Below are 72,089 nucleotides of genomic sequence, written 5' to 3' on the forward strand. Positions count from 1 at the left end.
GTTCATAGTTCTTTTTTTTTTTAAATATGTTGCTGCAGGCTATTATTTTTATAAATAATTGCCACATTCCATATACCACAGACAGAAATTATTTCAATAACATTCAGTCCACACTAGAAGCCAGCTGCAGCTTTTACCCCTACAGTATATTCTCAAAAAAATGAGGAACAAGTTGCTGTTTGAATGGTGTTTTTAATGAAGAATTATTCAAACAAAAACGGTTAAGGTGCAAATGTTTTTCCAAACAAGTGCGAGATCGGAACGTTTGCATTCTTGCATGTTTCACACAGACCATACATGCATGGTTTGCTGGAGGTACTGCAACATATAATCTCGACCAAGCTTTCGAGCTCTGAGGTCTCTATAAGCTTTAATTGCCTGAGTTTCTCTGTGGCAAAGGCCAAATTGTCATGTAACTTACACATGCAGGTCTCTCTATCAGCGAGGGAGGGGTGAATAACCCAAAAGGGCCGGAGGCGGCAGAACATGGAATAGGATATCTCCCCTGAGTTCTCAGCCAGATATTTTCTATGAAGGTTCTTCATGGTGTCGAGGAGGAACTTCTGCATTTTTTTTTTACATTTGGTGAGGGTCTGCTTTTTCCCTGTTGTCATTCGGCTGACATCGTCTCGGATGAAGAAATCTCTCACCTTATTCTTAAGGTCGCCAAACTTTGTTGTTCCGTTTCTGTCAAAAGAAGTAACATTGCAGCTGTTTGTGAGCCTGCGCCTTTTTTTTGAGAAACCCAATGTACCCTCTGAATACTTGAGCAATTTATACTTCCTGATTATGCTACCGACCACTACTTTCGATATTATTTGCCTCTCTCTTTCAGTTTTTGCCCTATTGTATTTTTATTTTATTTGGGCAATAAGTGCTTCAAGATGCAGTAAAGCCCTTTTGACGTGACTTGTGACAGTGCTGCCTTCAGCTGATTCTGCAGATCGTGTAAGGTTCTTCTGTTTTGAACGCTGGAGCCTTTTTTTGTATTTGTCTCTGGACTTCCTCTCTCGATCAAGTGCTGCCTTTAGTTTTTCTATCTGCTTTTTTAACTTGTTTCTTGCCTTTCTTGTCCTTTTCTTCCCATGCTCATATTGCCTGAAATAAATATATACACAATGAATAAGTTCACAAGAAAATCAGAGGAATACAGTATACTCTTAAATAAACACTAATATAAGCATAATATGGCTTTTTAACTCTTGTTTAAGTGTAAGTTTACATAACAAGCAAATCAGAAATCCCTTTTTGTAAGCACACCTAAACTCTCGCTCTTAAACACACACTCACTCATTCTTTCTATCTCTCTCTCTCTCACACACACACACACACACACACACATTCTCTCTCTCTCTCTCTCACACACACACACAAAAGATTCCTTTCTTTTTATTATGCACATTATGTATCTTATCCAAACCTTGTTGGCTCTCTCATGTATCCTTCAGGACTCTGTGGTGGGGTGTACAGGGTGTTTAAGGCCTGTTTCCTTTCTTTTTCTCTTTCCTTCGCTTCTCTCCACATCTTTCTCCTCCTTTTTTGACCTCTCTTATCTAGATCTTCAATCCTTTTCTTCCTCCCTGCCTCACTATCTCTTTTCCATCTTGTGCGTTCGCTCCTGAGGTATTTTTCCCTTTGTACTGGATCAGCATTTCTCCTTGCCCTGTACTCTCTTTGCCTTTCTGCTGCTGTTTTTGCCATTGTTGAATCTGAAAGTATAGGCAACTCAATAACTTCTCTCCAAGGTCTTTTGATACATCCTTTCAATTAATGTTACAATACAATCACTGGACATTCTTTTGGTGGTAATACTCCATAACACTTTTGTGCAAAAGAACAAGATCATTGTTTTTTATTGAGTTGATGCTGTAAAACCAGTAACAACAAACATTCCCCTTGATAGGAGTACTTCACCCATACGGAACCGGTTTTATTATTATAAAATCACTATTATAATGTTATTAATGAGTTTTTTTCTGCCCTCAGTCTTCCCTTGGCCCAGGTGTCCTGTTAGTCCTAACCTACATGATGTCATACATGGTCAAATGTAGGGTTAGACAGTGAGACCATAAAACACTCTTTCTGCCTTTTCTCAGGCTAGGATGAACCGATTTCTAATGTTTTTGATTATTTACTACATAGGATCTCAGAGTTCAATACACTTTTATATTCCCACCAATGAAGTAGGTCTTTAATGTCATATTTAATAAGAAAAGTACCTAAAATATGACAAAGATGTAACATGGATTCAATCCCGTAACAGGCATTCAACCCTGTTACAGTAAGAAGTGTGACGGAGCGGAATGTGATGGGGTTGAAAGTGTTATGCTAATCTTTTGTTAATGTGTTCATGCTAGCAGCTAGTAGTGCACCACATGGCATTATACAATTTAGATATTTGTGCACTTTTCCAGTTGCAAACTTTTTTTTTTGACACACCTGGTTAACTATTGGTTTTCCTCCTAGCAGTGTTGAAACCCTAAGCTTGACAAAGCTCATTTGTGCATAAAAATCATAAAATATTCATAGAAAGTTAAAGAGAAGCTTACCTCTTGCTGCACCATGATGTTCAAAAGACTTTGATGATGTCACTTGCTCATGAAGAATGTCAAAAGGGTCGTACCATTATTTTATGATAGGGGGAGAGTGGTTGCGTTACGGGGTTGAATGAAACGCAGGGACAGGGATAAACGCTTAAATTACTTAAAAAATTCAAATATATTCTTTATATTAAATGTGTTATTCTTTAAAATTTTAATTAAATTAAACCAAAAACTGCAGTGTTATTTAACATTGAGTACTCAAAATGGATAGTATTCTTTTCATGATGATGAATGGGGACAGGCAGAATTCCCAATAATCAAAGAGAGAAAACATGTAAATGTTGAAATAAATTAGTATTTAAATGTTTTCCTTCCTACAGCATATTAAAAACATGCAGAACTTTAAAAATATCTGGTTGAAATGTTCTTCAATACATGTTATGTAAAGTTGTATTAGTAGAACTGCGTGGGACATTGCAAGATTATAAAGGGCACCGAATCTGTAGAATGACCCACATGATAACACTTACAAAGTTTACTTACAAAACTTACAAGTCTTCATAATTATCTGAAGTCTTGCAACAGTACCAAAAGTGGTTACAGATGTCCCTGTTCCAGGTCTGTAGAATGGAACACTCTCTTTGCTGTCCGGCCTTCACACACAAAACAAAATTATTGATTGTGAATGATTTGAATTTATTTTTTAATAGATTTGACCAGCCATTCACCCCTCCCCCCACCCAGACCTCCCTGCTGCTGCAAACACCATCATCTGCACCCCCTGTGGACTACTGCCCCCCCTCTACCTCCCCCCCTTCCACAGCACTCGGCTCCCCTTCACACCTCTCATACTCAGCATTCTTCAACCAGCAACCCGCCCCCACTCCAACACCTTACAGCACCACACCCCCCAGAGTGTCCCTCCACCAGGTGAGGAAGGAAATGAGGAGGATCAAGGTGAGGAAGGCCACGGGTCCAGACGGCATCAGCTCAAGGCTCCTCAAATCCTGCGCAGACCAGCTGTGCGGGATAGCGGAGCTCATCTTCAACTTGAGCTTGAGGCTGGGGAAAGTACCAGAGCTGTGGAAGACGTCCTGCGTGGTACCGGTACCAAAGACCCCGCGGCCCAAGGACCTCAACAGCTACCGGCCGGTGGCGTTGACAGCCCACCTAATGAAGACCCTGGAGAGGCTGGTCCTTGCCCATCTCCGCCCCCTGGTGAGCTCATCCTTGGACCCACTTCAGTTCGCCTACCAGTCTGGCATCGGGGTGGATGACGCCATCATCTTCCTGCTGCAGAGATGCCTCTCTCACCTGGAAAAGGCTGGAAGCACTGTGAGAGTCATGTTTTACGACTTCTCCAGCGCCTTTAACACCATCCAGCCTTTACTTCTGAGGGACAAGCTGGAGCAAATCGGGGTGGACCACCACCTGACTGCATGGATCCTGGACTACCTCACCAACCGTCCACAGTATGTACGGATACGGGAGTGTGAGTCAGATCGGGTGTCCTGCAGCACGGGAGCCCCACAAGGAACCGTTCTGGCTCCATTCCTCTTCTCCATATATACATCGGACTTCAACCACAACTCTGCTAACTGCCACCTGCAAAAGTTCTCCGACGACTCTGCAATCGTCGGCCTCATTTCCGCCGATGACGACGGGGAATACAGAGAGCTGAACCAGGACTTTTTAGGATGGTGCCAGCGAAACCGCCTCCAGATAAACTCCAGTAAAACCAAGGAGCTGGTGGTGGACTTCCGCCGGGGTAAACGCCCTCCTCCGGTACCGGTGAGCATCCAGGGACTGGTCATTGAGATCGTCAAATCTCATAAGTACCTGGGTGTTCACTTGAACAACAAACTGGACTGGTCCGACCACATACACGCTCTATATAAAAAGGGTCAGAGCAGACTCTTTCTGCTGAGGAGACTGAGGTCTTTTGGGGTGCAGGGAGCACTCCTGAAGTCCTTCTTTGACTCCGTGGTGGCATCAGCCATTTTTTATGGAGTGGTCTTCTGGTGCAGCAGCACCACTGCAGCTGACAGGAGGAGACTAAACAAGCTTGTGAAGAAGGCCAGCAGCGTGCTGGGACGTCCTCTGGATACCGTGGAGGTGGTGGGGGACAGGAGGATGATGACTAAGATCTCGTCCATGTTAAGCCACGCCTCCCACCCAATGCAGGACACTCTGGCAGCGCTGCACAGCTCCTTCAGTCACCGGCTGATTCATCCCCGGTGTCTGAGGGAGAGGTACCGGAAGTCCTTTCTCCCCGCTGCTGTCAGGCTGCACAACAAACTAAGCTCTCATTAATCCATGTTCATTTCAGGACTTTTGGACACATGGTCATTTTACTTTATTTTTACTTTACTCACTGTGGACACTTTAATTGTACTCAGCTGGTGCAATATAAATACGCTGAAGCACTTTTTTTATATGTATATATACTATATACTCTTATTCCGTCTGTATATCTAACTAGAAATTTTCTTACTGTTTCTTGAATTTTATTGTATTTTATTTATATTATATTATTTTATTACTATGTGTCTCTATTGTATGCAAGGCTGCTGTAATTCCGCAATTTCCCCACTGAGGGACTAATAAAGGATTATCTTATCTTATCTTATCTTATCTTATCTTAAATAATGGTAGGATGTCAACTTGGGCTGTGTCTTGATTCAGGGGTTGCGGTCTTGGAACCGGCCTTGTAGGCTGCATTTGAAGACCGATTGCGTCATAGCGGCGCGCAAAGGCTGTCCCATTTGCAAGGCTCCTCATATGCGGTCGTGAAATGCAGCCTTCGTTTCACGGTTTTGAAGCAGTTTTGAAGGCTGCATCAGATGTATCCTTCGTGGCCCAACATATCCCATGATTCATTGCGTTTTTTTCAGAGATTGCATAAAATAAAATAAAAAATAACAAAACAGCAACGTGTTGCTCCATCTTCTTAACTTTTATCTTCCTTTCTTTTTTTCTTGTACTTTTTTTTCTTTTCGTCTGGTAGACAACTTATTTTTCTTTTTTCCTCCGCTGACAGGGCTGTCTCCGTTGGCAGCAATCAGGGTTGCTAGGCAGCACAGGAGCGGCGAGTCGTCACGCAAGGTAACGGCTTGTTACGTAAACCGGAAATGCTCGTAAACGGAGACCTGCGGAGACCGTCTCGTTTAACAAGGCTTGTTGGCCTTAAAACCGGCCTTAAAATCGGCCTTCATAGGCTATAGCCTTCATAGACCGCGAGACTGCGTCCTACCAAGTGCGTGGTCTCTGAATCAAGACACAGCCCCAGTGTATGAAAAGACAGTGGAGAGTCTAGCCGATTAAAATAAGCTTCATTTATCGACAGAGGAATCATAAACTTACTGCATACATTTTCTTTCCCAAGCTTTTTGAGAAAAAGAAGAGGAGAGAAAAATCATGTAACAGTATACACAATTTTTGTTAATCCACATAAAAAAATATTAATGCAAGTGAAAAAGTAGACACCAAATAAAGACTCACCCATTCAACAACAGCAGCTGTTCCCCTGGACTTGACAGTGCATTCAAAAGGTCCAGGTGCCCGGCACTCTACCTTCGTTTGTGGGTCCTTAGTAGGACACATGTTAATAGGGAGCAGGAGATACTGTGCAAGCTGCTTCAGGCTTTGATGATATGCAATGGATGCATACTGGCCAATTATGTCATCCACAACAATGACTTTTATTGACTCTGGAAATGTAGGCATGTCCGAGGCACTTGGAAGTGCTTCTAAGCAAATCTGACTCTTGCACCGCCAGTCCTATTGTAATACAAATAGCAGTGTGAAATCACAAGCAAAACACAATATTTTGACTGTAGGTATAGCCAAAGGTTACGGAAACCTACCTCACACAAATACGAGGCCTATAATCTGCATCGTTACTGTCATCATCTGAATCGACTTCCCTGGTATCATCTTCTTCTAATGATGACACAGAATATGTGTCCTTATCAGGACACCAAGTGTCATCCTCCCAGTCAATGCTGGGGACAAAAGAATAAAGTCATGGATAATAAGAATACATTTTTTTTTTCCTCAAATTAAAAATTAAATAAAAATCTGCAGCAATGTACGTAGCGTTTTGAATGTCGTTATACTCTTCAGCATCAACATCAGCGGTCAGGTCCAGGGATGACATACTAAATAAATAGAAAGGAAAACAACAACAATTGAACATGTCACAGAGGTAGTGCAGGGACAAGATTGTACTTTTAAATCATTTTAGGAGATATAGTACAAGAAATAATTTTTTTTTATTAGTAAATGTATCATACCTCGCATCCAATTCCTCAAGAACTGTCTCGTCAGGACTGCTGACGTCTAATTCCTGAACTCCAGCTACTGAGAAGTCATCAGCTCTGTGGAGATTACAAAATTACATAATTATTGTCAGCGTGTGTTTTCCAGGAGATACATTTGTTCTTCATTATACCAAGGATGCAATACAGGATTAGTCATTAGTTGAAGTATAAGGCTTGGCAAGTATCTTCAATCAGTATTTTTATTTAGTTAGAGGTACCATTTAACTGTATAATTGACATATCATAGACTTTTGGACTGGGATACAAGGAATATGTGAAGAGAGAGTAAATGGGGAGGGAGGGGGGGATTGAGTTAAAAGCTGTAAAGTATTACAATGTCTGAGTTTGTACACTGAAAATTAATATACTACAGCTCTGAAAAAAATGGAGGAGTACTTGGAGCATTCTCTCTCACACTAACACCAAAATACAACCTATTAGGCCTACATCTAATGTTTATTATGCACATTGGAGAGAAAAGTGATAATGCTTCACTACAGTTTTGCGCACCATGGACAGAGAGCTGAGGTCTAAATGTCAATACACACACACACACACACACACAGTCCATATATTTTTCTATTTTTCCTCACTTGGAGAGAGAAAAAGCACTGTTCCCGTGCGCTCTGGCACTACACCAGCTGTACCCGGCGTGAGCCTCAAACTATGGTCTTAATAGAACAGATAACTGCATGTCATACAAAACTAGTGATCGGACTAAGTTAGTAAAGCCTAATTCACACTTTCAGCCTTTCCCAGGGAGGGATCGTGTGTGAATAAAACACCAGAGTCTGGACTACAATAATAATAATTAAATAAAAAAGCACATTGTTTTCTCTTCCGTTCTGAGGGAAGCTTTTGTGCGTAAATGTGCCACCGCTACATGCCTACATGTTTGTCTCTGTGTACAAATTAAACAATTGATCGCTGATTATAAAAACTAAACTAATAGTTTAGGAGAGTTTGTACTGGTGAATTTCAATTATAGCAGAACTTCCTCTGCTGTGTGCTGGGGAGAAACAGCGCCTGATTTGTTTTGCCTCGCACACGGTCGAGAGAGATAAGAGGCTTCACCCGACGGCACATGTCATTAATCTATTGCACCCAAAAAATAACACATTTTAACTAAATAGCAGCAAAACTGTCAGGATCGCGTGGCGCTGTCCAATGTGCAGATCTGGAGCAGACAAGTTACCAGCGTGTCTGTTTCTCCCCAGCGCACAGCAAAGGAAGTTCTGCTATATTAAAAATACGCCAGTCCAGACTCTGTGTTATAGTCACACACGATCCCTTCCTCGGAAAGGCTGAAAGTGTGAATGAGGCTTTACTAACTTAGTTCCGATCGCTAGTTTTGTCATATGACCTGCAGTTAGGCTATCTTTTCTATTAAGATGCAGTTTGAGGCTCACGCCGGGCACAGCTGATGTAGTGCTGCCGGAGCGCGCGGGAACAGCGCCTTTTCTCTCTCCAAGTGAGGAAAAATTTAAATTTTGCATAATCCGGTTGAATTTCATATATTGCCTGCACTATTGTGAGTGCTTCAAGATCCTATCATATTGAGTCACTGGAGAACGCGGACATAGCCTAATCCGGTGCAAATTACTCTATGCGACTCATAATAGCCTTCATCGGACCCGTCAATTGGCTACAGCCAAACAGAGTTCTCCTCAGGTGTAGTGTAGGCGGCAATGTGTCCGTCTTGGAAAACGTTCACTGTTTTGATATAGTCAAACTTATACCGTCTATAGTGTGTGTGTGTATTGACAATTAGATCTCCGCTCTCTGTCCATGGTGCGCAAAAATGAAGTGAAGCATTGTTACTTTTCTCTCCAATGTACATAATAAACGTTAGATTTAGGTGTAATAGGTTGTATTATTTGGGCCCTGTGTGACGCCACATCTCACCCCACACTAATAAGGACTTAAGAAAAACAAAACAAAACCTAGTAGTGTGTTGACCGTGACGTTGATAAGGAACAAGACTGTCAAAACATTATATGGAGAATATGGATCAAGTGCAATTGTTTAAAGGGGTAGTTCAGGATTTCAGACATAGGGCCTTATTCCCAAGTTAGCCTTGGTGTTCTTTATCAGTGGAGACAGTTTTCAACACATTTAATTCAGTCCTTCTAGTTATAGAGTGCGCTCGTGCTAAGCTAGCGCACGGCATCGGGGGGGATACCTAGCCTGCTACTAAAACAGTCTTACCCACTCCACAGTACACCCGAGGCCAATCAATTATAACGCCAGACTATCGATGTAAATGTCTGTGTTGATAGAATAATTTTAGAAATAAAACCAACCTCGCATATTGCATTTTGAGGGACTTTATTCCTTGTAGGCTGCGGCAGCGGCGGACTAATACCTAGGTTGCAGGCTCTATAATAGTTTGTTTACCTGCTGCAGCCCGTACCTGTACGAGCCGGAATACACTGATGAAGAATTGAGAGGGATGCTCAAAGGGCAGAAAGAGAAAGAGCGTCTGTAGAGACAGCCCCCGCTGGAGCTGCAGCAGAGAACCGGGACAGAATGACGGTAGACTGGTGGCAGTGCAGTTTCAGTTTCTGTCCCACGCTGCTCTGTTTACTTTCTGCTGTAGTGATTCGGTTACACAGCAAAGTAAAAGTCCGCTGCTGCTAAGAAAGTAGTCCCTCAAAATGCCATAATTCATGCGATGCGAGGTTGGTTTTATTTCTAAAATTATTCTATCAACACAGACATTTACATCGATAGTCTGGCGTTATAATTGATTGGCCTCGGGTGTACTGTGGAGTGGGTAAGACTGTTTTAGTAGCAGGCTGGTATCCCCCCGATGCCGTGCGCTAGCTTAGCACGAGCGCACTCTGCAACTAGAAGGACTGAATTAAATGTGTTGAAAACGGTCTCCACTGATAAAGAACACCAAGGCTAATTTGGGAATAAGGCCCTATGTCTAAAATCCTGAACTACCCCTTTAACTGAAAGAGACAGTTACAAATTCAAGAGCCAATTTGACGAGTCAATTTGAGGCGCAACTTTTCCGCTTCGACATTAGTTCCTTTTTTTAACCCTAACCCTACTTTGAAAAAGAAATACCACGGAATATTATATGTTAATTGCAATGATACGTGTACGTGCTATGAGGTCACACAGTAAGAAAAAAATAACTAAAGCCAGAATATACACTTTGAGCGTGAATATGACAGCCCCACTTTACGCACGACTTTATGTTTGAAAACTTCCCCCATGTGCTACCGTCCCATTGTTTTTTTCAATCATCTTACCTTCTCTATCTCTTCTGCAAGACCCAAATGGGAGGACAGAGGAGAGCGAAACGGCGCACAAAATCCACCACTTGTTGCAACCTTCCATGCGGCTGCTGCTTATCTGCGCTGAATGTAAAGTTGAAAGGAACACTTCATCAAGTTGTGAGTGACTGTGAGTTTAAGTGTGTGCGCTCGCTTGTGTTTAAGTGTGGGTGCGTACTTCCATTTGATAACACTGCCAATCTCTCACATGAAATTGAAAATGTAATTTCCTGGACGGGACAGTTCAACACAAGGAAATAAAATATTCCATTTGACTCATAACGTTACAGAGGAAATATTTGCAAACCAATGTATTCATTTGTGTAGGCTATATTTAGTTATCAAATCACCTGTCTTCAGTCACGTCATTTCTGCCATATAATGAGTCGGTCGTAAATGCCTTTATTATAACAGATTGTGGACAACCTGTACAATGGAAGTTCAGCAGAACACTTGAACATGCTGTGTGTATGTGTGCGTGCGTGTGTGTGTGTGTGTGTGTGCGTGCGTATGTGCAAACCAATTGCGTTGTTGATTTTTATATTTAATCTCATCACCTATCTTGATTCCAATATTTTTTTGACATATAAGGAGTCAGATGTAAATGCTAGATTGTGGACAACCTGTAACCTACAATGAAAGTTCAGCAGTAAAGTTGAACATGGTTTGTGTGTGTCTGTTGGGAGCTGATGACATGTAGCAATATGAGCCCCACTTTGTATCTTTTCAGCCCCTCAACTACACTCCTCTCCTGAGCAATTCATCTCCCAGTGATGAGACATGTTCATCTGAAGCACATTAACCACACTCGGATGTCAGTTATATTCTGGAGATCAGTATCTGAGTTATGGCCTTTGGATATTTTTTTTTAAACCCTTTCTGCTCTTCCAGGCCTCTGCCAGTGACACATACTCAGACCTGCAAACTCATAGGAGGTGAAAAAGGTGACAAACACCCGTCCCTTCTAGGGGGGTCGGGTGTTTTTCGCTGTCCAAACGATTGGCTATTGTTAAATATCATTCACACAACCAGAGTTCTCCACTATTGCCTCCAATGTCCAGCTGGGTGAAAATAATAGCCAGCTGAGATCCTGACCCTCCTAGGGGGGTCCGGGGGTATGCCCCCCCGGGAGATTTTTTTTAAACTTTTTAAAGTGAAATGCATGAATCTGGTGCACTTTGAGAGGGAAATTAAGGGTGTATTCACACATGGAAAGTCCGTTAGTTCACTTGCTTTGGTCCAGACCAAATAGAATTTGGATTTTTTTGTTTGGTGTGGTCCACTTTCATATTGCCCCTTTTGCAAGTGAACCAGCATTACGAAGCAAAACCACACGTGATCTAAGGTCATTCATTCATTGGACAGACATTCTGGGGTGGAGAGAAGCAGGAAGAACGAAGTAAAAACTGCGAATTTATCATTGATATAATATGGAGTTAAAAATAATAAAAATGCCTACATCTAGCCTATAAATAAAGAAGAAAAAAATCTAATTATTGTTGTTTCATATGTTTATAATATGTAGCCCTATGACAATGCCACGTTATGTGGCTTCTAGCCTACGATGTGAAACATCATTTTTACTGTATTTTTGCTGCTGGACGCGCGACTCGCGTGAAGAATAGGCTCAAACTGAAACACAGCTGATTAAGCTGTGTATCAGCTGGGTGTCAGTTCGGCGCAGTTCAGCACCAAACTGACACGGGGACAGTATTGACGGTCCCGTTGGGAAGAACAATAAAAACACACACTTCATGCAAAGCGCAGCGTGAACCTGTTGGCACTGTAGGCTACGGGAGACGCTCCTCTCCATCTGATCGCTGATCCGCACGCATCATTATCAAATGTAATATTTTCGCTCGGGGCTCCCGGTCAAACCACAACTAATCTTCCTAACAATGGCGACAACAACACTTTCCCATAATGTGAAGCTGATGGCGATTTATTAAAAAAGAAAAGAAAGAAAAGGCGCAGTGCTTCCTGCAATTGAGTCGGATCGAGTCCGGCCAAATTCACACCACAAACGAACTGCAGCAGAGTGCGTTTTGAAGCGCATCGAGACTACCTCTTCAGCTGGGTCTCGGAGCGTTTGTTTGGTCCGCCCCCGAGTGCGATTGCTGTATTCACACCTGTCTGAAAGATGCGCACCGAAGGTGGAAGTGCACCTGAGTTCGTTTCAACCGAACTAAACACAGCATGTGTGAATACACCCTAAGAGGCTAAATCTGAGGAATTTTGTGTGAACAAATAATTTGGAGACACTGGGTCGGATGAATTAGAAGCTTCTTGGATTTTCCATTAAAATGTTCATTTAAAATAAAATATTATGCAGGGTCCTCTGGGTTGGGCTTGGTGCTCTTTTACTTTTATGGGACATATTTCTCTGTAATATAATGAATGCATTTAAATGCAGTGAGAGGAATGAAGCAGAAGAACTCTGTTGTCCAGATATCTTTTTTTCCACAGATGAGGCTGAAATAGGTTATACAGTGCATGGGCATCTGAGCCCCATTTCCAAATGTTTTTAAATAAACTCAATACACACTGGACGTGAACGTGACGTGATCAGTTAAACTTGGATTACCTCCCAGATGAACTGATTAAATTATTGGGCTATTAACTAGGCTATCTAGATCAAAACATTGTATTATTATTTTTGTATGATATAATAATATGATGTTAATATCAAACACACAAACTAAAAAATAAAAATAAATTGGGGGGGCGGGGGGGCTGTCGGTCGGCTCTGATTGTGAGCGCACTGCAGACACTTCATTTCTGCAATGTGCGCTCATTAAACTGTCAGCTTCACTTAAGAGTCCTGTGTGGGTCAACAGTGCAGTGCAAACTATGCAGCATAAAGTTATAACATTCGTCTACGACCGTGATGTTAAATGACCTTCACACAAAGTCTCCGCCCCAGCAAAGCAGCGAGTCGATCGCTGTGACGGTGAAAATCACCGGGACCCGGGAGACCCAGTGAGCGAGTGAGACGCTGCTCAGAAAAAACTCTGTGGTTTGATGGATGAAATCAGTCGGGGATATCCTGCCCGTTAACTTTGTCTACGGGAACGGCTTCCGCGATCTTTTACTATGTCTCGAGTCTTACAGAGAGCCATGTCGGCAAACTGACAGCGCGACTAAATAAAGGGACTGTAGGCTACAGTGAGCTGCGTCCCTCCGTATAGTTTCTGTTTCAGTAGGCTGTTACATTAACCTCTGAAGCATTGACAGTGTTTAATCAAAGCCTCTAATTTTTTATTATCAAAAGGGTTTTGATTGAGACTTTTAGCCAATTCTAAAGTCTGAACACACAGCGGCAGCAGTGATGCTTGTGCCCGATCTTAACGCTGATTGGACAATACTCATGACGTCTACCAAAGATGTTTTATTGCCAAGATAACGATATTCCCTTGTCTCACACTACGGTAACTCGCCCACACAGTCCAGTCTGGGAAGCGCTGGATGACTTCTCTGGCAGCTGCCGCTACCCCCCCCCCCCCCCTCCCAAAAACAAAAACTCTTCGGATCTATACGATTCACGTGGGTCATATATTTTGATTCTAAACGGCGATTTTCGCCGAAAAGCGACGACTTTGCAGGTATGATACTGTCTGATACACAGTTGGGGGTCACCCAGGAGACAACAATCTGGCTTTCACTTTCTGAAGATGGGTGTAGTCTGTTGTAGAGACAGTGAGAGAATGTAGCGCTTTGGGGATATATTTCATTAAAATATATACGTTAAAGCCACAATGGATTGTGCTACGTCACTTGTTGGGCACTCCGTAATGCCACAAGCTATAAATATTGACAATAGACCTTTAGACCTCAATATTTCAAAACGGATATTTAATAAGAAAAAGATAAACGCAGCACTGTCTCACTGCACTGTATAGTAGCCAGGACTGGTTGCTATGCAACCTGCCGGATCTACAGGAAATTCAAATAGTCAGTATTGGTTTTATTACCAACTACGTTCTCACATAGAAGGACTTTGCTGTGATCAGACGGAGCACACAATAAACATTGTATTAACATAAACTTAAAGGATATACTGTAAGTAAAAGGCATCCTTAGGAAATGAATATAATATTTACAGTAATATAATTTAAGAGAGAAATATACATACAAAAATCCCTCAATGCATTCTTAAAATGTTGTACTCACAATACACAATGTCCCATGTGACCTTGACCTTTAATGTGCAAGAGTGCTTGGAGCGGCGGCGAGCTGCAAGTTTGCAGCGATCTGAGCTTCTTAAAGTGAAAGTTGAGCAGCGATAAACTTTATGCAAATATGGAGTGACATCGTTGAAGCAGCGGCCAATTACTGAAAGAAAGAAGTAACTCAAAAGAGTGATCTAAAGAATCCCAACTTGATTTTAAAAATAAAACAACAGTTATAGTTTATCAGCCCTGGTTCTGCAAACCTGACAGACTATTCACACATCGGGAGTGATGTCTGCAGCACTGGTTGAGCATCCCGCCCCCTACCAGCTACTGCTGGAGAGGCTAGCAGTGCGGTGGGAGCGCACACAGGCGTATTTGTTGCTTTTGGTGGGGCTGGAGCATAAAAAAGAGGAGCTGTACCATAGCGGAGAGTGAACAAGATCATAAAGTGTGTACGGAAATAAAATGGGCTGTCATAACAAAAGAAATGCAGCATGTTAATCAGTGAGCTTTAAGGTGCGAACACACAAGGCACTTTACACGCGTAAGATTTACGTGCGTAACGCAGCTAAAATGTTGCTTGATAATTATGTGTCAAAAATGGTTATACGCGCGTAACGTGCCTAGTCTCCCTCCCGATATTGTATTTCTCTTATCAACCATGGCTGCGATCAGAACCGACCCGACACAACAGCGTGCATGTCCGCACAAAAACAACAACAACACGGCCAACAACTGTGCCAAAAGACAAACTGAACAGCACAAATAACCTAGCATTAAAACAGCATTGCATATTCACAGCAGCTACATAACAAACACAGTTACAGCAGCATCGGTGCACGGCGGCACAACATAAAGGCAAGTAGCCAAAATTACCCTACCTGGATGTGACAGGGGACCGTGGCTGGCGTAGATCAACACCGGTGCTTTGTGTACTTGTTGTGAAAGTCCCGCGGACAGTCGTCATGTTTGGGTTCATAATATGAGGCGCTAGCCGCCCGCACACAACAGGGTGAGTTAACTAATGCTATACGGCGCTAACTTTGTTTATCGGCTAAAGCACAGCCACACATATTCACTGAATTAACCAGGAAGTCCATTCTCCTGGTTTACTTTCCCCACGTCTTCTAACCCCGAGCGGCTTCATACAGCACAGGCCGCCCGCAATACATTTTCCTCCTCGGTGTCTCTCATCAGCCTCTGTGTACAGTACACTGTTCTCCGACCCTGCCAATGTATGTGACGTCGGGTCAAGCCCAACGCTGATTGGCCAACGTGGCTAATCGTCTCGCGTAGGAGCAACACAAGTTCAATTTTTTTAACTCCTTCCGTAGCTGCGTAATATATACGCGCGTAATATATACGCGGGTCATACGCGGCTAAAATGTTGCTTTAGCGCGAGTGACGCATTTACGCGCCATGTACGCGCGTAAACCAATGGTTCCCTATGGAAAAACGGCTGATTTCATACGCGTCTGTACGCGTGTAAAGTGCCTAGTGTGTTCGCACCTTTAGGCTACCTTGATTTGTGTTATGAAAAGTGCTATAAATGTGCAATGCAGAGGCTACAGTTCATAACACAGAATAATAAAAGCATTTTTATTGGCGGATGAGCCATTTGTTACTTTGCAAACCTAATTTTCAAACTAAATTTCCAAAAAACAATATACAAAACGATCCAAAGATCTTCTGAATTTACTTGAGTGAAATTGAAGGTTTAATATGTTTGATGCACGCGCGCTCACCGGCCGGCGGGGACACAATTCTTATCAGCGGTAACTTGGCAGGCTATCAACAAACACCTCAGAAGAGAAGGTATAGGTAGGGGGCTCGCCTCCCGCTTCGAATGCACAGTGCACATCAAAGCATAACGTTAATGCACGTTAGAAAATGATCAAGAAAACACATATTTCTACCACACTGTTTTTCTTTTCTTAAAAAGTTGCATTTCATTGTAGAACGTTGGGGTGTTTCAACCTAAACCAGCCAACTAAAGACTACAAGTAGGAAACATCAGACCTTTGGTTTTAGTGCTCATAGATGTAAACATATTGTGACAAGGTAGACATTGCTTGGTTGCAAGTCAAGTGTGCTTTAGGAGGTGCCATCAACATGTCTACATCTGGAGGACATGTATCTGGAGGCCTGGCAATGTCCAAACAGCTCTCCCTTGTGGAGAATCGACAGGGAGAATCGACAGGCTGCTAAATGTTGCCCAATTCCTTACACAACAGAAGTCCTGAGCTGTCTTTAGGTGCGTTGAAGTCTCAGCCTTGAAAACCTTCATTGTTTTGGTCCTATTACAGCCCCCAAAAGACTTGGATTAAGCCTTGCTCAAGACCACTTCATTCTGTCATACACTGTTTGGCTCCGATAACACTTGCAGTCCTTAAAGATCTCCTATTATACTACTTTTCTGGTCTTAATTTCTTGTTAAAAACTGCTATAGAGCAACTTGACACGAATCACATCACAAAAAACTATGTAGATTTTCGGGACACTCTTCCTCTTACCCTAGTGAGCACAGCAGTCTCTCTACACACTGCTTTGAGCTTCTCTGCCCCTCCCCCCCTGCTGCAAACCCCACTCCGTTGTGATTGGTTACCTTCCTTTCAGCAGCGGGAGATTTTCAGGAAGGTGGGGGCATGCAGCCGGAGCTTGCCTGAGCAGCATTACCATACATGTAAACATCCGGGTACGTGACGACACGATACCCGGACATTTGAACAAGCGAATTCTCGACCGGCTGCCCTTGTATTTAGTGCTCTGCATAGCCACCCCAGACGGTCAGCAGGGAATACGTCGAAATGTACGGAATTATTTAATAAGCTAGTATGGTTAAACATGACTATACATCATTATAACAACGTGTATAGGTCATACAAGTCGAAAAGTATCATAGGTCCTATTTAAGCTCCATTTGAAGCTTTTTCCTGCAGCCAGACATGTCTCATGTTTAAATGAAAACAAAACTATACAATGGTCAAATCACATTGGAGAGACAACTCAGCAGGAGTGAGATAGAAAGGGGAGAAATTAAGTCTATTCTTTTGAGCCAAGGCCTTTACCCACACATTTTAGTTTAATTGCTTTTCAGATAAAACATCCCATTGATAAAAGTTCAGTGAAATGGTGCTACTTCAAACAGTAAGAAGAAAGGCCAACAATTCACACAATGAGTCGACTTTCCTCTCACTAATTTAATTTAATGACTCAAGTAAAAGTCTTCGCTTGACAAACTGATGGGAGATTATTATTTTTTTTTTTCATTTAACTTTTATTTATCCTCGAGAGACCAATTGAGGGGTAACCCTCATTTACAATGATGTCGAGTTCAAAGCAAATTCAAAGGAAAAACAACAATACATAAACAATATTCAATGCAAAAACATCAAATACACAACAACAGGTGAAGAGAAAAAAAACACTTGAAACATTTACATAGTGGTGAAGAGTGGCAGCAAATAAAATTAAATGGGTGAAAGTACAATATAGTCTAATTAAAACAGTTACAGGTAGAGTTTGGCAGATTTAAGATAGTTTGTTTAAATTGGTTAAAAGATATGAAGGTATTTAGTTTAATTTGTTGCTGTAAGTTATTCCAGGAGTCGGGGGCACTGAAGCTAAAAGCTGTCTTTCCCAGCTCAGACCGGGCTTGTGGGACATAAAGCATAAGCATGTCAGTGAAGCGGGTCTGATCAGGGCCCCAGGACACTGCCTTTTCCGAGCAGCCAGCATGGACAAGTGGCCAAACCAGTGGTACTGCATGCTGTGAATGGGGCTGGCGGGTGGAGCTTATTTTCATACGGCCCGTAGGCAGATTTCCCTGTCCACACAGTACAAGCGGCGAACAAGATTGTGTCTCCGCAAAAATTTTCTGAATATCAATCATAGGCTCATACTTCTCTTTAGACCATATACTATTGAAACTGAAGTTTTTTCATTTCAAAACGCCACGTCAAGCGTTTTATTAGCCCAACGGCTTTTAACGGCTTTCAGTTGGTTTTCGAGCGAGGAGGGAGTGGGCAGCTGAACAGAGTCGTAGTGAAACAAATGTCTCGGTTTTCTGCCCGGTCTCCGAGAGGGCTCAGTGCTTTCTGTATAGGTCTATGCCATACTCAATGCCAGGTGCACGGCTCCATTAACTTCTCGTGTCTGAGGTTTTTCCTTTTACTTAACATGAAGGACGTTGATAGTTTTTAGGCATTTTGGTGACTTTTTAACACTTAGAGTCGCCGAGGGATTTGTAGGACTGGTTCAGCTGTTTGACGTGTGCGCTCAATAACTCTCACGTTCCTCTGCTTGCAATCATTGCGATTCACCAGTTATTGATCGATTTGTTCAAAAGATCCAAAGGCAAAGAATGGGTGCATTACGGGATCATGTTCAAAAACTAGTTGCTCATTCAGCCTCACAATCACCTCCAGCTGTGCTCTTAATCTATTTTGGGTGCCATGCCATTTGCGCTGTCCATGGTGAAACACCAAAACACACATTGAACAGGTACGGACCTATTGATTACCTGAATGATTATGGGAGACTTCCGTCATTTTTATAAAATTGTTTGTGTAATATAACTGTTTCAGTTGCGTTGATTTTTAATTTGCAGTTGCTTGTTAAGTTATGTAGGCTATGACAGTTAACCATGTTGGTGTATTATAATTAATTATGTTGGTAGGCTACTCCAACTTCGTTGCTGTTCAATATGCAACCATTTATTTTTATCTAAATTATTGATTGCATTTTTCGTTAAGTTAAATGGAAGGAATCCGTTTCTTAAGCAATAACATTGATTGATAACAGCAATAACATAGAAGTGTATTTTTTTATGATGTAGGCCTAATATGTTGTTGGTGTTATTTGGAGCAACCGTGTTAATTAATATTAATGAAGTTCTCAGATCAATAAAGTTCTATCTCTTTTTAATTGAACTGCCTGTATGTCCCTTGATTAAAAAAAGTAAATAAGGTATAACAGTGTTTACATTGGTTATCACATATCATGAAATGGTGTCCAAGTGGCTGCATGTGTAAGAAAAAGGATCTGAACAAAAAGTGTTACAATAAAAAAGTTTTTATTAATATAACAAAAAAAATCCACAACCCCCAACTTCAACAAAACATTTGTTTGTTTCATTAAACTGTTGTTTAATGACTGTTTAACTTTATATTGAATTTTAAGCTTGTGTAATTTGTTATTCTAACAAATGATCATGGTAGTAAAATAAAACTAATTCTGACTCATTCTGATTAGGCAATTACGTTCACAGCCGCAAAATTGGTCTCATAAGTAAACGTATAAAGTTCACTTAAGCATTTGAACATTTGTTTGGTTGATTACAATAGTTAACTTAAGCACCATCCATGGACGGCATGGACCTATAAAGATCTAACACACGCTATCAAAACAGCGCTAGCCAACTAGTTCGGTTTAGATGGCTGGAGGAATCTTCGTTTAGAACTTGTTCACCACTGTATTACTTTACAAAAAGTAAGAGTGTAATTTAAAGATCACATATAGCGAATCATCAGGGGGGTTAGTGACTTATACGACCATGGTCGGTAAGCAATACAACTGTGCTCGCTAAAACCTTTAGCTTACAATGCTAGATGCTACAGAACGAGAATGATTCTACATCTGCTACCAGTCCGCTACGTCATGGCTACGCTTGCCGCCCTCGTTTTCGATAGGTCCATAATGCCGCTACGTCATGCTTTTGGGCCGTATGAATATCCGCATTAACACTTCCTTGTGGCTTCCCTGCGCCAATGAGCAGCTTTCATAGGAATGAATGGGCGCCATGTTTCAATACGGTGTCCATTTCTTTATATGTCCATGGGTCTGATAAAGCCCATCTGAAATTTGCAGCATTTCTGTTAAATAACGAGGAAGCTTCCCGGTCAAGGCTTTGTAAATAGAATAGAATATTTGAACATGGGGTTTGCGGTGTGTGAGTGTGTGGAAATATGGGGCAACTTATAAATCATACAGAGCATGAGGCACAGCTACAACACCTGCTGGTTTTAATGTGGATCTTCCCTGCTGGATTCCTCCAACCACATGGTGGACATCATTATCTGTCTCAATATAACCTTTTGTAACTTCTTGGGGCCAGCGAAAAAGCCACTCTCTTTGATGTAAAATGACCGCCACGATTGTGGTCCAAACAATTTCTATCACCTACCGTGGTGTTATGAAATGTCCTTTCAGTTCATTCCTTGACTGTGGGCTGCCCCCACCTACCGATATGTTTGAGAACTTGGAATCGGTTGTCGGAACAGACAGAGAGGTATAGGCTACATAAGCTCTTTCACCTGGGGCTGAGATACAAGCCCATGGTGTAGCTTGGATTGTAGGAATTAAAATGACATCCATTAGTCTTAGTTATGAGACACTACATTTGCATCTCCACAAGATAATGATTAATCTTGCATTAGGAGGTAGCTAATATTATATTTTAAACCCACGGATATACACACAGGAAAAGCTGTCGATGCTCGCTCGGCTAAATGTCACAAGTAACGGCAATAACGGATTAAAGTGCAGAGATGGATAAGTGCATTTTAATTGGATTTTCTTTCCAATACAAAAAGAAAAAAGATACAGTAGCTGGACAACAGAGTTCTTCTGCTTCGTTCCTCTCACTGCATTTAAATGCATTCATTATATTAGAGAGAAATATGTCTCCAAGCCCAACCCAGAGGACCCTCCATAATATTGTATTCTAAATTAATATTTTTATGGAAAATCCATGTGTCCTTCTTCAATAGCTTCTAATTCATCTGACCCAGTGTCTCCAAATTATTTGTTCACACAAAATTTCTCAGATTTAGCCTCTTAATTTTCCTCTCAAAGTGCATCAGATTCATAGCCTGGCATTCCCAGACCTGCCACCAAGCGCTGGCAAATTAAATTTGCTGCGCGTGTTGGTCTGGACACGCTCCGTTGAAGCTTTATCAAGAAAGCCAGAAATCTGACTGGTGGTTTCAATTGGTTCTATCTAATATGGGCGCGCCAGAGCCCTTTATATGGTGCTCTGGGGAGGACGTAACCGGATGACGACAGTGACGTGCATGCGACGTCGAAGCCGTGATAGTAAACATCAAATATGGCTGCGGATATGTTGTGTGAGTTTGAGACTGCTTTGGCCTTGACCCTTAACGATTTGGAAGACGGCACTCAAATCTTTCATTAGCAAGTAAGTGGAATGTTCTATTTTGCCGACCAACAACGGCAAACGTTTAATTTAACAGTTTAACAGCTGTTCGCTAAACGAAAGGGGCTTACGTCGCCTTGTGCATCGCTCTGATTGGTTGTAGTGCTATCCAACTGCGTGCAGTGGCATTTGAAATGCACGAGTAGGAGCCGCCCCTTGAGTTGGAAATTATTAATGATCGTGGCCAGACCCTCTATCGTTCAAGATATCAGGGTCTGGATTTCCAGGCTATCAGATTCATGCATTTCACTTTAAAAAGGTTTAAAAAATATCCCGGGGGGCATACCCCCGGACCCCCCTAGGAGGGTCTGAATCTCGGCTGTCTAATATTTTCGCACAGCTGCACAGTGGAGGCACTAGCGGAAAACACTGGGTGTGTGAATGATATGTGAGTGGCCTTTTAAGGTGAGAACACACTGCACGGCGCGGCGGTTGGCCGCGCGAATCACAGGTTCCGCGCCGCGTGATCATTTTGGCTCATTTGTGTCCGCTGCCGCCCGATGACTCATTGAATGTGCACGCCCAGTTTCTTCCCGCTATTTACATCTCTCTCATCATCGTCGTCATCCTCACTGATTTGTTTTTGTTGGGAGCGTCTCTGAAGTAGGCTATTCTGCCTTCATCATCTCTGCCATCGGCCCTTGTATTGGTCTCACTGCACCTCTCACACATTTCTCCCCGCCACCTGCCACCCAAGCTTCGTAAACACACCCACACATGCGCCCACACACACATACACACACAACCCGCCCACACACACGCACATATGTATCGATGGCCGTGCATATAGGCTACACATTCACGCCGGCATATCAACATGTAGAGAAAACCCAAACAGATTTTCAGATGTTTAGGGAAATGTTTGGAAGTGTCAGTTGTCGTATTTAGTTTTTATTGTCTCTGCATATTCACTCATCTGCAGTACATCTTCCCTGGCTTTCTCTCCTTCTCTCTTCTATAATGTGAGTCTATTCCTTGCTCCTTTTACTAAAAGGTGTCTCATTAAACTGCTGTCATACATTTTATCGATGTGTTGGAACTCTCTCTCTCTCTCTCTCTCTCTCTCTCTCTCTCCATGTCTCTCTGTCTTTTCCTTCTTTTTTCCCTTCATCCCTCCTTTCCCGACTGCACCGCCAGCCAGGTTTCACGTGTCTTGTAGCTCAGCAGACTCACCCGAGTGATGTCGGGAGGAGCTCAACGCTGATTGGCTATCGCGGCGCGGCCGGCGGCGAAAAGTTCAATATTTTCAACTTCTGCGGCGGCCGCAGCATTCGCGCCGCGCGATCCGCTCGCCGCCGCCGCGCTCGAAATACATTGACTTTCTATGTAAACTCGCCGCACGGCGATGTGCAGTGTGTTCGTACCTTTATTGTGGACAGTCTAAGGCACACCTGTGCACTAATCATGATGTCGGATCAGCATATTGATGTGGCACACCTGTGAGGTGGGATGGATTATCTCAGCAAAGCAGAAGTGCTCACTATCACACATTTAGACAGATTTGTGAACAATGTTTGAGATAAATGGTAATATTGTGTATCTGGAATGAATTTTAGATCTTTAAGTCCATCTCATGAAAAATGGGAGCAAAAACAAAAGTGTTGCGTTTATATTTTTGTTGAGTGTATTACTTCATACAGGAATAGGAGTACAAAGGCTTTGCAGTGTAATTAAGCTTCCTCTCTTATACACCAAGTAATTTGTATCTGATTGTGGTTACTGGGCAAAACTAAAAAGAAAGAAAATGAAATTCAGACATACTGAAGGCACAGCAGAAGTCAGTAAATCTTGAAACGTATACTACGTTTTAGGATTACACACCAGTCTAACTTTTAAAACAAATATTCAATATAAAAACATATTCAGATATGATCTCCCAAGTTGCATCACAGTTAAAATAACAAGTGCACACAAACAAAGAGACAGGCAAACACACACAATATCACTGTTTGTTTTGGGCTTGCAGGCATCTGCTCTTGGAAGAAGAGGATATTATTTTTGCAATTGTTTTTATCCTTAGAGACTGAGAGACCTTGAGACGATGCACCGTCTTGAGATCAAACATCAAGCTGCATTTCCCAAACATGAATTTGTTTTAATCTAAATTGAATTAGACTGTCCTCGCACCCTCTTCACAGAAAAGATAATTAACCACAAGTGCATTGCAATGGACTACAAAAAGAAGCAATTTTCTTTTGACTCCCAGGTCTGTTAATTGGCAACACATCCGTGGGGGCCTTCGGCATGAAGTACAGTGTTACAGAGACAGGAAAACCAACAGCTAATGTGGATAGTATAACCCCCTAGAGTTTTGATTACTCATACAAAAGGTTTGTTTACGCATTAGTGAAAAATTACGAAGTGGTTTTGTGAACATCTGTTTCAACTTGGGAGGTTTATTGACAATTTTCTAAAGCCACAACAGACACACTTTGTGCTGAATCACATAGAAAAAGAATCCTGGGTGTTTCCTGAACCAAACAACTTCTTATCACTAACCGTGGTTTACTCTTAGGCCTTTCACACCAAAATGAACCAAAAGTCAGTTCCAGGCTGGTGTTGGGGTCAGTTCAAAACTGGTTACAACCTTATCCCAGTTATGAACCGGTTGGTTTCACATCGACCGGAAACAGCCATGGAGCCGGCAAGAGAGCAACGTCATGACGTCACTGTAAACGTGTGTGTACGTCGCCCGACGCCGCTGCTCTTGTGGCTAACGCTAAAGCTACCGCTAGCTTTGAGCACAACAACAGCGGCGAATACGTCTTATTTTTACACGTGTTAGCTCTCGCTTTGCTTTCTTAACCCTTTAGGCGCCGGGTTTAATTTTGAAAAATACTTTATTTTGACACCTAAATTTCAGAAGGCTCTGGATTGAAAGTGGTTTGAGATAGAGACAAAAAGTTAATGAGACAAATATTGAGAATGTCCTGGGGCCGGTTTCCCAAAGCCTTCGTAGAGCCTTCTTAACGCTACGTCATTCGTAGCCCCTACGTAGAGTTCCTACTTAACATTTCGCCTGTTTCCCGAAACGTTCTTTGCTACGAATCTCTTTCGTACGTCCTACGTTGGTAAGGTTGGTCTGGAGCGCCCGCAGAGCTCTCTTAGCTCTACCGTAGGGATGTTTCAGCTCTCATTTGTGTCATTTAACTAATAAATCTGACTGTATTTCATATCAAACGGACACAGCGATGACTGTATTAAATAACAAACTGTTAAAAACGATAACTGTATATAGCGTACATATCACATTTAAAGTAAGCTATATATGTTAGCAGAATACCATTCACTCTGATTCACAAAGTGTTCAAACTATAAGTAGCCTACATAGTCATCTAACTAACTTGACAATCAGCATTAACTGATTGGATGCGATGTCCGTCAATATGAAAATAGGCTACTTTATACGTGATACACTACAGCCTACAGTCGGATCGTTTTTATCAGTTTGATATTTAATACAGTCATCGCTGTGTCCCTTTGATATGAAATACAGTCAGATTTATAAGTTTAATGACAAGTGAAGTCCCTGCGATCGCTGTGGCATCGCCAGAGATAGGCTTGGCAACTACAGACCCCCACATTTCCTTCCTTAAGCACCATGCGTAAAACGGACACGAGTGACATCCCTGTTGCGCATGGAACTGCCACAAGTCATTCATGAAGAAAATAATTGCTGGAAACAATCTTAATCTCCTCCGCTGTTTCTATATTTTTCTATAGCCTAGGCTACCTTTTTTAAATCAGTAGGCCACTAGGCTATGGTAATACGTTCGACCAAGGTTAACACTAGAACCATCGCATTGTGTTCCACACACTGCGGAGCTGTCAGCTGAGCCGGCTCAGCTGACAGCTCCGCAGTGTGCGTCGGATTCTCCGCCTCAAAACATGTAAACGTGTGAAAAAATTAATGAATAATCAATTAAAGCTTACCTTAAAATAAGTGTGCCATGTTACTGTTTATTGTATTTAGGATTTTAGCTCATTTGGACGCTGTTTGGGCCGTCTGTTTTTATTGATATAGGCCATTGGCGATATTCTACTTTCAGTTTCCTTACTGACCCACCACGAAACGTGAGGAAGGATTTCTAGTAATCTTTTATTCGCAAAGACTTGTCATGCAGCTTCGCATGAAATAAGCAGGAAATGGAAAATCGAACTCTGAGCAATCGATTTCAGCAGTGTACGTACGACGTATGGAGTGTTTCTCCTAAGAGACCGTTCAGGAACCACGACTACAGAGGTAAACAACTTTGGTAAGTCATAACGTAGGAGTCTTCGTAGCTCGCTAAGAGATGACGTTATCGGGAAACCGGTCCCTGGTTGGTCAGGATAATCCCTCCCCCGGCCGCTGGCGCAAACCCTGCTCAATCCTGGGGTATGAGTTGAACCGGTTTTTACGGCCCGGAGCAGGCTTTCTGGCGGTGTGAAACCAAAACACTGGCTCTAACTCCGAACTAGCGCCGATTTTGCGGCGGTGTGAAAGGCCTATCTGAGGGGGTCAGATCAAGCTCTCCCACTCTGAGCTGTCTGGGTATGAAAATAAACCCAACCAACTCCACTCTGTCAATCATGGAATGACTTACCCCGGAATTCCACTGGCTGCGCGTGTGGTGTCCAACGGTTTTGCTCCGTGCGCCCACGTCCGTCAATACCCACCGGCTCCGTTTTCAAAGCAGGCACGGCCAGCTCCGCTGAACAGCTGGAGTTGCGAGAACAAGGAGTTCCCGCGGTAATAAAAGTGACGGGCGATCGCTCTTGATAATATGATTCTCCTATATGGTATTTACACAACAACGAACGCACGGAAGGTTTGTTCCCATCCGAACGAGTAAAAGAACAGTGGACATGCTTGTATGTGTCTCTGTTTTGATAATTTCACCTGCAGTGAACACCGAGTGTCTTATTTTGAAAATTAAAGCCACTACGAGTAACATGGCACGTTGGCGTCCCCTTTGGACAAAAGCGGTAGTATTTTTACGACGCCCGCTGTCACAAAGCGCGTGAGTGTGAACTGAGAAGGGAGCAATATAGTGCATGTCCGTGTGTTGAAAGTGTGAGGACTCTTTTCGGCTCTGTGAGAGTGGTTTTGACACTGCATCAACTAATGCCAGTCACTGCCACACACACCTGATTGCAATGAGTTGAGCAGTGTCACCTAACTTACTCTCTCTCACGGAGCTGAAAGATTACGTGTCCGACTCCTCACAGAAAGCGAATGAACGATAGACGGCAGTTAGTATGGATCACGATGAGGTAATGTGTTTATGTTAATGATAATGGTTATCTGATGATGGTGAAGCAAAGCAAACTTTGTGTTAGTACCAACCGCTCATTCATTTAGGAGTAAACACTGCAGTCTAGTTTCGCTCTTGTGAAATTGTATACACGTTGCTTGGCAACGCCCTCGTCCCCCGTAGCCTATATCACTCTCCCTTTTAGCTTTTCTTCATTGCATTCTCTTTTTTTTCTTTGATAGTTCAGCACCGTTATCAGTCATTATGACGACAAATAACTGTATCAAACAAGGCTCCCGCTCCCCTTCCCTCACCTGGAGGGATAGGCTTCTCAATTCACGTTGCAGCGCCACACTGAAATCTGCGACCAATACGGATGTGTGACCATAGAGCTTGCACGAGCGAACCGAAAATCGGACTGGGTGTGCGACCAGACCAAAAGGAGTAATAAAAACTATTTAAAAACGTCTGTCTTTGCACTGATGGTCTCGTTTGCTGTTAAAGGTAATTTATTTTTTTTATTTTTTTTGTAATTCACATATTTATTAAATGTTCACAGGTGGTCACATAGATACAGGGACATCTGATACAAATTCATAATACAAAGTCATATTTCATGTTTCATGGCTTTCATATTATTGTTTTCATGGTGACATAGAAAATAAATAAAAATAATAACAATAATAATAATAATAATAATAATAATAATAATAATAATAATAATAATAATAGAGAAAGAAAAAAGTAAAATAATAAGAAACATCTAGATACTTCCCCCATGTGGAGATAAGAGCCAATATTTATTCTCCTTTCTTCTCCCCTCAATGTGCCATGGTCAGACCCCACAAGCAAAAACAGGCCAATGACAAATAAATAAAAATAAATAAATAAATACATTTGTTACCATGGTCCGGTGATGTTAGCTGCCTTTGCAGTTGTGGCTGTATTAATTTGGGTCACTATCCACCTTTATGTGGTCCCAAAACCCTTCCCAAGAGGATACCCCCTCCCCCCAATTGTCACTTAATCGGTTCAACATGCATTCATAAGATACAGTTTCAGTCATTGCATTGGCCCATTCTTCAACTTGTGGGGCTTTTGGTATCTTCCAGTGTCTTAAAATAACACGGCAAGCCGTTACTATACCTACAATAATTACAGAAAAGTCACACTTCGATACGTTAGGTATTTGAGATTTGTCCCCTAATAGACAGAGCTCTGGGCTTAAAGGAATTTCTGAACCAAACCAATTGCTTAAAATGAAAATAATCTTAGTCCAGAGAGGCCTGACCATAGCACACTCCCAGATACAATGGAGAAAAGTACCAATTTCAGTTTTACATTTCCAGCATAGGTTATCATTCAATAGTTTCATTCTATGGAGTTTAGAAGGAGTATAATAGTATCTGTGTAAAATCTTGTATTGTGTGAGCTTTCCCCTCGCCTCTCTCACATATTTACCACAATCAGCCAAAATATTTGCCCAGTTATCACACTTAATTTCTCCACCAATATCTCTCTGCCAAATCGATCTCATAATATTTGAATCATTACACATAGAAGCATTAGCAGTCTTGTAAAATTGGGAGGCTTTACATTTTTCTGGTGGTAGTTTCATATACTTCATGACATTATTATCAACCACACTGTATGGCTTGGAACTAATACAGCTCCGTATCTGCAAGTATTTCCAAAAATGATCCTTTCCCACCAAGTTAAATCGCTCTAAAAGTTCATTGTATGATAACAGCACTCCGTCCTCAAATAAATCGCTAATAGTACATACACCTCTGGAGTGCCACTGTTTCCAGTACACAGATGTTTTTCCAATGCGGACATCAGGGTTATGCCATAATGATGAATATTTTTGTACAGTATGTTTAAGTTTAAAGATTTTATGGACTTTAATCCACACATCCTTTGAATGTAAAAGTACGGGGTTTGTGATATTAGACCTTTTTTGAGATATAACCTCTATAGGATTGAAGGGTGAGCATATCTCCCTTTCAATATCCATCCAAGCTGCATTATTTTCTGTAACATGCCAATATCTTGCAATTTTAGCCATTTCAAAAGATAAATAATACAATCTCATGTCAGGAAGACCCAGCCCTCCATTTTCTTTATGCGAACATAATTTTCTCAGTTTAATTCGTGGCCTTTTCCCTTCCCATAGGAAGTGTTTTACTATATCATCTAATTGTCTAAATATAGTAGATGGTATTATAATTGGGAGCATCATAGTAACATAATTAAACTGCGGGGCTACCACCATTTTTATTATACTGACTTTTCCCCATAATGTGAGTCTGATCTTCTCCCACTTTTGAAAGTTAGTTTTGATCTTTTGGAGTAAAGGGTTAAAGTTCAACGTTACTATTTCCCCTATGTCCTGGGACAGTTTAATGCCAAGGTATTTCATCCCGTTATGTACCCATCTGAAGTTGTACTTCTCTACCATAAATGGAAAGCAGGACTTGGATAGGGGCATCGCTTCCGATTTAGTCCAGTTTATAGAATAACCTGAACATTTTGAAAAGGATTGGATTGTGTCCATCAAATATGATAAGGATGTTAGGGGGTCAGACACCACTGCTAAGATATCATCGGCATAAAGTAATAGTTTGTGTTCTTTATCTCCTCCCTTAACACCTTTTATTCCAGTGTGTGCCCTAATGGACACTGCTAATACCTCTAGGAAAATGATAAACAATAATGGGCTTAATGAGCATCCTTGACGTGTACCTCGGGTCAGATTAAAAAAGGGGGATACCGTTCCGTTGGTCATCACTGCTGCCTTCGGTTCTTTATACAACATTTTTACCCATTTAATAAAATTAAAGTCGAAGCCAAAATGGGATAGGGTGTGGAACAAAAATTGCCATTCCACCCTATCAAAGGCTTTCTCCGCATCAAGGGAGATGGCAGTAACTGGGGTGTTTTGAGATTGACTCGACCACATTAAATGTAACAAAAGCCTTATATTGTCAGTTGAGGTTCTATTTTTCATGAAACCAACTTGATTGGGATGAATAATACTAGGTAATACACATTGCAAGCGTGTGGCTAGGATTTTGGTCAGGATTTTACAGTCAAGATTAAGCAGACTAATGGGTCTAAAGTTAGATGGGTCTGCTACATATTTTCCTGCTTTAGGGATCAGTGTAATAACAGCTTCATTAAAAGTAGGAGCTACCAAACCCTTGTTGAACATTTCGGAGTATACCCTTTGTAATACTGGTGCAAGAATATCTATGTAAACTTTATAATATTCTATTGGTAGTCCGTCAAAACCAGGCGACTTCCCATTTTTCATTGATGAAATTGCCTTCCTTATTTCAGCTTCTGTTATGGGGGACTCCAGGTCAGCTGCATCCTGTGGTTGCAGCTTAGGTACCTTTATATTTAAGAGAAACTGTTCTGTGTCCTCTTCCGAGGTGTTAGAGAGTATGGATGAGGTATATAATTTTTCATAATACTGCTGAAATACCCTGTTTATATCTTTGGTTGAGAAAAATTGTTTTCCCCCCTGTTTAATGACTGGTATAGTATTAGCACATGTTTTCTCCTTTAACTGTCTGGCAAGGAGTTTCCCGGTTTTTTCTCCCCCTTCATAGAAGCTTGTTTTTAACCTATAAAGGGCATATTCTGCTTTTTTGTTATAAATCTCATGTAAGTTAAATTTAAGCTTAGAGAGTTCCTGATACTTCTCATTGCAGAAGTGTCTTGCCAGGTCTATTTCTTTATCTTTTATTTCCTTTTCTAAATCTTTCATCCTACTAAGATTTTCTCTTTTCTTTTTAGTAGCCTGTGCTATAAATTTCCCCCTTATGTATGCTTTTGAAGCTTCCCACACAGTTGTTATTTCCTCAATGCTGCCAATATTAGTTTCAAAAAAAAAGTTCAAGTCCTCCTCTACCATATTTCTAAAGAGTGCGTCTGATAGTAATGTGGTATTTAATCTCCACCTCCCTCTCCTCTCAGTACTTAAGTTTGCTGTAATGAGTAATTCGACTGGTGCGTGATCTGTGATGGATATTGCTTTTATAGCACAGCTAGCTACACTATCTGCCAGAGAGGAACTTATTAGAAAAAAATCAATCCTTGAATATGTTTTATGACGGTGGGAGAAAAAAGTATAGTCTCTCATTGTCGGGTTAGTCAGCCTCCATATGTCAGTTAGACCTGCATCTCTACTCAGCATGTGCAAAGCCTCTCTCTCCTTTGTCAGGGGAGGGGCTCTATAAAAACTCTTATCCAAGACCGGGTCAATAACTTCATTGAAGTCCCCAGCTAATATAGTTTGACCTTCCATATCTCCTAGGATCTTATTAACCTCATGGAAAAACAAGGGGTCTCCTTTGGTAGGTGCATAAATGTTACATAATACTATGGGGATTCCCTCCATTATTGCTTCAATGCATACAATCCTTCCCTCTGTATCTTTAGTTTGCTTTAAGAGGACAAAATTTAAGTTCTTATGAATTAGAATCAGAACTCCATTACGTTTACTTGAAAATGAACTATGGAAAAGATGACCTACCCAGCCCACTTTAAATTTCTCAGCTTCAGAACCCTGCATGTGGGTTTCCTGTATAAAAACAATATCTGTTTGATTATTTTTCAAATATGTCAATATCTTCTTTCTTTTAAGGGGACTCCCACAACCATTTATGTTCCATGAAATGAATTTAATTAGCTTACTAGACATTTAACTGCCTGAACATATCAGAAATAAATAATGATAATAAAAAACAGTTCCCATGTGTCCATAAAAAATAGCTTTACAAATTGATGTTCCTTCAGATGATCCCTTGTAACCATGTACCTTCCTATGTTTTTTGAACATAAATGACAAAACAGTAGTATGAACTTCTCATACAAAAATAAATCAAACAAAAAGTGTCCAACTGTCTTGATACAGCCAGGAAAACAAAACAAAAAGAGTCCAGCTGTCAAAATGAAGCCAGTGTCCGAGTGCCGAGTGCAACTCGCGAAAAATAAATCAAAAAGAAACGGAGAAAAGAAAAAGAAAAAGTAACTAAAATAAAACTCCAAATAGGTCCGTGGAATTATCACAGCTCCCATAGTTGCCGTTCCGTGCGGGCAGGCCCTCGGTAACCTGCACATGAGTCAATTAAGTTCGAACAAACGCATAGTCATGAGTAGATAGAGTGTAAACCAAGGCTCACCTCACTCCATTCAGTTCAGTCCACAGCTCCCTTCTGCTCGTGTTCCTTAACGAATTTCTCAGCTGCTGCCGCATTGTTGAAACTCAAGTTGTTTCCTCTCCATTTGAAATACAGCGTTGCAGGGAAAGCCAACGTGTATCTGACATTGAGCTCATGTAATTTGCGTTTCACCTGTGTATAGGCTTTCCTCTTCTGCGCCAGCTCTCTCGCCAAATCCGGGAACACAGATAAACGGCAATTTTCCCAAACGAATCCTCGCTTCTCTTTTGCTGCACTTATTACCTTGTCCCTCGGGTTAAAGGTAATTTATGATTATCAGAGGAAACATGAGGCTGTTTAAAAGATATTTAAATGTTACTCGTAGCCGCTTTAACCGGAGGTTTTATTATTTTGTCGGCGCCTGTGTTCCTGTCTATCTCGATGTGTTCTGTGCTAAATTGATGCGGTGAGCTCAGGCATCCGGCAGAAATAGAAGTAGTGCGTATTTCACCGGAGAGCAGCAGCGGAGCAGAGAGACGGTGCAGCGGAGCAGAGAGATGGTGCAGCGGACGTGGTGGAAACTCACCCACTGACTGCTTTTAATTGTATTACCGTTTCTGCCGTGCTGGAGCGGAGAAGGACCGGAGAGGCAGCCGGTAGAATTCGGCTTTTAGGCTGAGAAGAGCAGCAATAGAAAGAGACAAGGGATGAAAAGAAGAAGAAATAAACAGACTGTTCTAATTGCCCTATAAACCTTGTTCCCATTGTGCAGTTCAGTACGGTTTGGTACGGTACGACACACAAGTATTTGGGTTTCCACTGACAAACGTCGGGAAAGGTCCTATAATAAGTGTACCATGCCGTACCTATTTTTCTCACCCTTGCATTTGGGTACAAAGTGGTCCCAAAGGGTCCTGAGAGGGTGAAGCTACGCACTGCAGTCAGTTGATTGGTCTAGAATCCGTGCGAGAGATAAAGAGGCTTGTGTTTCTAAATAAATGCAGTTCTTTGTTTAGGCAGTGTAGTGTTTTCCCTCGTCATTGAATTTATTGGCGGGCTACAATGTGTCCCGTTGCTATGATGTCATGACATTACTTACAGTAGCTATCGGCGTCGGGGATATGCCCCGCCTACAAAGTTAGGGTACTGTCCGCAGTGGAAACACAAGCCAGATCTTGGAAAGTTCTGTACCAAACCGAAATGTACTGCTAAGTGGAAACAAGGCCAGTTCTTTTTAACTGAAAATTTTGATTAAGAAACAACTGATCAGCATTTCAAGCCAGGGTGGCTCAAATATGTATCTTCGATTTAAAATAAGTTCTTAATAGTTATTGTCACTGCAATTTCACCCCAATCACTTGTTTGTGAGATGCCTTTTTAATCCAAAAAGAAAAAGTTTCCTAATTATAAAAGTTATAGAGAACTTAACCCTTTAGGCGCCGGGTTTAATTTTGAAAAATACTTTATTTTGACACCTAAATTTCAGAAGGCTCTGGATTGAAAGTGGTTTGAGATAGAGACAAAAAGTTAATGAGACAAATATTGAGAATGTCCTGAAGTTTATCTAGGGAATACATTTTTTCATCTAATTTGCATATTATGACGTCATATGGCGGCGGCCATATTGGATTATGTAATTTCCATGAAATACCATATATTTTGAAATAGAGTTGAACTTATTTCATCAAGTTCACCCCCTCCATCCATTTGTTATGATGTCCACTATGTTGTAAGCCAACAGTTGTAAACTAGAACTAGAACTACACCACAAAACAGGCACTTTTTATGATTTTAGATTTTTTTACCCATTTTAATTTACTTTTGTCTTCTATTATTATGATTATTATTATTATTACCATTATAATATGATAATATGAATATATATATATTCAATAGTTGTGTACTTGATGTATTTGCATTGAATATTGTATGTATTGTTGTTTTTCCTTGAATTTGTTTGAACTCGACGTCATTGTAAATGAGGGTCACCCCTCAATTGGTCTCGAGGATAAATAAAAGTTAAATTAAATGAAATGAAAAATACATTTATATAATGCTGCGTCACATGGCTGCACCACTGCTGCGCATGGACGCACCGGGGCCGTAGAAAGAGTGCACACTAACTCCCTACTTTTGCTTGCCATATTCTCTCAATAACTCCTAAATCCATCTTCAGCATAAATAGCTTAGTGGCACACTATCTCCGATTTCACACCCAACAACTGCGCGATTCATTTGCAGCCTGGACGCGGAGGTGTGTCACCTCTCTGCTCTGACGGCCGGCTCGGACTGCTCCGAGGGGCTGCTCCGAGACTGACCGCCTGTCAGTGCTTTTGGTCGGGGAGGGGCTCGCGGCAGCACCCGCTGCTCGTTGAGCAATGAGCACAGTAACTGCAGAGTGAAACGTGCTTTCACGTCAGAGTCTCCAAACACCACAAAAGTTTTCAATAAAACCAGAAAAAATCGCTAGGAGGATATGACAAAAAAAGTTTTGATGGGATTTTTTATTTATTTTTTGGATGGGATTTCCGCGAATATTTTGCATTGAAGGATGCCGTTTTTCTGAGCTAAGGTCTAGGTATGGGATGTCTGCCAACTAGTGGAGGGGAGTTTGAACAAAATATAACACTCTATTTAGAGAAAACAGCTGTTTGATTCAGTAAAGCGTCTTGTCGCAATTTTGCGACTGTGGCGCCTAAAGGGTTAATAATTATTCAGTCTCTAGTCAAAATCCTTGTCTGAATGCGTCTCAGACTACGCCTTTACGCCACACAGTCAACTCTGTGCATGTTAATAATGGTATTGGGCAAGGTGGTATAAAGTGCCTTGCAAAAGTATTCATACCCCTTGAAATTTTCGACATTTTGTCACGTTATAATCACATGGGTACATTTATTTTATTGGGATTTTATGTGATAGACTGGAGGGAGATTAGCCAGCCTGACTATACATTTTAGAAAGGGCAATATTCCTGCAGACAGCCTCCTGCTGTTCTGGGTCAGCCTGTCCCACCCACGATTATAATATGAATGTATATCTCAACCTGTCTGCCTCCCAACCTGTCTGCCCCTCTTCTTCCCCCACCCAGCTTACCTGTCTACCTGTCTCCTACCTCCCCCACCCTTGCCTGTCCCTCCTACTCAGATCAATCTGACCCCTCCCATGTTTTACAATAACAATGTATGTATATTAGAACTGTCTGATCAACCTGACCCCTCCCATGTTTACAATAACAATGTATTAGAACTGTCTGCCTCTCAGCCTGTCTCTCCTCCAAATCCACGGTTAGACGCCTCCCCCCCTGGGGAGTAAATGTTCCTTAAATATGTGACGATTTAAGGAAAGGTGGTCACTCCTTGTAACATACTTACCTGTGTTGGAACTAGTGACAACTAGTTTCTTGCTATTGATTGAAATAAAAACCTATTGCTTTACAAACGTATCATTGTGCTTTTACCACTACATAGACCAACACACAGTGGGGCATAATTGTGAAGTGGAATGAAAATGTAACGTGGTTTTAATTTTTTTTTATAAATAAAAAACTGAAAAGTGTGGCGTGCATAAGTATTCAGCCCCCTCTGTCAATGCTTTGTAGAACCACCTATCGCTGCAATTACAGCTGCAAATATATTTGGGGTATGTCTCTACCAGCTTTGCCATCTACAGACTGACATTTTTGACCATTCTTCTTTAAAAAATAGCTTGAGCTTCACATTTAGCATCAGATTGGATGGAGACCGTCTGTGAACAGCCATTTTCAAGTCTTTTCAGAGATTCTCAATTGTACTGTGGTCTGGACTTTGACTGGACCATTTTAACACATGACTATGCTTTGATTTAAACCATTCCATAGTAGATCTGGCTGTATGTTTAGGCTAGTTGTCCCTCTGGAAGGTGAACCTCCACCCCAGTCTCAAGTCTTTTGCAGACTCTAACAGGTTTTCTGTCCTGTATTCGGCTCCATCCATCTTCCCATCAACTCTAACCAACTTCCCTGTCCCTGCTGAAGAACAGGACCCCCAAAGCATGATGCTGCCACCACCATGTTTCACTGTGAGGATGGTGTGTATAGGGTGATGTGCAGTGTTAGTTTCCGCCACACATTGCATTTTGCATTCAGGCCAAAAACTTCAAGTTTGGTCTCATCTGAATATGCTGTGTTCCCCGCATGGCTTGTGGCAAGGGTTGGAAGAAGGTGCTCTGGTCAGATGAGACCAAAAAGGAAATGTTTGGCCTTAACACAAAGTGCAATGTGTGGTGGAAAACTAACACTGCACATCACGCTACGCTGCCAATATCCTTGGGTTTACTGGCAACTCCATGAACACAGCTCATAAAAGGATTTATTGGAAAATGCATTCACCTGCATTTCTTAGAATATAAATCTTAACGATCGCTCAAGATGGATACGCAGTGGAAATTAAACCTTGTAAAGTTTCAATGGCTGAGCAGTTACTCCTTAAGTGCGTACAATTCCTCTCCTACTGTCCCTATATCACACTTTCATGAATGACAAATGTAGCAGGTCTGTGTGCGTTTTTAACTGAGAGCGGACATAAACCAGTTTGCTTTTCAGCCAGAAGGGACATGCTGGGAAGGCTATCTCGGAATAATGATATTACAGGCTGAAATAACAGGCCATCTTCCGGACAAAGGTTGCTAAATGGCAGTGATTTCCGTTTTCAAGCTATTCTTCTACACTGCACAAATACAGTAACAGGCATCTTGTTCAGGGTGATGCACCATGCAATGCAGAGAAACAAGAGCAAATGATCACTGAGGTTTGCATTTCATTAAAAACATTTTAAAACTGTAAACATAGTTAAGGTGGTGTTTTTTATTATTATAAGCCAATATGCCTTCTGTGATGCGATAACCTATAATTCATTAATGTTATTATTAGTCTACTTGCTTGATTTCTTTTTAAATAGCATACAGAGACACATGTGGACGTGTATTTACTGCAAATCGCGGCCTTTTGCGCGGTTATGACCATACACAAGCGCTCGCTAGCAAAAAATAAATAAATAATTTTTTTTTATTTTTTTTGGTCAGTTGAAAATCAAGGCCAACTGAAACACTAAGAAGGTGTCTTGTTTTAGACTTGTTAGTGAACATATATACAGTATATAGGGAAAGCTCAAAAATATATTTTTTGGGGAAATGGACCAATGAAGACAGGTTGTTAGAGGGAGAAGGGTGGCAGTGAGAGTGTGGATGTGTGGAGGAAGACCCAGAAGATATAGAGCTGTAATTTCTGATGAAATGCAGTATGGGCTACATAGACCTTGCAGGATTGAGAGTGAAACCAAATCTGCAAAGATCTAAAGTTGCATCTGTAATACGAATTGTCCAGCAAACAAACAGGTGAGAGTTGAATCCTTACAGTAAATGACAACATTACAAGAATTGATTTATGTTTAAAATAGAATATTTATACATATACATACTATATTTGGAAATGTTATCAATAAAATATAAAATAAAAATATGTAGCCTGAAGTAAACTTCTGATTTCCATTTCTTTTTGTTTACCTAAAAAACTGGTATGTTATAAAATAAACAATTTCAGTCTTTCCTCAAAGAAAATATTACGTTACTTGTGTGAAGTAACTCAGATTATTCAAACTGTAAAGATTAAAAATGTATAATTTGTGTATTGGGGTTTGATGCTAGTGTTTATACTCTGAGCATGTTCTCTGAGTGACAGTGTGTGTTATCTCAATGAGGCTGGTTCATAGTGTTTGCTGCTTTGAGCCTATTTTGCAGGTGAAGTGAACTGTTCAGCTACAGTGACTGTTGGTAGTGCAGACTGTAGTTAGAGTTTTGCACATTGAGCTACAGTTGTGACCACTGTGGTTTAGCGATAAAAAAAAAAACTGTTATACATTTTTTCAAGTGTGGTTAAAACCATTCCAAGGAAAATATTTTGAATGGTGAGGCTTTAAATACAAATTCGGAAAATTCAGAAATGATGTTCATAGAGCCAAACTTCCACAATAATTAATCTAAAAGTACAGCTTAAAGGGGTAGTTCAGAATTTTGGACATAGGGCCTTATTCCCAAGTTAGCCTTAGTGTTCTTTATCATTGGAGACAGTTTAACCCATTTCATTCAGTCCTTCTAGTTGCAGAGTTTGCTCGTGCTAGGCTAGCGCACGGCATTGGGGTCAAATTAGCCTGCTACTAAAGCAGTCTTACCAACTCCACAGTACACCCGAGGCAAATCAATTATAACGCCAGACTATCGATGTAAATGTCTGTGTTGATAGAATAATGTTAGAAATAAAACCAACCTCGCATCGCATGAATCATCGCATTGTGAGGGACTACTTTCTCAGCAGCAGCGGAATTTTACTTTGCTCCGGCTAGTTGTGTAACCGAGTCACTACAGCAGAAAGTAAACAGAGCAGCGTGCGACAGAAGCGGAAACGAAGGCAACACGGTGGTTCAGTGTGCATTTAGGAATTGTACAAATAAACCCTACAGATGGGCACCACAAAGTTGGCTTGTTGCTAATGGTTTGGAAATAAACACCGGTGGAAACTGTTCTCAAACGGAGTATTTGTAGCGATAATTTCAGACCGGACGACTTTGAGAAACCCCCGCAATCTAACGAGCAATACATCACTGAAAACGAAAGCGGTGCCATCCGCCTTTTCAGATGCACCAACAGCCACTGATGAACAGGTAATAATACCTTTGTGTAGGCTACACTAGCTAATAAAGCTGGCCCCTTTCATAATGTTAGCCTACTGACAGATTGATGACAACGTTAGTGGAGATTAGTGTTGGACACAACAAATTCCTCATAATCGTCTTCAAAAGCAGACGCATCGCTAAATCCTCCAAACGTGGCCATATCTTGTTAATTGAATAGGCTAATAAAATTCCTTCCTGCACTGTACTCTGCGTCTGTATCAATGACAGCGGCAGGTAAACAAACTATTAGAGTCTGTAACCTAGGTAATATCAGTCCGCCGCTACCGCAGCCCACTACCAGGAATATAACGCTGCTGCTGAGACACAGCAAGCCCCTCAAAATGCAATATTGGTTTTATTTCTAACATTATTCTATCAACATAGACATTTACATCTATAGTCTGGCTTTATATTTGATTTGCCTCGGGTGTACTGTGGAGTGGGTAAGACTGTTTTAGATACCAGACCCTGATATCTTGAACGATAGAGGGTCTGGCCACGATCAATAGTAATTTCCAACTCAAGGGGCGGCTCCTACTTGTGCATTTCAAATGCCACTGCACGCAGTTGGATAGCACTACAACAAATCAGAGCGATGCAGAAGGTGTTAAACTGTTAAATTAAACGTTTGCCGTTGTCGGTCGGCAAAACAGAACATTCCACTTACTTGCTAATGAAAGATTTGAGTGCCGTCTTCCAAATCGTTAAGGGTCGAGGCCAAAGCAGTCTCAAACTCACACAACATATCCGCAGCCATCTTTGATGTTTACTATCACGGCTTCGACGTCGCATGCACGTCACTGTCGTCATCCGGTTACGTCCTCCCCAGAGTACCATATAAAGGGCTCTGGCGCGCCCATATTAGATAGAACCAATTGAAACCATAGCCAGATTTCTGGCTTTCTTGATAAAGCTTCAACGGAGCGTGTCCAGACCAACACGCGCAGCAAATTTAATTTGCCAGCGCCTAGTCGCAGGTCTGGGAATGCCAGGCTATCGCGCTAGCCTAGCACAAGCAAATTCTGATAAAGAACACTAAAGGTGCGAACACACTAGGCATTTTACACGCGTACAGACGCGTATGAAACCCGCCCCTTTTCCATAGGGAACCATTGGTTTACGCGCGTACATGGCGCGTAAATGCGTCACTCGCGCTAAAGCAACATTTTCACTCGCGCTAAAGCAACATTTTTACGCGCGTAGCTTTACGTGCGTAAATATTACGCGCGTATAGCTACGCGAGGAGTTCAAAAAATTGAACTTTTGTTGCTCCTACGCGAGACGATTAGCCGCGTTGGCCAATCAGCGTTGAGCTTGACCCTACGTCACATACATTGGCAGGGTCGGAGAACAGTGTACTGTACACAGAGGCTGATGCGAGACACCGAGGAGGAAATGTATTGCGGCGGCCGGTGCTGTATGAAGCCGCTCGGGGTTAGAATACGTGGGGAAAGTAAACCAGGAGAATGGACTTCCTGGTTAATTCAGTGAATATGTGTGCTTTAGCCGATAAACAAAGTTAGCGCCGTATAGCATTAGTTAACTCACCCTGTTGTGTGCGGGCGGCTAGCGCCTCATATTATGAACCCAAACATGACGACTGTCCGCGGGACTTTCACGACAAGTACACGAAGCACCGGTGTTGATCTACGCCAGCCACGGTCCCCTGTCACGGTCCCCTGTCACAGCCAGGTAGGGTAATTTTGGCTACTTGCCTTTATGTTGTGCCGCCGTGCACCGATGCTGCTGTAACTGTGTTTGTTATGTAGCTGCCGTGAATATGCAATGCTGTTTTAATGCTAGGCTATTTGTGCTGTTCAGTTTGTCTTTTGGCACAGTTGTTGGCCGTATTGTTGTTGTTTTTGTGAGGACATGCACGCTGTTGTGTCGGGTCGGTTCTGATCGCAGCCATGGTTGATAAGGGAAATACAATATCGGGAGGGAGACTCGTCACATTACGCGCGTATAACCTTTTTTGACACAAAATGATCAAGCAACATTTTAGCCGCGTTACGCACGTAAATCTTACGCGTGTAAAATGCCTAGTGTGTTCGCACCTTAAGGCTAACTTGGGAATCAGGCCCTATGTCCAAAATTCCGAACTACCCCTTTAAAGATTTCTCTTGAAGACAATTGATATTTCAACATTAAGTTTTTAATAAAATCCAAAACAAGAACTGAGGAAAGATCAGATTTTTGATGAGTTGAAATTTAATGACCCCGTATTTAGTGAAGTATATTTCAAATGTACCTTGCGCTTATTGCAGAACTTGCTCTCGTCAATGTGGACGATAGCGTTGACTCCACCGATTTTCTGGCCTTTTTTTCCCCTGTGCCTTTTAAGGCTTTTTGTGCAAATTCTTCGCAGTTTTTTGGACATCATTGAGAGTGTAGCAGTGCTTTTAGTGATGCCATCCTGAAGCATGTCTACCTGCCGTAGCTGCAAACCCTGTGCAAATCTACAAAGAAAACAAAGATTTAATCAGAACTGTTTACATACACACAGAAAATATGTGCTTGTTTGATCAATCCGTATGTCTACTCTAGTCACAAAGCATATTTTTTTCTACTGAAAAACTACTGTTACAATTTGCAACTATAGTTTCAGCTTAAATTGTACAAACATTACGCATTCTGAACCTACTGTAATCTGTGAAATACTGGAGTTGGAGAAAACCTAAAATGATTACCTGTGAATGTACTTCATCCATGTGAAGAGACTACAGTGTGAGTTTGAGAAAAGAGACTTGGTCCTTACACTTCTCCTCAAAAGTCCACATCTTATACGACGGCACTCCCTGACAATTGCAAACAAATTGGAAATTTAAATGATGTCTATAAATTGGACATATAAATAAGCCTACCAACTGCTCAGCCTAAAGAATAGTGGCAATGTAAGTAATCCTAATTGATGATCATGTCATAAATTATAACCGACTGCAATATGTTCAGAACTCAGCTGCCAGGGTTTTAACTGGCACTAAGCCCTGGCAGCACATCACCCCCACTCTGATGCAGCTCTATTGGTTACCAGTTAAGTCACGGATCAAGTTCAAAATCCTCCTACAAGTCCCTGCATGCTCTGGCCCCCGTTACCTCTCTGACCTCCTCCATCCTTACACCCCCTGCGGTCCCTCAGGTCCTCTACTAAGGACCAGCTGGAAACCCCCCGCAACAGACTTAAGACCTTTGGGGACAGGGCCTTTTGTGCGTCTGCCCCCACTCTGTGGAATATGCTCCCCCTCCATATCCGCTGTGCCACTTCAGTGGAGTCCTTCAAGAAGCTCCTGAAGGCACACCTCTTCTCAGAGGCCTATGACCTCTAACCCGCCCCCACACACCTGTGTACACAAACACTGTACTTCCCCCTTTTTGGTGAAGCGAACTTGGGTACCTTGAAAGGCGCTATTTAAATTCAAATTATTATTATTATCAAATAGATATCTTAAAACTTAACTAGCTTGATACTACATCAAGCTACATACTTCCGGCTATTCGCTGTGTACAAGCTTATTCAACATTTCAATCATGCATTAAAAAGTGGTGGGATTAAATAAGTTTATACTTCTTCCTACTTGTTTCAGGCAGACATATCAATTCAATATATCTAATTTGTTTATTTATATTTTTTGTGAATTGATTTGAACATAATTTTTTTCTATTGTATTTTCATGCTTTTCATTTTGTTTTGTATTTTTGATACGTCTGAAATAATAATATTGAATCAATCAAGACATTCATTAGCATTTGATTCCTTACTAACATATTACATTCAAATGGGAATTGTGAATAAAGGCTACCATACATATATTTCAATATTAGCATTTGGGGCACCAAATCCTATGGCTCCAAAATCCGTGTATCTTCCGTTCAATCCATATCTGTTTGTAAATCAAAACACGAAAAACGAAAAGTGACCTGTTTTTTTAATAATCATCCTCTCAGCTACCTTATATTCAATACTAAAAACACGTTATTATCTATTTTTAATCACAATTCATGACCAGGATATCAAATATGAGAATAATGGCCTAAATGATGATTTTGAAAAATACATGTTTCAATTTAGTGGTCGAGGTTCCGGTGTCATGCAAAAGTTACCTCCGATAAGCAGTGCGTGCGAGCATAGAGGCGAACTTTGCCATTACGCAAAGATAGGCAATTGCCTTGGGTCTCATAATCATCTAATAAATGTTTGTTTTACTCTTCATTTATTAATCACCCATTACGTGTGGACGTCAGCATCGCACTGGGAACTGAGGGACACATCCTACATTATTGATAACATTATTGATACTCGTGATCAGCTGAGGCATGAGCCCCAGTGCAGACAGCTGCATATGAAAACAAATGTATTGGTTAAGTCCACGCTGTTTAGATGATACCTCGTTTCCTCTGAGCAGCACAGTTCGGTTCGGCAGGGTTACCCTACTAGATCTGCCATGCATTTCCACTACTGACAAGAGGCTGTAAGCTACTTAAAAGACGGAGATAGCCACAGACAGTCAGACAACAGTCTATGGGTCAGAGTCATCACGGAGCTGGCCGCACATAGCTTTGTGTCATTGTGGCAGTGGGACACAGTTTAGCCTGCTGATTATTATAAATTATTATATGGAACTTAAAAAACAAAAATGCACGTTTTTTACATAACTTTTTGTCTCCTTTCCCATTTTCTTATTCAAAGGGTGACATGGAAAATACGAAATGGCAATCAGTTCATGTTTTGCATGCATATTTTGAATAAAACAGTCAGTTTTATAATTAATAATGAAATCAAACTTAATAATTAATAGTTAATTTCGTTTTTCGTGTTTTGATTTCCAAACAGATATGGATTGAACGGAAGATAGGCTACACGGATTCCATCACATGTATTTCTCTTTTAAAACATGTATACCGGTGTAATAGTCTCTGTATGAGCTTTTATGAATAACAAAGTCGAAAGCTGAGCGGTAGGGCAACCGCCTCCCCTCTGCCGCGTTCCCTCATTGAAATGAAGGGAGGCGCGGCAACTCGCAATAATATCATATTCCAACCTAAATGGTTGTGCCGATTGCCAAACAACTCATGGGCCCATGAGTTAAAAATAATTAATAACTTTAGCACAATTACCAGATGTGGAGGTCTGTGGACTGTGTATAGTAGACCATCCTCATTTTGTGTCTGCAGTTTTTTCATTTCACTTTTCTTTGCAGCAACCCTTTCTTTTGCAACCATGTTATCAACTCGAACAATGTTTTTTTTGTCTCCTTGACATTCACTTTTCTCCAAAGTGTTCCCGCAAGCTAAGCCATAGCACCGGTGGGCAGAGGAAATAACTGATGTTACTGGCCAAAATGCATTCTGTTATTGGTTCAATATGTGGAGGTACGCTTGATTTATACATCTAAACACCTCACACCGCAAAGGTTGGGCTGATTCCCTGGTTGATACCTGACTCAATCATAATAATCAAAGCGCTTCTACCGTCCGATTGGATAAGCCGACTCGGTGCCGTTGAAAGAGGTAGTCCACGCAAAAAGAAAATTGGATCTTGACGCTATGGTGAGTATCAACCCTCTCTCAACCATTATTGTTTTATTTCGAAAGCAGGCGCCATTACTTGTGTGAACCACTAATGTATCTCTTGTTTCAGCACCAGCATATGATTTTTCAACAGTTAAGATCGGATCAACCCTCGTCGCCTGACAATATGAATAGGCCTATGGTGGAAAGGCCTGAGCGCTCTACCCGGGCAAAAGGACGACGGGGGAATGAAGGAGAAGGCTTTGATATGCCTACTGCTGGTAAGTTGGGTTGACACATTTGTAAAGTTAGTGTAATACTCAGAACTGTTTCTGGCCGGGCCCAGCCAGAGCTAGTAACGTTAGCTTTGCTTAGCTAGGGGGTTGTTGTAGTTTGGTCTGGCTTTGCGAGACTAGCTAGGGGGCGACGACGTTAATAGCTGCTTGGCAACATTGTAGACTCTTCCCGTCTCGATATTCACATACTTTGGCACATGTAGCAGTGTTGCTGGTGGTCATTGCCAACTGAATAATGGAGGATTGTCTGGATATCAACCAAAGGCTCATAATTAGCTTTAGACCATGAACCATAGAAATTGGGGACGTTTTATTAAAAGTAACATATTATGCACTTTGCTGTCAATTGTATATGGTCTAAGTAGTCCCTAATACTTATTTGTTTAGATGTTTGCTGAAAAACCCATTCAGATCATTTATTGTAGCAAGCCTCTATACCCTGATTGTCCTCTGGTCTCAGGATGACCTATATTTGTGCGATCTGGCTGGCCCCTCCCACCTCTCTGCCGGGCTTTCTTTATATGACCATGGGGCTCTCCCACCGTCTCTGCCGTGCTCTCGCGATACTAGAGAGACACTACGTGAGTCGTGACTGCGAACACAGTGTTTACCCGGAGGCTCCGGGCCGGAGCTAAGCTAAGAGAACACTTTGACATGACCTGACATGATTAAAACCAGTGAAAACAGTAGCTTAAAGTTTGATTCTACAGGAATATCTTCCCATCCTTTGTCATGTTAAAAACGAGTCATGTTCAGACTGCTGTAGGGAGTATAAACAGCGTGTTATGGGCAAAACTTGGTGCTACAACAGAAGCTACATGGGCGCTAATGCTAAAAATAAGACTCAGACGATAAAATAAACTAAAAGTACCACACAAATCAGTGAAAAAAATATCTTCAAAATTGACTTCCACACTATTATGTTACAATCCTTTGTCCTGTTAAAAACGAGGCATTTCCAGACTGGTGTGGGTAAAATAATTATGTTTTTATGACCAAAATCTCAGTGCTTGTCTCGAAGGTAGCCCGTGAGCTACCGGCTAAAAATACCACACAAATCAGTGAAAAAAATATATTCAAAATTGACTTCCACACTATTAAGTTACAATCCTTTGTCCTGTTAAAAACGAGGCATTTCCAGACTGGTGTGGGTAATAGAATTATGTGTTTATGAGCAAAAGCTGAATGCTTGTCCCAAAGCTAAATAGCTATACACCAGTTAGGCAAAAATACCAATAAAAACATTTCTTTCAGTTTCACTGTTTGCAAAAACCCACAAGTAGCTTCCTATCCGTTGTGTTATTAAAAATGAGGCATAGACTGCTGTGGTTAAGATAAATTAGTGGAGTATGAGCAAAAGCATTCTGTGTTGGTGTATGTAACATTCAGGCTGAAGGCTGTCGCTCGGAACATTTTCAAGAGGATCTCGGGCACGGGATCTCGGGGCCGTGGACCAATAAGAAATGGGGGGGTGGGGTTATCATAGACCACTGCACGATGAAAATTTCTGGTTACTAATGTGGGGGGGGGGGGGGGAAGCATCGGAAGCATGGACATATAAAGAAAATATGGGGATGTGGCTGTGCCGACTATTACGTAATAGTCGGCGAGAATTCTGACTGGAGTATATTGGGGGGTTTCAGAAAGGGGGACAGTGAGAAAAGGAGAGATTGTTATTTTGTTTTGATATTTTGGCAGTCTCTAGGCACACCGTGGCCCCATGGATATGTTAGAACACATTTAAAAAGTGCATTTAGCATAATATGTGACCTTTAACGCCACCACAACCGTTTAATTGCGAGACGGTGGCGAGACTACATTTCAAAGTAATAATTCAGCTGCAAATAAGCAACTATTTCACCAAAAACAGAAGTCCTGACCAGTGATATGTATAAACATAATGTTTGCAGGTTTTTGTCTCGTGTGACCTGTGCACCAATGAGCGCCTATCAAGGTGCATTTTAGTGTCATAAGATGGTATTACTCATGCATTTAGATGTTTAGTGGTGTGACTTAGCCTACAGTATCTTACCTTCACAGAGAAGTGAATTAAAGCTGTAATTTACACAAAGTTTGGAGAACGTGTCTTCGTGGTGGACAACCTGCATCACCAAACACTTGCCCTGCACTCCATAAATAGACATAGGATTTTAATTATGATATTGATTATAGCTTATAATGTTAAACGTAACATGCTGTGATATCCCTGCGCTATGATTATTTTTGTTGGACTCCGAGTTGCCTGACAGTGGCAGGTGCAGATTCATGTGCTTCAAGAGGAGATTTGAATTTCTTCTATGCTTGTCAGTGTGTCCTGTCGAGACTTCAGTAGTAAGTTTGATAGATCAAATATTATTATGCATATACCATACTTTTCGGACTATAAGCCGCAACTTTTTTCAACTGAAACTTTAACTTTTTTTTTTTTTTTTTTTCAACTTTAACTCTATGGGCTCTATGACCTGTCCGCGCCCACCTTTAAGTGGTGGGCTCCAGCTGTGAAAGCTGGAGGCCGGAAAAGAGTGAGACATGTGATAAGAGAGACAGAACGAGAGCAAGACAGTTTGCGCAAGGGAAGTTATGGAAAACAAACGTAGAAGTGCATATGATGCAGCTTTTAAGTTAAAGGCAATCAATCTGGCTGTAAAAGAAGGCAATAGAGCTGCTGCACGTAGTCTTGCCATAAACGAGTCAATGGTGAGACGTTGGAGATGCCAGCGGGATGAACCGTCTCAATGCAAAAAGTCTAAAAAAGCTTTCAGAGGTAATAAAGGCAGATGGCCCGAACTTGAAGACTGTCTTGAAGATTGGTTGAACACACAGCGAGCAGACGGCCGAGGTGTTCCCACCGTGCAGATTCGACTGAAAGCTAAAACAGTCGCTACTGAAATGAAAATTGAAAATTTTACAGGAGGACCATCCTGGTGTTTCAGATTCATGAAACGAAAGGGACTGTCCATCAGGGTGCGGACGACTGTGTCAGCAACTCCCTCCCGACTACCAGGAAAAAATAACAAACTTCGGCGAATTCACTCAAAGAAAGATAGAGGAATATTCCATCGGACCGGCCCAGATCATAAATATGGATGAAGTGCCTTTGACATTTGACCTGCCTCTCACTAGGACTGTTAACAAGAAAGGTGAATCGTCATCAATCACGTTGAGAACCACTGGCCACGAGAGAACGAATTTCACTTGTGTTCTTGGCTGCATAGCATCTGGATTAAAGCTTCCGCCAATGGTGATTTTTAAACAGATTACAATGCCAAAAGAACAGATCCCGAACGGCATCTCCGTAAAAGTCAACAAGAAAGGGTGGATGATGGAAAGCGTAATGAAGGAGTGGCTGAATCGCTAACGGTCCCGGTTATTATTTTAGCCATAAACCACAGTTCTGCGCTGCGGCTCACTCCTCACTCAATGGCGAGATCTCAGGGTGAAATGCTGCTATGCTCGGACGAAGGCATTGTGTGTTTCTAAGGTGATTTAACGTCATAGACTTAGACTAGTGTTTAACTTATGCTGTATATTTTGAACTGCATTGTTTTGTATCAATAGTTAATAGAAAAAATTGTCCCACACCGGACTTAGAAGCTGACACGTCATGCTGAAGTGACGCTCCTGCAGCGCGCTCACGACCAGACGTGAACTCGCATACACGGTGAAATCTCCCATTAAAAAAACCGGCATAACCCCCTGATTTTCGGAATTCTTTTCTATCTTTTAACATGAGCACAAGTGGAAAACCGGTCATTCCGTCGACACCGTCACATCCCTAATGCATATAAACAGTGGCGTTTCTAGGTGTAAAAAACAGGTGGGGCTCACACCAAAGAGGGGGGTCTCTGGGTCCCCCCCCCCCAGAAAAAATGTGAGCTTCAAAGACATTGTTTCTCGCATTCTGGCGATTTTATAAACACAAAATTAGTTGTTCACATCTTGGCAAGACGAGGATAGTTGGCACAGCCTGACAGCCAATGAAATTGCAGCACTATCCCCTGCTGACTTACGGCCAAATCACTCAAAGTTTCCAGGTTCAAATCCCAGTTCAGACAAAAGATGAAGTTTAGAACTTCAGAATAAATAACTTAAATTCATTGTGTGGACATAAAACACTAAACCAAAAATAACTTAAATTCATTGTGTGGACATAAAACACTAAACCAAAACTACACTGGACATTTAAATGCAGAATTACATCAAGGCTATTAAACAATAATATTAAAAACCTTTGATAATATGTTTAACATGTTTAAAATGCAGCTACTTTTTAACTACTAACGCATTTAATAATCAGTAAACATTATTTACTTGACACAGACATAAATGTATCAAATATGTTGTTTATTGAAAAATCTTCACAACAATGACAGCTAGATTTCAACAAACAAGTAGTCGCACAATAAAAATACTTTTAATTAACTGCATCGAATCCTTCGACACATTATATGAAATACTCACTGATACATTATTAAGGGGCTATAAAATAAAGAATCCACATCAGGTTGAAATAAAGTAGCTGTACAGGAGTAATGATTCATTACATTAAAAAAGACAATTTTCAAATATAAGATCTTCTGTGTAAAGATTTAGCTTGTCCCAATACATGATGTCCTACTACATCCTGTAGTCATTTTCAGTGTGCAAACCAGCAGCTTTATGGAGGTTCTTCTGACCTACATCCTCCACACTCTATCTCAAAACCAACCTTTTGAGATAGAGAGCAGAGAAGGCTGGAAAAGGCGATGAATAAATGGGCAATGGTAGAAAACTAATGGGTTTTTTGAACAATAAACCATGAAAACCTCTTCTAGTAGACCTTGGAAATACACCTTAAAAACCGAGATTTGGCATAATATGTCCCCTTTAAAATTGTTACATTTTAATGAGTATTCTTATGAAACGGAGAATACTTTCCACCATCCTCCATAAGACCTACCCGCTCAATGTAGAAAATGTAATATCAATGTTTGTAATTCTCCGCTCAGGAGGATAATTCAGATTATTGGCAGAGGTGATTTTACACCAATGAGAACATATTTATGAATGAGGATATCGATTTTAGCTAATAAATTACTTCAAACATTACAGTGTTCCTTTAAAGGATTTTTTACAATAATAGATTACTATATTATATCAACAAATCAATTATTACATATTTGTATTAGTGTTATTGTTGTTGTTAATTTTGTTTATTTATTTTCCATTTTCAGTGACAACAATATCGGATGTGGTAAAGCGGTACCGCCAGGTCCTTAAAATAATTCAAAGAGGACACAAGATGTCGAGGGCATTCTTAAAGGCAGGCGTTACAAGAAATGCAGTGAAGGACACCGCCGCAATCGCAGAACTGTATATAGCTGAGAGAAGTGTCCTAGAGGAGATCAGAGGAAAAAAGATGCTCCTCCATTTGGCAAAGAAAATTGTTGGAGTGCTTTCTTTGAAAATGTAAGAACTGAAGAATAAAAAAAAACTGATACCATTCACCAAAAGAGGCTGAGGCTGAAACAGACAGAGAAAGGGGAGAGTGTTTTAATTTATTTAAGTAAAGTTTTTTATTTGTTCAAACAGTTTATAGTTGGCTTGGTTCTTTTGACTCTTTGAACTCTTCCTTTGTACCAAAAGTACTGTTAAAGTTTAGTTTTTTTGTTTAAATAATAAAGTTGCTTTCTTCTCTGATATGCTGCTTATGTGTTTATTTCACTTGCAGTCATCCAGTGTTACTGATCAGTTGAGCAAAACTTGTCTCTACTGTTCTCAACTGTTTTCACTTTAATTTGACAGTCCTAAAGGTGCGAACACACTAGGCATTTTACACGCGTACAGACGCGTATGAAACCCGCCCCTTTTCCATAGGGAACCATTGGTTTACGCGCGTACATGGCGCGTAAATGCGTCACTCGCGCTAAAGCAACATTTTCACTCGCGCTAAAGCAACATTTTTACGCGCGTAGCTTTACGTGCGTAAATATTACGCGCGTATAGCTACGCGAGGAGTTCAAAAAATTGAACTTTTGTTGCTCCTACGCGAGACGATTAGCCGCGTTGGCCAATCAGCGTTGAGCTTGACCCTACGTCACATACATTGGCAGGGTCGGAGAACAGTGTACTGTACACAGAGGCTGATGCGAGACACCGAGGAGGAAATGTATTGCGGCGGCCGGTGCTGTATGAAGCCGCTCGGGGTTAGAATACGTGGGGAAAGTAAACCAGGAGAATGGACTTCCTGGTTAATTCAGTGAATATGTGTAGCTGTGCTTTAGCCGATAAACAAAGTTAGCGCCGTATAGCATTAGTTAACTCACCCTGTTGTGTGCGGGCGGCTAGCGCCTCATATTATGAACCCAAACATGACGACTGTCCGCGGGACTTTCACGACAAGTACACGAAGCACCGGTGTTGATCTACGCCAGCCACGGTCCCCTGTCACGGTCCCCTGTCACAGCCAGGTAGGGTAATTTTGGCTACTTGCCTTTATGTTGTGCCGCCGTGCACCGATGCTGCTGTAACTGTGTTTGTTATGTAGCTGCCGTGAATATGCAATGCTGTTTTAATGCTAGGCTATTTGTGCTGTTCAGTTTGTCTTTTGGCACAGTTGTTGGCCGTATTGTTGTTGTTTTTGTGTGGACATGCACGCTGTTGTGTCGGGTCGGTTCTGATCGCAGCCATGGTTGATAAGGGAAATACAATATCGGGAGGGAGACTCGTCACATTACGCGCGTATAACCTTTTTTGACACAAAATGATCAAGCAACATTTTAGCCGCGTTACGCACGTAAATCTTACGCGTGTAAAATGCCTAGTGTGTTCGCACCTTAAGACCTCTCTACTAATGCTTAGTTGAATATTGACTGATAGTTTGTTGAGAATCAACTATTTTCTGTTTTGCTCTGTTAATAGTTTTCAGACACTAAGCTGTTTTAACTTTAATTTGACAGTCCTAAGACCTCTCTACTAATGCTTAGTTGAGTATCGACTGATAGTTTGTTGAGAATCAACTGATAGTCAACTATTTTCTCTGTTTTGCTCTGTTAATAGTGTGTAGACGCTACACTGTTTTCACTTTAATTTGACAGTCCTAAGACCTGTCTACTTATGCTAAGTTGAATATTGACTGATAGTTTGTCGACAGTCATATGACAATCAACAGGTAGTCACCTACACAGGGTGCCTATTGATTGATAAAACATTCTCATCTTTATTTTACAATGAACATATATGATCAACAGAGGGTTGAATGTTCATTCATTAGATGTGTTCCTTGTGAGTGGGGGAAAGTTGATACATATGAAACGTAAGTTGAGAATTGGTTAATAAAAGCAGTTGATAGTCAACTTACTAGAAGTTGACACTCAACTGATAGTTGAATATTTGTAAAGAACATGTAAAAAGTACAATGTCTGTTGCAGACTGTTTTTGTAAAAACAAATTAACAAAATAAAATAATCCTATAGTTAACTAACACTTAGTTGAATGCTTGTTTATTTTCTGTTGAAAGAGCTCTGTTGAATATCAACTAACCATCTACTAATAGTTAACTGACAGGTAGTTGAATGCATGCTACGTGTACAAAACAACATCTACTAAAAATGCAACTTGTAGTTAACTGACAATTAGTTGAGCATTCTAAATATCAACTAAACATCTACTAATTGTGCAACGTATAGTTAACTGACAATTAGTTGAGCATTCTAAATATCAACTAAACATCTACTAATAGTGCAACGTATAGTTAACAGACAGCTATTTGAATCCTTGTTTCTTATCTGTTGAACAAGCTCTGTTGAACATCAACTAATCATCTACTAATAGTACAACTTATAGTTAACTTACAGTTAGTTGAATACATGTTATCTGTTGAGATAGTTCTGTTGAATGTCAACTCAGGGCTCAACAATAAGGATTGCCCGACGTCCCGGGGCAAGTAAAACGCCACGTCGGGCCAGTAACTATGACAACCCACTTGCCCGAACGGGCAACCGTGAGTTTTTCCGAAATGATTGAAAAAAAAATTATAATAATAATATTTTTATTTTTTATAGCGCCAAATAAAATTCATCTATCCACGGTCTTTTTCCATATAGAGCTGGTGCTCATTATTAAATACGCTTAGGCCTATGTTACTTATCTAATTTATGTGCGAGTAGTTGTGTCTGCTGCGTTGCATCTCTCTCCTCCGTTTTGTGAAGGGGGGCGGGGCTCCAGCGCCGAAACACACACATACACACACACAGATCTCGGCAAAAAACTGGTGCGCGTCTCTCACACACACATTTCATTTCATTTAACTTTTATTTATCCTCGAGAGACCAATTCCAACACAGTCAGAGAGATAGGAAAGATAACTACACGCGTTACGTTGGTGTAACAGAAAGTACAAAAGCCAACGAGAAGCCTAAATAGGGGAGAACGGGGTAAGTAGGCACACTTTTTACTCTAGTGAGAATTGCTCATCACCAACACATCTGTCAATAGCCATTCCTACATTAAATTGAAGCTTAAGGTGTTGGCTAGAAATGTGTGTCTCTCTTTTTTTCCAACTTATTGTAATGAAGAAGTAATTTACCATCAAAGACACTGACACATTGTGACAACCAACCCCATCAAGGGGTCGGTTGTCACACACTATGGGGTTGTTTGTCACAATGTTATCTTAATGGGAAAAATCTTAAAAAGAAGGCAAGGAGGCAGAACCAAATTTGAATGTTTAATTGCATTGTCAAGTTGACAAATAGGCCTACATAACGTTCTGTAGCCTTGGCAGCTGGTCTAGTTTGGGATGCACTGGGTTGTTTTGATTTTGTTGCCCTTTTTTCTTTTGCTTGCTAGCTGCCTTTTCCTGCTCTATTCTTTCCTTCTCTGGGGTGTCAGTGAGGATACAGCTTGACAATTTCTTTCGTTATTGGGTTCCTTTTCTGGCTGCAGCCTTGAGATAACATGTGACAACCAACCCCCCAAAAAATTTGACGACCAACCCCAACTTGAATTTCTTGCTAGCATCAAGGCCAACAACCATCTGACAACTAATTAGCTTGCTAACCACAATCTAAACTATAGTTTACTCTTCACACTTTCTGAGGGTAACAAGTGTTTTGTTATAAACCCATTGTGTAAAAGCCTAGAAGAAAAATACTGAGAAGCAAAATATTTTGAATTTGACATGAAAAACACAAAACATCCTCTCACCTGAAATGCAGCTGTCTTCCTCCAAGGAAGTCTATGTATGTGACCTCTGATCCCAATTCTGGACCTTTTTTATATCAACATTTCAGAGCTAGCGCGCTCTGGTGGCGAGATATAACGAATGTGACATCCAACCCATGTGACAAATTACCCCGTTCTCCCCTAAGTAGACCCCAGCCGTCTGAAAAGCAGCAAAAATATCCGCGTTTTTTAAATGCATCCAAAGTGAATCTAGTAGTAGTTTAGCGAGGATGCTAACGTTAGCTCTGCTGCTAGTAGCCTACTACCAGCTTAATATGTGCAGGTCAACACAAACATCAGCAACAGTTAGCAGAGGAACATCTCTACAGCTTGCATGTACATCTTAATAAATGGACCTGAGGTGTCATTTCTCATACCAGGAGGCAGTGGAAGCTTGAAACTATACTGGAAAAGTGTTCAAAACAGCCTGTCCTGTGTCCTTAGCCAAAAGTTGAGATTTTTAATAATAATAATAATAATAATAATAATAATAAAAAATGTTTAAAACAAATTGTTGTAGGCCTAAAAAAATGTCTTACAGAAAAAAAGTTCTAAAGAATTGCTGTTGTAAAAAGAATAAGGTACAAGGAAAAAAACATTTGTGTGACCAATGTTTTTTTTTGCATAAAACACGTCTCATTTGCAGTTATTGTCGGTTTAGAAACTAAAAAATTACAAATGTTCCAACTCAAATAATATTTGAATAATAGCCTCCACTTTCAGTATGATCATCTATAACACTGTCCATGATGTGTTTATACATTATAAATAAAGAGCGAATATAACAAATATTTGTACACCACTAAAAAAAACATTTTTATATAGGGGCCAGTAAAAATTGACTTCGGGCAAGTAGAATTCAGACCCACTTGCCCGGTTGGGCAAGTGAAAAAAAACCTTAGCGTTGAGCCCTGCAACTCATTCACTGTTGACATGCAACTGCATATCTACTGATGGCTTGTTGAGTGTCAACAGTGGACTATCAAACTAAAGTGTTACCCTTCTTCCTTTATGAAGTTATAAGAGGAGATTCATCTGACTGAATGGCCGTTAGGGTATGCAGGGACCCATAAAATACATTTGGTATAATATGTGCCCCTTTAATGTATTAATTCTTAGTGATTACTTATACTGTAGTTGCAAAATACTTGTAGCGCATACAGAATAAGGTTTGGAAATGCATTACTCTTTTCTTAGACCTGTTTCCTTGTATTTGCTGTGAAAGAAACCTGGTGGGATTTTATGCATGTCTGCAGTCAACACTCTGCCCTATCCTTCATTTGCTACCTGTCAACAACATGGCTAATGATATATACAAACAAACCTCTCCCCTCCTCTTTAAAGCTTCCTCTCTGCCCCCTCAACTGTCCTTTCAACTAGATGAAAAGCCGCCTTGGTTTGCGGTGAGATCTACTTTGACGTAGCACTCCCTCAATGCATCTGCCACAACCTCATCACCAAGCGAGGACTTGTAATGCAGTATCTGAATCCTTTTTCCATCACTGATTTCAGATGTTATGAATGTCTACCTATTCATTTTATTTTGAAATAAGGAGTTGTCTGGTCCAACAGAACACCATATATTGCTGAACCTCACTCAAACCTTGTTGTGTGTATGGGAAACCACTTTGCCACTATGTAGGAAATATTAGGCTTCATTAACATATTTGACGGAGAGGTGTTGTGTGGGTCCACATGCAGGCCACATGTTCAAATGGACAACTTTGACCAACTTGTGAAAGTAGGCAGCATGTGTGTGCCCTGAGGGGGAGCACTGGACTAGAAGACACAGTGACTTTGACAATGAATAAAGATAAATGTATTACTTAATGATCATCTCTGGTGTATTTAAAAGCCTATAAGTGTCATGATCCCGCTTGGGCCTCTTGGCCTTGTGTTGTGTTTTCCCTTTCACCCTTGTCTTTGTGCTGGTCTAATTGTAGGGTTGGAGCCAGGTGTGCTGGAGTCAATTACCAGCATTCACAGCTGCCATCAATCATCATCAACTGCTCTTCATATACCCGGGCCTACCTTCCAGACACTGCCAGATTGTAGCTTCTGTTTCCACACAGTCAGTTCTCTCTCTAGCTCACCTGTTTGCAGCTCCGCTTTTTTGCACTTTTTCCTGGCTAACTCCTGTTTTCTCTGCCACAGTTCTCCCGGCCTGACTCCAGCCACCAGCTCCAGCCCTCGTCCACCAGCACTACCCTCCGGACCCCTCCTGCCTGCCTGCTCTAGCCTGCTCCCACTCAGCCTCCTGGACTTTCCCCGTTGCTCTCTCCCTGGACTCCATGCCAGCCAGTTTCCCTCCCCGGATCACGGTCCTAACACCCTGCTGGTTTCTCCTAAAATAAATCTTCTTTTTACTTATACTGTCTCCGCGCCTGTGTCCTCCAGACCCAACCGTTACAATAAGCACCACCTCCATGTTCCTTATATTCAAAAAGATGGCATTGTAAAATCCATTCAATTTCCATTTATAACCAGTTTTAATTGTCTAATTTAGGAAGGACGTGAATAATTGTGAATCGTAAATATATGTAAAAACCTGCAGATACAACGTATTATTACTATTTACATTTTCATCCAAACTAATGGAAGGCATTCATACAACAAATTGGATATTTTTTTGTTTACATTTATAAAAAGGAATTTGATTTTATTGCGCAGCGTGTGGGAGAGATAGAGAAACAATTTCAGCACACAGTGTGAGAGCGTCAATGCAGTTTCCCCGGCATTTATTTGATTGCTGTTTATAGACTGGATTAAAACGTAATAGACTGATGGAGATGGAGAGAAGGTGCAATGGGAAATGATAGAGCCACATATATGATTTGCTAAATCTAATGGTAAATTGTATTGCCTTGTTTAGCACTAGAAATTTGTTGAAAAGTATTGTTTCCTACCGTTCGGTTCATTCCAATTGTGTCTTGTTCAGTGTCAGTCAGATAGTTGGTCTAGATGGTATAAAGGTATAGGGCTAAACCCATGTAGGCACATTGGGAAATGATACAGCCACAAGTAAAATTTGTTCATCCGACAATGGTGTATTGTATTGTTTTATTTATTTACTCACTATTAATTATTTTACACATCTATTATAATTATTGTCTTTCCCGTCATTTTTACTTTCCATTTTGTCTTGTTCGGTGACATACTGTAATTGGCATAAGTGATATAAAAGGTGTCGGGATTAACCCACATTCATAAGAAAACCAAAACAAGTTTCAGAGATTGTACTACAATGATATACAAATACAAGTCGGACCAACATGCTAAACAGTAGCATCTAATCTGACTTCCCACTGTGAAAACAGTGTTACTGAACATACCCAAATCAGGAAGAATACATGGAACAGTTGCTCAACAATGCATAACATATAAAGCTAAATCAGCGTCTATGAATAAAAAGCAGTTGGTGAATCTTATGAATAATGAGTTCTTAATATGTAATTTGCATCATTACAGTGAAGCGTTCGCTGGCAATTAAATCATGTCTAACAATGCACCACATACAAAATAATTGTCAAGGTCTGAAGTCTGAAAACTCCACACCTGCTCTATTATTAAAAATAATAGAAAAAACAACAGTGAAACCTGCTTTAGCTACGAGAGAAGGGAAAACAAAATATCCACTTTAGTTGTACAATATTTGACTTGGCTTCACCTTCAATGCATTTGGGATGTGACTGATCCCTTTGTTTGTATTTGCGTGCAAAATAAATTCCACATTTTAATTTCAGATAGGTTTGTTCTAGTGTGGAGTGCGATGTGAGAGCATAAACATCAAGGAGCCGTTCAACATGTGAAGTTGATCGAATTCTGGCATCTGCCAAAGCTTTGTGTTGTTGTTGTTGTTTTGAGTTCCTGCTAATTAGCTGCCTGGGTGTCCCCACACGTCACCCTCTTAAAATAATGTCATAAAAAGTCATATTTTCAAGTTGTTCAGAAAACAGAAAAAACTGAACCATATATACAGTATATGATATTTATGAATAATTTCAAACAAAAAGGTTATGACAATAGATGACTATTGATATACAAATAATGATGTCAGTCAATTGTGTAAAATGAGAGGATAATATGACTTAGGCCAATTTATGAACATGTCTTTGCGATTTACGCAATTTTGAACCTGACTTGGGCCAAATTAATTCTGGGATAAGTGAGGCAAAACAGTGCATTTCTTTTTTTCCCCAACTACTGTAACATACCATGAGGAAGGGTATGCCACAAACATTTGAATATGCTAGTGGAGCACACATAGACTCATGAGACAGAGGGAAGTTTGGCTGTGAATGGCACCATTAATCCACTCTACCAATGCGAGACTACAGACTTGGCACCCCACAGCTCTCATGATAATCAACGGAGACTTCAATCATGTCTCCCTCTCCAAAACTCTGAGCAGCTTCACACAGTATGTGAAATGTAAAACCAGAGGAAATAAAATCCTGGACTTACTTTATGCCAATGTGAGGGAGGCATACAGCTCCTCTCCCCTCCCACCCCTCGGCCAGTCTGATACACCTTACACCTGTGTACAAGCCTGTAGTAAGCAAGCAGCCGGCTACCACCAGGACTGTGAAGGTGTGGTCTAGAGAGGCTGAGGAGGCCCTGCAGGACTGCTTCCAGAGAACAGACTGGGATCTGTTCCTGGAAGACCACGCAGCGGACATTGAGGGACTCTCCCATTGCATTACAGACTACATCAGGTTCTGTGAGGACAGCGTTGTACCCATCAAGAAGGTCAGCTGTTTTCCTAACAACAAACCCTGGATTAATAAGAACATTAAAAACCTACTCAACAGGAAGAAGAACGTGCTAATGAGCTGAATCTATTCTTCAACAGGTTTGACTCAACCCCTGCCCCAGTGAGCTCAGCGGGTCAGTCTGTGCCCCCCTCCCTCCCTCTCCCCCTCCCTTTCTCCCTCCTCACCCCGTTGTTACCAGTCTTTTCATCAGTCTTGTCATCACATCAAGCCAGGTGAGGCGGGAGCTATCTAAGCTCCAGAGCAGGGGTGGCCAACCCGCGGCTCGCGAGCCGCATGCGGCTCTTTGCCCAGCTTTGTGCGGCTCTTCAGTTCATATCAAATTATGTGATTATAATTTTTTTTTATTTATTTTTTTATACTTTTTTTTTTGTGTGGGCCTATGTTCGCAAACGTTTCATGCGGCTCTTACGTTCGTTTTACATGTTGTCTATTATTTCATTTTTTATTTTATTAATGTGTATGCCTGTTCGCAAATGTTTAATTGAGGACGCAACATAACGTTCGCAAACGTTTGGTGCGGATGCAACATAAAACTGCCCGCTCAGCTTGGAGGGAGGTTTTCCGTGAGTAAACTATTTGTGTCAAGTTCGCTCCGAAACAGAGTGGGAGAGTTCATATTTTTTGTTGAACGTTATGCCAATCCATTCTGCCTTATATGCCAGGTGTCATTTGCGCATTTCAAGGCTTCAAATCTTCAGCGCCACTTCAGCTCTCTCCATGCTAAAAGTAAGTCCCACAAAGCAACATGCATAGTAAGAGAAAAACGCTATTTTAAATTGTTATATTTTTGTTTGTGGACTTGGTTGAACTGAGAATGTGTGTGTGAGGCAGTGCACACAATGTTCATTGTTGAAAATGACTGCCCTGTCGTCTTTAGTACTGTAGGAGTCCAGTCCTGTCATTATCACAGGGGCGGCCTTAACGATCTGGGGGCCTGTTTCAAGTCCTAGTGTGGGGCCCCCTGTTTTTTTTTTTTTTTTAATAAATAATGCATGTGCAAGCTCCCCGCGAAAATAAAAACGCCCCCCCCCCCTGAAATCTTACTGGCCACCCCAGTCTCCCCCCCCCCCCCCCCAGTTCAAATGTTATTTTTTATTTTCATTTTATTTTTTTTATTAAATTTTTTTCCTGATATGTATCCTAGTTCAGAGATGATATGTATTTTATTTTCTTTCTTAACTTTTTTTAGGGTAGGTATACCCTAAATATAGGTATATAGGTAGTTGCCAAGTTCATCACACAAACACTCCAATCCACTGATATGAGATCAGTTTGCAATTTTCAATTACTAAATTAATGGTAGGACTGTGGCCACTAGAACTGGGGCCGTATTCACAAAACATTTTAAGGCTAAGAGTAGGTCCTAACGTGCTGATTTAGGAGTAACTCTCAAAAATAAGGGGCGTTTCACTCCTAATTTTAGGACTCCTAACTTTTTAAGATAAGTTTAATTCACAAAGCATTTTAGCGCTAAAACTAGCTCCTAAATCTATGAAAAGCTAAGAGTCCTCGAGAGGACTCCTAAGTCACTAAGAGTAATTCACAGACAACCATTTGATGGCATTTTGGAGAGATTTAATGATAGTGAGCTTAACAAAAGGTACCTTTAATAACTGTGAGGGTTTAATGATCTTAGTGAAGTTATATTTAGAAAGTATAGACACATTTATATGTATTATATTCATATAATTCATATATATATTTATTAAGTTCCTTTTCCTGCAGTTGCTTTGGGTTTACGATGCGCTGAAAGTTACTGTTGGTGTCACGTTTGGGTTTAATTTCGTACTAGAGTAGGCCTATAGCCTATGTGGCGCTTCGCAGCATCTCCTCCGTTCCACAGGTCCGCTGTCTGTATAGGTGCGCGTCTCGCCTTTTTCCTTCCGCATGCACTTTACGATTTCGCCGGCTGTTGTTTCCAAATTGTGAATTTCCTGGTTTATCGCTGTCTGACTATTGCTGCATAGTCGCCGTTGAGAGAAATACAGTGAGAGTGCATGGCGTGCAGCTGTTCAATGAGGATATTTGTCCCGATTCAAATCATTGTAAAATGTAAAATGAATAGACCTATGTGGCGCTATTGTAGCCTATAGGTTAATAGTGAACGAATGTGTGGGAAACCCTGCAGTATCTTGGTTTCATGTTAAATCAGTGTCACTTGTCATTAATTGTATTAAAAACTCTTAACTTTAATACAACGACACGATATGGATATCTCCCACAGTGTTTCTATCATAAATTCACTCTTAGCTCTCATTCCCTTTCAGCCAATCACTGTGGGAATAGAAGGTATGAACATGACGTCATCCATAGCAACAGGGTCAACCCCGCCCCCTTATCTTAGTTTAGTAGTCCCTCCCATTCCTTAGTAAAAGTTGGTCTTATCAGCTTTGTGAATAGGTTTTAAGAAATTACTCCTTACTAAGAACTTTTAGTGCTCCTTAGGAGTACTCTTAGCGCTAAGATAAAATGTTTTGTGAATACGGCCCCAGGTCTCTGGTCAGCAAAGGTCTTGAAAACAGCATAAGTGTGCTTGTGACATGCGTGCCACCCATGCATGTGTATAGGCACGTGTCCCAGCAGATTTTTGAAATCTGAATAAAAAAATTAAAGTTTGTAGTTAGCGAGTGTAACATGTTCTTAGCAAGGGCAGACTTTCATAAATAAAGGTTTATTTTTTTAGCAAGATATTTGGTCAACAGGTAGTGGTCATCCGTCCCTCTGTCCAGTTGTTAGGCATCTGGCTGCTAGCAAGTTATGTTGTCTTGCTAATTTTACTATTCATCTGAGCTGAAATAAATATTGACTTTTTCCTTTATTATCTTCGCGAGAATGCACCAGAATGCTTAGATTACATGTTAAAAACACAAAAAAATCTTCTGGGGGGGGATGCCCCCAGACCCCCCTTCAGGGGTTTAGTTTTCTGACAAGCATTACAATGGATACTAACATGATTTGGGCATTTGGGATTATAAATCATCTTTGAATTGGTTGTACAGCATATCACATGACATGCTATTCATTCAGGGGTGCGATGGCCACCCAACTCTAACTCTGTGGCCCACCTTGGCCACCCCCTGTCAAAATTTCCTGGAATCGCCACTGTGTGTACCCGTGTGTACGATGTGGCTCTTTGCAGTAACACAGTAAAAAATGTGGCTCTTTTAGGCCTTTCACACCAAAATGAACCAAGAGTCAGTTCCAGGCTGGTGTTGGGGTCAGTTCAAAACTGGTTACAGCCTTATCCCAGTTATGAACCGGTTGGTTTCACATCGACCGGAGACAGCCATGGAGCCGGCAAGAGAGCAACGTCATGACGTCACTGTAAACGTGTGTGTACGTCACCCGACGCCGCTGCTCTTGTGGCTAACGCTAAAGCTACCGCTAGCTTTAAGCACAACAACAGCGGCGAATACGTCTTATTTTTACACTTGTTAGCTCTCGCTTTGCTTTCTTAAGCAAACAGGACCCATACAGCGTATTCTCGCCGGTCAATTTGATCGCTACGTTCGGTAATTATGTTATGTTTACGTCTCGTAGTAGCGGTGTTTTTAAATATGGCGGGCATGAGGTTTGAGTTGCTCTGGTTGGTCAGGATAATCCCTCCCCCAACCGTTCGCGCAAGCAGTTCTTATCAAACCCTGCTCAATCCTGGGGTATGAGTTCCCCCGGTTTTTACGGCCCGGAGCAGGCTCTCTGGCGGTGTGAAACCAAAACACTGGCTCTAACTCCGAACAAGCCCAGAACTAGCTCCGATTTTGCGGCGGTGTGAAAGGCCTACTAGTCTCTGACTGGTTGGCCACCCCTGCTCCAGAGGAATAAGGCAATGGGTCCGGACAACATCAATCCCAGGGTGCTTAAAGCGTGTGCCGGACAGCTTGTTGGAGTGTTCCAACACCTCTTCAACCTCTCCTGAAGGTGCCCCAGCTGTGGAAGACCTCCTGCATTGTTCCGGTGCCTAAGATAGCTCGCCCCAGCTCTCCCAACGATTACAGGCCAGTGGTGCTGATCTCACACATTATGAAGACCTTCGAGAGACTGGTTCTACAGCTCCTCAGGCCCCAGGTGGGTGACTCCATGGACCCACCGCAGTTCGCGTACCAGGCCCAACTCAGCGTGGACAACGCCATTATTTACCTGCTGCACAGGGCTTACTCACACCTGGAGAAGGCGGGGAGCTCAGTGAGAGTCATGTTCTTCGACTTCTCCAGTGCGTTCAATACCATCCAGCCTCCCCTGCTTGAGAAGAAGCTCTCAGCAATGCAGGTACACCCCGACATGGTGGCCTGGATTGGTGACTACCTTTCCAGCAGGCCACAGTACGTGCGTCTGCAGAGCGGCCTGTCAGATGTGGTGATGAGCAACACTGGCGCACCCCAAGGAACAGTACTGTAGCGGTAACAGGTGGTTCAGATTAATCCTGCTACTAGAAATTAATCTGAAGATTAATAATACATTAATAATTTATTAAAGTTCAAAGGGGCACCACCATTCATTTAAGAAATGGAAAAATTATAGCAAATTGTCTCGTTTAATCAATGATTTATTCTCAAATGTTGATTAGTTTAATGTTCAGTTAAATAAATCAATATTAATAAATCCTAGTCTCAATGATCATTTCCATAAAATAATGCAATCAAATAATTACTATTATACATTTGGTAATATGATCTTAACACTGAAGGCTACAGAATCCTTGTACTTGTTGGTTGCGGACTTCCCAATAATATTCAGAAATGACAGAAACTTCTAGTTACAAAAGAAAATGGATGTAATTTATTAACATAAAGTAAATCAAATCCAACACATTTAAAAACCACTAAAACTAAAGCACAAAGAGTGTGTGTCTGTGTCTGCATGTATGTGTAGATGCAAATTAGCCGGTCTTTCACACCTTCCTCCCTGTGGTGGGGGAAGAGAAACAAAAGGAGCCTTTGGCCAAAGGTGCCTTTAAAGGTAATTCAAATCAACATAAATGTTTGGGTATCTAACCAATAAGTTCAATGTAATATCACAGTATTGTAAACCCAATTACAAAGTAAAAATGAATAGTTCAAATCAGTACACATACATTTCCAAGTTAACAGTCTTTCAAGCCATGTGTTCTTGCTAAGCTAAGCTAACTGCCCAGTGGTTCATACGATACCAGATGATGATACACAGCGTTTGTTGCAGTGTGAGAGGTTCTGGATCCTTTGGCATGAAACAGGAGTTTTGCTTCGCGGGTCGGTCTTGATGCAGTTCGGATGAACTGGTGCTTTCTGGATCTTCAGTGGATTTGTATAAGTTCCTTGGAGTACACATCAATAATAAATTGGACTTGTCAGACAACACAGAGGCCCTCTACCGGAAGAATCAGAGCAGACTCTTCTTCCTCAGGTCGGTTGATGTGTGTGGCAGGCTACTAAATACATTTTATCTGTCTGTGGTAGCCATCACACTGTACTTCGCTAGGGCGTGCTGGGGAGGAGGCATCAAGGCTGGGGAGTCCAACAGACTCAACAAGCTGGTGAGGAAAGCCAGCTCTGTTGTGGGACTTGAACTGGACAGTCTGGAGGTGGTTGTGGAGAGGAGGATGAGGGACAAATTCAAGTCCATCCTGGGCAACCCCTCCCATCCCCTCCATGCTGAGCTGTGGCAGATGAGGAGCACCTTCAGCCACAGGTGCAAGACGGAGCGTTTCAGGTGCTCCTTTGTGCCGGCAGCCATTAGGCTGTTCAACAGTGCCTCATGGTTGTGTTTGTGTATGTATATGTGTGTGTGTTTAGTTACGCGTATATATGTGTATATGCATCACTCATCATGATGTTGGTTCTGTTTGTCTTGTTTTTGTCCCTATTTTGACTATACGCGTCTACTTATGCATTAGCACTTTGTATTTATTGTATTTATTGCATTGTCATTTTATCCTGTTTTTGCAACAAACAAATTTCTCCTTCGGTAGATTAATAAAGTTGTATCTTATCTTATCTTATTAATGCACACAATAGGGGTGCATTAATGAATGGTTATTTAATGCTTAATAAGCATTAATCAATGCTAAGTTAATGTTTTATAAGCATCAACTTAGCATTAAAGGTGGGGTAAGCGGGTCGTCTTTGTTAAAATTTCCTAGCCTAGGCTGTGTATTAACAAGATTTTTTTCAGTGCTCACACAGTATGGACCAGTAGCAGATTGGGGGGAGATATTCACTGGTGTTGACAAAAAGTGATTTGTCAACAAACATTCTCAATAATCATTTACTACACCTTTAACTTAACTGCTTAACTAAAATATTAAGCACGAACTAAGCATTACATGAATAAGCATGGCAATTAAAGATAAACTTACTGTTAAGGCTGATTAACCCCCTATCCCTTATTGTACATGTTTACCATATTTGGTTATAATTTCATATAAAATATATTATTTTACAAACCACCGCCATTTTGAAACGCTTATAAAATTGCCTAAGTCACTCCGTCTAGTGACTTAGGCTAAATAAAATGGCCTAATTCACACTCTTGACATAGGCCATTACACTAAAGGGGTAGGATCACATGATCTGTTCAACTGAGGATGCTGGGAATTTTACCAGAGGTGGCCAGCAAGGAGCTGATTTAGGCAAGAAAATCATTTTGGCAAAAAAGTTACTTAGGCCATTATTTTAAGAGGGTGACTATGTATTCACATTTCTCAGCGAATTTGGTGAGACATACCCTCTGACTCTAGGAACATTGTTCTCCATTAGTTGGTTTCATTTAACCCAAAAAGCAGGTGCCCATTTGCAATGGTATTGTTCTCATCTTTTATAACACAGTGGTATCCCTAAGAGCAGCACACACAGTGTTCTATATTTGTTATTCTGTTGATATCGGTCGCACACACACACAAACACACACACACACAGGCAGAGTTGAAATGCGGTTCTTGGGGGCCTGTGGTTGGCATCCAGTGTGCAATGCAGTGTTTGCCTGCTCACGCACACTTCACTCCCAGCGGCACAGAGGATTAACCTGAGCCCTTGTGCTCTGCCACCACTTCTCCACAGCCAAGCTGCTCTGGCAAACACAACCAGAAAGACACCAGATTGAGGGAGAAAAGGACACATGCTGTATGAGTGCACATCAAGGGAATAGAGAAAAGGTAATTTACCTTGTGTTAATTTAATTTCTCTTGGCTTAATTGTCGTAGCATTTCATTTTCTCGACTTTGAAGCCCATCTTTGTACTTTATCCTTGTTGACCTCTGTTTAGAATACACAGCTCTATTGTTTGTGAAGCACTTTGTGTTTTGGAACAGTCCCCCTACAGAAGAGGATGTTTCTGTCGGTTCACAGTGAGTGAGTCCATCAGATGTAAATTAATATGCATTACACCCCCTCCTCCAAACATTCCCAATCAAAGCCACGATAAAGCACTGTGCATTGGGGAACTGTAGTAAAAGGAGCATACCATTTGCTTAATTTTGTAGGGTTACAGTTTATTGAGAAAAGAACTGCAGTGAGTGGTCACTGGTACGGCCACCTTCTGTGTGGGAACCATAGGTTTCTATAGATAGCATCAGGACACAGTTTATTTTAAAGGAAATAGCAGTGTGTCTTTGCTTTTTCAGTATAATGTTTACAATAACATCAATGTTTGTGCTACCAGCTCCCGTTCAATACATGTACAATGACGTTCATTCATTTCCACATCTCCTACATTGTACAGCAGGATATGTTGTATGTATAGAAGTCCATGTTCAAGACTATTTTGAATTATTTTTTCCAATTAAAAAGTCTGGAAATACAGTATATCGTTTAATACGTAGAGTCATCATTACTAAGATCGCCAGCTAAAATAAAAAGGTTATAAATTATAAATGAAGGCCTTACTTTGTCTTCCTTTCTTGTTATACGAATTTCAAGAGGTTAATCTCAATATATTTTGTAAGCTTTAGGCGTCATTTTAGTAAACTATAGTAGTCCAATTGGGTCGAAGCACAGGAGCCAAATTCTACTGCATTTATTATCGTAGCAAACGGGACAGCACAGAGCCTATTTCAAGCCCATGGCAATGTGGATGTCAGCTAGCAAATTAATCTTAATGACGTTATCAACACATCACTAAAATGATATTACATTTTTCAAGTGTTAAAAGGGAATTAATTATGCAATATCTAAAAGTAATTGCCTTCCTACACAAATCAACATGGACCAAACATTATCTCTTTATAGTGGAGTAAGAATAAAAAACCAATACTGCAAGAAAAAAAATGCATCTGTCTGGCTATCATTTCATATTAATTTATCACTGTACCAGAACAGTGCTATGAACTACAGTATATGACCTTGATGTCTCTCTGGCTGTCATGTCCCTCTCTGAAAGTGTATACTTAGCCAGCCCGATTATTTCTTCTGTATCATTGACCCAAAAAGGGCAGGATACTGATGTGTCTCCCTGTATCTGAATTTAAGCAAAACGGCCGAAAACTGACAGAATCAATTTCTAACCTGCAATGGATTCTGCAGTGCCTGCGGGTGAGGCGCCGTCACTCAAAACACCTGAGCGAAGTGACAGCTGTTGTAATGAGATTCTCAACTCACACACACATCAGCCTCACTAAATAGCATGGAGCCAGCTAGGGTTATTATGTTTTAAAAAAAGAAATTCTGCAATGCAGCCAGTGGAAGACAAGTTTTTCCATGTTCCGAGTTTTAATGTATTCCCAACGAATGATTGCATCATTATATCACGAGTTTCCATTCAGTGGGTAGTGTGGGCCAGTGCTGTGGCTAAAAGTAGCGTCCATTATTTTGCTTTGGGGCTGGCTGACAGCAGATATACAGTATACTGTTGCATGGTAGCATAGAGAAAAGGTCATTGCTAGACTGCACATGGGTTTAACCTTTATCACAAAAGGTACAGTTTGCCAAATATGTCTTTTAACTATTAAGAAGAACCTTCTTAAAACAATTTTAACATACATGTTTTACATTTTAAGATGTTTGAATTAATTGTGAGAATATGGATGTATTTTAGTATTTATACTAGTGGTGGGCCGTTATCGGCGTTAACGTGCTGCGTTAACGCCAGACTCTTATCGGCGGTAAAAAAAATATCGCCGTTAATCTCTTATTCCACCTCCTGTTCGGCTCAGGGGAGATGGTTCCCTCCAGGGCCGATGGCTGTTCGCCGTCGGGGTGAACCCCCTTCCGTGTGTTCTCTGGTCGGGTAATAACAGCCGGGGGCCTTTGTTGACACTTGAGGAGCCTTTATTGCAGGAGCAAAGCTTCTCTCACACACCCGCCGCTCTCTCTCTCTCCATCACTTGCCCACGACACACACCACCTGGCTGCAGGATCGCTAATGTAACACTCAGCGCCAAACCCCCTTCACAAATCTGTCTATTCAATGTTTACTTATGAATGTAAAGCATCTAAAAGCTCGTAATCATGTTAAACGTTTACTGTTTTTAAGTTATTAATGCCACTCGCTCCCGCAGATACACAGCAGAGGGAGGTCTTATATTCAGCCATTGCTAAAGGGAGTGTTGTATTATGGAACGGCCGCTGTGGTACGAAATTTCAGTCTCAACAATGTTTCCTACACGCAATTATAACTCTAGCGTCTACAGCCCGTTGTTTTCATGTAGTGTAACTTGTGTAATGTGTTACATTATTCAGCTGTTGCCGTGATGTCGGCTAACGCTGATGCTAATGATAACTAGCTCTCCGTCGCACAATAGACTGTAGGTTGGTGTTGCAGCCAGCTGTTAGGTGAAGCGCTGTCCCACAGGTAAAAGCCATGGACCTATAAAGCCTGTCCAATATTCACTCTAGTCCAGCTTCTTGAAACGTTTATAAGGACTTTATTATTTATGTAAAAATAATATTTAATGTTTCACTTGAAGCACAAAATTAATGGCTTTATTTTCTGTTATAGCCTATACCCAACAAATTTGTTTTTTTAAGCACAAAAAACAGTGCAATGTTGTGATTTTCAGCCTTATATCTGATTAAATTGTTAGAATATTATTTGTTCGCAATAATTACACACTCGTTCTGATGACGAAATGAAAGCCACCTGGCTTGAGAAACACGTTCTCAAAGACTTACTTTGAGTCATTATTTAGGGAGCACACACATATTATGAGTGAATTCAAATGGGCCATTTTAATCTAGATTAATTCCAAAATTCAATGAGATTAATCTAGATTAAAAAAAATTATCTATGCCCACCTCTAATTTATACATATTCATTCTACATACATTATACTGTATCAAAAATAAGTTTCTTGGAAAAATCTGTTAAATGCGACACAAAGGGTTGAGTTGCATCAAATCAACCATAGGGAGAGAATACAACTGCTTCCACACTATGTGTGCCTTAGACTTTTTACTTCATTCAATTGGGTAAAGAAAACCTTTAGACTTGTATGATGGTCAACTTTCACCCACTGCTTCTGTAAATGAAACTTTGTTTCCTTATATATTATAACATTTTAATACTAAAACAGTCATGCTTTTTGCTGTGAACTTTGTTTGACTCAATTTTCACAAGAGAAGTACTGTGAATGGCCTTGGAAAAAAGGAGTACAGACTCCCACATTCTGTTCTCAGACATTGGATGAAGAATAACACCTGCTGATGGTGCTGGGAAACAGGATGCAAGTTTCTGGGAAAATCCTTATCAGTTTAATTAAAACTCATCCACGTCAGCAATGACCCTGGACACACGAACAAAATGTGTTCACATACACATTCTGTCAGACATATAAACTCTGCTATTTCAGTTCAGTTTTTGTACTCAACCATGTATGCAACCTGATACATTGTTGATTCCCTTGCTTTTGCTGTTTGCAAGTAAAATCCAACCTGCTTTGAAAATGCCTGACTGATCTCTTTATTGATAAAATAATTTCTTTAACAGCTTCAAAAGACAAAGGTCTCTCAGGGTTTGAAAAGGCTTGGAAATCATTTATTGTGAAATGTATTAAATGGAAGTATACTCAATGTCTTAGGAAGTCTTAAATTTAACTTAGTGAACCCTGCAGACACTCTGACGGTGGATGTATGAGAGAAATAAGGCTGTCACACAATTATTGTATATCAGCGCAACTGTGTTTACTTACTCTATTTACTTTAAGATATAGAGTGTTGTGTCTCTCCTGAAATGGGCACTATTTATATGCAATCAACAGCAAGACATAATTAATTGTGTTTAAGAGGCAATCCTGAAGTATCTGTATTTGACATTGCATTGTATTGTATGGCACATAAGCCGTTGTTATGGTTTGGGTTAAGTTGAATTTCTCAAAGAACCAAACACCTCCATATCTCATCGCACTACATTAAGCTTCAATACATAGGCTAAAGGTCTAAGTGGCTTATTTTTTGGGCCATATCTTGGCTTTGGTTGAAACAAAGACGCATGGTTTGTGCGTCAAAATACATAGTAATACATATAAATATTAAAACTCACGGTAGTGTGGATTTTAAGGACAAAGGACAGTCAGACCAATGGCCTTTTGGTCCAAGGAGAAATATGTCGGACTATTGAATTTTCGGAAGAATAAACCGTCAGAATTATGGGCAATCCCCTTATCTGAACCAAACACACTTATCACTTCCTGCAAATGGCTTGAACTATTACCAAACATATTCAGTAAACACAGTGAAGTCTTGTTTAAGATAACCTACCTTCAGACCAAAAAAGCCTATTTGTCGAAAAAAAGAACATGCAAAAGATTACAGGTTATCTAGAGACAACAGTTACCGCACGCTGCGAAGCTAATAGTTGAAACGTAAGGATTTAAGTAGAAAAAAACAGCCATCTTAGGGTAAAATGAAAGAGCAATTTTCTGATGCTGATCCAGCGGCTGTTTAGCCTCACGCTTTGTTCTGATATTTGTCCTTGAGCAAATCAAAGGTTCCATAATGTAAGCGCCCGGGAAAAAACCTGTATGGACATCCATTTATCTCCCTGAATGGGGTGTCTAATCTGACATCTGAGACACCTGTTGAATGTCTTCCTCAGTGTTTGGGGTCAGTTTAACTTTAAAATGAGCCTCACAGATACAACCTTAAAGACACAAACACAGATAGAGACACAGACAGACAGCAAAGCAGTTAGAGCGATAGTATCACCTGTCCACATTGATTAACGGCCGCTCTTTCTTGTAGCGGTTGAGTTTTAAAAGCGATGTGTGGAGAGAATTCAGTTGGGACAGTTTTCTTTTCTTTTTAATTTGTGTTAAAACGTCAAGATAAATGTTCCCTTGGCATTGCTAGACACTGTGATGAGCAGAGTCCTATCTGGTCCTATCTGCAACCTGCACTTACTCTCTGGATATCGTATGTGTGTTTATGTTATCTTCACACACAAAAGCTTCACAAGTTGGAGAAATACTCAAGGGAATTTAAGACTTGAAAGCTCTCTTTTTGTTACACTGCATGTTTACATTTGTCTCCACCTATTGGTGCGAACTGAACTTTTTCAGCCTTGAGGCAATATCCTCAGGTCGAGTAGTTTTCTTTAATAATTTCCTATCCAACTGTGACATCTCAAAAGAAAAATAATCCCTCTGTCCATCCATCCAACATGGGCTCAGCATTTCACAAACATTAACAACAGCGTATTTGAAATATTGAAATTGTTTATGTGAGCTGTGAACGTATCCTCGACAGAAGGCAGAGGAAAGAAGTGTGAATAACATCATAGTAACGGTGAGCTGTGTCTCATAGGTCGTGTTTCGTTATGAAGCCTACACGTTAAACCCCTTTTAGGCTTAGCCCTCAGACCTCAAACACTAGTGAACGTCATTTTCAAAGGGAAAATTGGTTTCAGGTTTGTTATTTAGGGACTTAATCAGTGCACCTGCTCTGTTTCCTAGACACAATAATTTCCAATTGTCATTTGCATATTTTTTCTTCTAATTAACAGCGGATGTTCCTTTTGTCAGCTCATTATACGGTTAGACTTTAAACAGAGACATCCTTTCAGAACTGAGCTACTGATCTAAAGGCTGTTACATACTCCGCGAGAAGAAAGAAGAAAGTTCTCGGTGACAGAGCTGCGAGAAGTTCTTTCTGGTCTGACATTACATACTTCACGAGAACTCAACTGCCGAACTCCTCACCGCGGCGCATTGTTACCATGGAAATTTGACTCAGTAGCGCCAGCTGATTTCACTTCGCTTTCCTCATTGACTTCAAACTGACCAATCACACAGTAGTTCTCGGACAAGCTGCGAGAAGAAAGTTCGGCCCGGGTGATGTGTCGAGAACAAGCTGCGAGAACAGCTAAACAAGAGCTGAGAGAAGAAAATGACGTCATTTTCTTCTCGCAGCTCTGTCACCGAGAACTTTGTTCTTTCTTCTCGCGGAGTATGTTACAGCCTTAAAGGCCTACTTCACCGGTTTGAATATGAAGGTGTATTGAATTCTGAGATCCTATGTAGTATAAATGTGCAAAAAAAATTGAAATCGGTTCATCCTAGCCTGAGAAAAGGCAGAAAGAGTGTTTTTTTTAACCCTATATTTCTCTTTCTCGTGACATCACAGAAAGAGAAATATAGGGTTAAAAAAAACTTACTTTGTAAATATTACTGTGATGTCTTTTACTGTGACATCACAGTAATATTTACAAAGTAAGTTTTTTTTAACCCTATATTTCTCTTTCTGTGATGTCA

At 41.0% G+C, this 72,089-nt stretch overlaps 1 pseudogene across 1 annotated transcript; it reads left to right on the forward strand.

Annotated features, from left to right (window-relative positions):
• The first annotated feature begins 44,347 nt into the window (after positions 1-44,347).
• On the forward strand, positions 44,348-49,956 carry LOC307258472 (annotated as a pseudogene). The gene is made up of 2 exons: positions 44,348-44,441; positions 49,670-49,956. The product of its transcript is annotated as an uncharacterized misc_RNA (transcript).
• The last annotated feature ends 22,133 nt before the right edge of the window (positions 49,957-72,089 follow it).

This window comes from Ammodytes marinus (assembly GCF_949987685.1).
Source record: "Ammodytes marinus genome assembly, chromosome: 12".
NCBI classification, from domain to species: domain Eukaryota; kingdom Metazoa; phylum Chordata; class Actinopteri; order Uranoscopiformes; family Ammodytidae; genus Ammodytes; species Ammodytes marinus.